Raw genomic sequence first — 70,685 nt, forward strand, 5'->3', positions numbered from 1 at the left:
GCGGTGTTAGAGATGGAGTCCAGGTCTCTGTGAATTCTAAGCAGACACTTCAGACTGAGCCAAATCTCTGGCCTCTCTTGACTTCCTAGATGTCTTTCCTGTTTTCCCAGGCTCGCTCTCTCTCTCTCTCTCTCTCTCTCTCTCTCTCTCTCTCTCTCTCTCTCTCTCTCTCTCTCTCTCTCTCTTTATTTTATGTATGTGAGCACACTGTCGCGGTCTTCAAACACACCAGAAGAGGGCATCAGATCTCATTACAGATGGTTATGAGCCACCATGTGGGTGCTGGGAATTGAATTCAGGACCTCTGGAAGAACAGTCAGTGCTCTTAACTGCTGAGCCATTTCTCCCAGGCTGTCTCTTTTTGTCTCTCTTAGTTTTTCGTCTTTGTCTTCCTGCCAATTTTTGAGATGGAAGAGAAGCTCAGAACAGTAGCCCCGGAGATACGGCCAAATATCTCATAGCTTCATGGGATTGTGATTCTATTCTAACTCACCGAACCTCCAAATATATGACTTTTAAAACAGCTTGATAAGAATCAACAAAATGTTCCTCTCTTTAATACTGTAGGTTTCTCTCGCATTGAGGATTCTCCTTTTGGGGGTCGGCCGTCTGCTTCTGTGTCTTCATTTCTCGTGCAGGTCGATCACTCTGTCCACATCGGGATCATCTGGGCTTGTGGAAATGGACCATTTGGCCCAGTCATTTATGCTGATTTTTCAAGTTAAAGACTCCATGGTATGCCGTGTGTTTTCAGTTACAGCACTCAGGACCGAAGAGCCCCTTTCCAGTCCCCAAGACCTGCAGTAGAGAGACTTCATTGAAAGTTCCTGGCAAGCCATATCTGCAACACAAGCTCCTCCCACCTTTCTGCCCATTTGCACCACGAGCATGCAGTATCCAGAGAGGCCACAAGAGGGCGATAGATTTCCCCTAGAACCGATGCAAAGATGGGTGGGTGCTGGACATTGAACCCAGGTTCTTTGGAAGAGCAGCCAGAGCTCTTAGCTGCCGGGCCATCTCTCTAGGGGCCCAAAGGTTTTGGTTTTTTTGTTTTGTTTTGTTTTTTTAGTTTATTTATTCCTTGACTATTTTAGACATGCCTATATTTGATCACAATCACCCATCCATGAATGTCTTATTTCTCTCTCACCAAACCCTTTCTTCTCTCAATAGGTTTCCCTCCGATCTTGAGGTTTCTGACCTATTCAGTTTGATTAGGGCTGTTTGCTAGAGCGTGGCGGGGGAGGGGAGGTTACTGAAGCAAGGGCAACTTGCCAGTTGCTACATTGTTTTAGAAAATATCCTTCTTCCCTAGTAACAGCTAGCTGCCAATAGTTTCTCGGACTGGGGAGGGGATACAGTCTTTTCCAGGTCTTGAGCCGGTAACTATCACAGCTATGGGCTCCTGTGCACAGTGGCCGGCTCATATCCCACATCCCTTTCTCTCTCCCGGCTCTTATGTTCTTTCTAAGCCCTCTTCAAGTGACATTCCCTGCACCTTGGAGGAGTGCGGATGTCACATATGGGGCTGAGGACTCCACAGTGACTTGTTCTCCAGGATATGGGGCCACAGTGCGTCTCTGCATACATGGCCTGCTGCTGTCCGCTGCAGACAAACGCTTCTCTGACCAAGGCCGAGGTAGCGCCACTATCTATAATACATCAAGACTTAGAAGTCGTTTTCACAGCATGTTCATTCAGCAAAACAGCAGCAATGGATTCCATCCTGGGGTTTATAACCTCCCCAGCCATGGGCTTTTGACCAGGTTCAGAGTGCCAGGTATGGCTCCCCCCATGGGGAGCAGGTCTTAAGGCCAGTCAGAGAGCAGTTGTTGTCTACCTAGGTCCCAGTTGGTGCCACCGTTACACCAGCGCCGTGCAGGACGACAGCTGAGTGAGACTATTGATGGCTTCTCTTCCCCACAGACCTGCGCATCATGTATCAACACTATAAACGCTCGCCGGCAGAGGGGAAGCTTCCAGTTCTGGTCCAGCCTCATGTCTCTGTGTCCTGCTCCCAACGTGTATGCTGGCATCAGCGATAGGATCTTGCCGTCTAGTTTTCGGGGGACAACCAAGAACCGTGGCCACAACCTGTATTGTTGGGATGAAGGGGGATTCTCTGGGACACCATAGCCGACTCCTGGCACTGAGGTTTTCATTTAATGCCCGTGTCTTCTACAACCGAGAGACCAAATCTTGGGTTCAGACTCCATCTTAGAGAACTTGTCCTAAGACTGAACTCAAGTTATCTAACAGGCCAGTACCTAGCACCAGTGTCCAGGTTATTCCCCAACAAACCTGCACCCCCAGGTTACAAGTCCGCGCCTGACACTTCAGTTCCTAACAACCACCAATCAGGGGGAAACAGAAGTTAAGTTTACGGTTTGGCTCCAGCACCAGCCAACTGTGTTAAAGGCCATAATAGCCCCCCACACCCCCAATCAGATGTGTACCAAGCTAGATACCCCCTTCTTGCCTCTATAAATACCTGCCTAAAATTAAACTCGGGGCTGCTCCCTCCTGTTCTAATGCATTAGAAATGGTGGTGTGGCCCAAGCTCAGGTCTGTAAGTAAAGACCCTACTGTGATTACATTGGAGTCAGCTTCTGGTTGCTCTTGTGGGGCTCACGAGTGCTTCCTGGCATAACACAAGCATCCATCCCAGGGTTAATTCTCAGTAGCTCCCTAGCAGCAGGGGTTCGGGTTCAATGGTGGCTCTGTGTTTAGCTTCTTGAGCTAGTATTGAACTGTTTCTCAACCTCGATGATCCATCTCACACCCCACCAACAGCCCAGGATGGCCCAATTTCTTCCTATCCTGGGCTCATGAATTTTCTTGAATCAACCATTTCATTTCCTTCCTTCTCTCTCTCTCTCTCTCTCTCTCTCTCTCTCTCTCTCTCTCTTTTATGCAATGCTGAGAATTGAACCCAGGAACTCATGTTAAACAAAGATTCTACCACTGAGCTACAGTCCAGCCCTGAGAGAGAGAGAGAGAGAGAGAGAGAGAGAGAGAGAGAGTCCCTAAATTTCTCAGGCTGACCTAGAGCTCACTCTATAGCCCACACAGGCCCTGAATTTGTGATCCTCCTGCCTCTGCTTCCCAAGTCTCTAGAATGACAGGCCTGTGACACCAGGCTGGGCATTGTCTTTCTAATTCTCTTAAGATTTTGTATTTTTTTTCATTATATGCACATGTGTATCTTTCGCAGGTATAGATATATGAATACAGTGCCCTGGACGTCCAACAGAAGAGGCTGGGCCCCCTGGAGCTTGAGTTCCAGGAGCTTATGAATTCCCTGACCTGAGTGCTAGGAGTTGAATTCAGGTTTTCTGGAAGAGTAGTTTGTGATCTTAATCTCTGAGCCATCTAATCAGCCGCTAGTGAGCTTTGTCACCATCAAGCCCAGCACATGTCACATGGCTCACAAACTGTAGAAAGAGGAGGAGGAGGAGAAAGAGGAGGATGAAAAGGAGGAAAAGGATGAAAAAAAGGAAGAGGGGAGGAAGAAGAGGAGGAAGAGGAAGAAGATACAGAGGAGGAGGAAGAGGAGGAAGATACAGAGGAGGAGGAAGAGGAGGAAGATACAGAGGAGGAGGAAGAGGAGGAAGATACAGAGGAGGAAGAAGAGGAGGAAGGTGCTATGTTAAACCAGTTACAGAAAGTTAATAGTATATCATTCCTGTTTGTTTTTTTGTTTTTGTTTATTTTTGTGGTGGTGGGTTTTTTTGTTTTTTTTTTTTTTGTTTTGTTTTGTTTTGTTTTGTTTTGTTTTGTTTTGTTTTAAGACAGATTTCTTTATGTAGCTCTGACTGTCTTGGAACTCAGTCTGTAGGCCAAGCTAGCCTGTAACTCACAGAGATTTGCCTGTCTCTGCCTCCCAAGTGCTGAGCCACCACACCAGGCTTGTGTGATTTCTTATATAAAACATTCAAGCAACTGGTCCAAGTGTGACACATTGTATGTAGGATACAAATATTATTTTTTTTAGTTGCAAACGACAAACCAGCGTAAAGGTGAACATGTAAAAAAAAAAAAGTTCGGGGGCTGGGGAGGTGGCTCAGTGGTTAAGAGCACTGGCTGCTCTTCCAGAGGTCCTGAGTTCAAATCCCAGCAACCACACGGTGGCTCACAACCAACTGTAACGGGAGTCTAAAAAGAGTGACAGTGTACTCAAATACATAAAATAAACAAATAAAATTAAAAAAAAAGAAGTTCAAGGGAGGTATGTCACAAAAAAAGTGGACACCTTTCTTTCTCACCCAGGACTCTGAGCTCTGCCTTCTGTATGGGTCCCCTTTGGGGTAGCTTTTTCTCAGAATGTGAGCAAGACAAGAGAATTGTTTTTCTAGACAGAGTCTCATGAGTAGCCCTGACTGTTCTCAATGTAATCACCAAGCTGGTCTTGAACTTAGAGATCTGCTTACCTCCCTAACTCTTGAATTAAAGGTGTGCAATACCATACCGGAGCCTCACAGAAATCTCAGCAGCTATATTAGAGTCTCTTCCCACTACATCTAGTAAAAATTGAAGGATTAGGGGGGTGACCCCAACTGAGATTCCTACCAACAGGGGGACACAGAGACTGACTGGTCACCTCCTGTATCCAGGCAGGACTTCCAGTGGAGGGAGAGGACACCGACCCACCACAAAACCTTCCATTCAAAATTTGTCCAGCCTACAAGATGTTCAGGGATAAAGAACTGACAAAGAGACTGAGGAAAACCAATGACTGTCCCAACTTGAGACTCGTCCCATGGGGGAGAGCCAACCCCCGACACTGTTAATGATGCTCTGCTGTGCTTGCAGACAGGAGCCTAGCAGAACTGTCTCCTGAGACGCTTCATCCAGTAGCTGATGGAAACTGATGCAGAGACCCTCAGCCAAACATCAGGCAGAGTTCAGGGAGTCTTGTAGAAAAGTGAGGGATAGAAGTGTTCAAGGTAGAGGGATCAAGGGCCCCACAAGAAGACCTATGGAGTGGACTAACCCATCGTGCAGGCAGGCTCCTCGACCAACGAGGATAGACGACCACCACCAGAGGATTCTTCTCAGATCACGCTTTATTGTGGGAGCTTCTTGATTGAAGGGGAGAGCAGGAAGCGAGGGGCCCCGAACAACCCTAGCTGTCCGCTTATATAGGGAGAAGCGCATACGGGGCTTGCCATGATTGGTTGTCACCAGTCTGCCGACACCAGAGGCCTCGGGATTGGCCGGAGATAGGTTATGTACTGCGCATGAGCAGGGTGCAGCGCCTTAGCTGACAAGAGCATTGCTATATATGGAGTTGTTTACCTCAAACCGTGAGAGAGCTAGCGCCATCTTGTAATGGCTCCCGCATTCGGCTCCCCACACATCGAGGATCACAGAGACTGAACCACCAACTAAATAAAGAACATGCAGGGGCTCGACTTAGCTTCCCTCCCCCATATATGTATAGAAGATGCGCCCCTTGGTCTTCATACAGGTCTCCTCACAACTGGGGCTGGAGACAAGACGTCCGCCATCATTGGTCAGAGCTCCTTGGTTTCCATCCTAACGCACAGAATGGGCCAGTGTTTGCACAGAACGATGAGGAAGTTCTAACATGACCTTTATGGTGAGCTCCATGCCCCAAACCTCTCCAGAGGAGGCAAGATTCCCCCGTTAAGTGGGTCGACACTGGGACGTTTCCAAACTCCCTGGGCCTGGGTACCTGCCTTTACAGTCACTCTCTTTGATTGGAAGAGTTTTTATTTCCGCAGCCCCTAAGATGACAATTCTTAGCTTTGTCCCCTTTACTTAGAGCCCCTCGTCGGCTGGCTGGCTTGATGCAGACAAGAAACATGCAAATAAATCTTCACCAGCAGGTTTGGGGGGGTTTGTTTGTTTGGTTGGTTTTTTGTTGTTGTTGTTGTTTGTTTGTTTCTTTAGGTTTTTATTTGTTTGTTTTTCTGTTTTGTTTTGTTTTTGAGGAGAGCAGATTCCTTATTAAAGCATCTCACAAGATCGTACTTCCCCAACCTGGGTTGCTGTGAGCCATTTACTCTGGAAACAGGCACACAACCCATGTGCTTACCTGAGCCGAAAAGTTTTGTTGTTGTTTTAGTTTGGTTTCGTTCTTGAGACAGGGTCTTGATATGTAGCCGTGGCTGACCTTGAACTATCTCTGTGTAGACCAGGCTGGCCTTGAACTCACAGAGATCTACCTGTCTCTGCCTCACAAAGGCTGGGATTAAAGATATATACACCACTATACCCAGTTGGGGATGGAGTTTTAATAGGTTTGTCATGGAAGAATGTGCCAGGTGTGGATGTTGTACCAGCAGTGGGGACCTACTGGACAAGGGGGGTCACTCACAGCCAGTGTAGGCTAACCAGTGAGCTTCAGGTTAAGTGGAGAGTGACTAAAAAGAAAGCAGCAACACTGACTTCTAGCCTTCAAACAGAGAGACAGACAGACAGACAGACACACACACACACACACACACAGAGAGAGAGAGAGAGAGAGAAGAAACAGAGCAAGCCACATGCATGTGTGTATACATTCACATGAAAACATGCATAAGCACACACACAGATGCACGCTCAGGAGAGAGGTGCCAGGGCACAAGCTACCTTGGCCATGGGCTGAGGACCAGAAACCTTCTTCCATGGCCATACTCTGGAACAGGTGTGTTGGGGGGTACACATGTGAGGGTGATGCCCACACAGGTGGAAGCCACAAACTGACATCAAGGGTCTTCCTTTATCACTCTAAAATTGATGTTTGAGACAGGGTCTCTCGCTGAACCTGGAGGTCATTGGTTCTCTAACCTGGCTGCCCTGTTGACCCCCAGGAATCCTCCTGTCTCTGCTTCCGAAGTGCTGGGACCGCAAGAGGCTCACAGCACCACACCTGGCTTCAGCCCTCACGTTTGCATAGCAAGCGTGTTACCTACCACCAGAGCATCTCCCGGCCTTGAGCATAGGTTCTTCGGAGACACAGTTTCTCTGCAGAGCCCTGGCTTGTGCGGAACTCACTCTATAGACCAGGCTAACCTTGCACTCCCAGAGATCAGCCTGTCTCTGCCTCTCAAGTGCTGGGATTAAAGGCATGCATCACCACTGCCTGGCTCAATACGGGCTCTTCAATGGCTTACAAGTTTGGGGCTTTCGTTTGTTCTCTTTGAAGGGGAGGGAAAAGCCATCCAGGGAGATTCATCATAGAACTCCATGTTTTGTGCTCTGCTACACTGGTGGAACGGGCAGCAGGCTACGCATTCTCTCAAATGTCAAACACATTGTAGTTTGATCAGGACGATGTGGAACATGGATGTCTTAGTTAGGGTTTTACTGCTTTGAACAGACACCATGACCAAGGCAACTCTTATAAGGACAGCATTTAATTGGGGCTGGTTTACAGGGTCAGAGGTTCAGTCCATTAGCATCAAGGTGGGAACATGGCAGCATCCTGACAGGCATGTGAAGGAGAAGCTGAGAGTTCTACACCTTCATCTGAAGGTTGCTAGCAGAATACTGACTTCCAGGCTGGTAGGATGAGGGTCTAAAAGCCCAAGCCCGCAGTGATACACCTCCTCCAACAAGGCCACACCTCCTCCAAGGCCACACCCACTTCAACGGGGCCACACCCATTCCAACAAGGCCACACCCACTCCAAAAGGGCCAAACCTTCTAATAGTGCCACTCCCTGGGCAGAGCATATTCAAACCATCACAGTGGGCTTTTCTTTCCCCACTTGATTTTAGACAAAAGGCAGAGAGGTAATGGCTTCCCCCTCCCCCAACTTTCCTTTTAATAAAAGGTTTAAAATGGAATAAACTACAACAACCCTTCACCCTAGTGTGGTGGCTCCGGCACATATAACTTTAGTGCACAGGAGCCAAGACGGATTATGAATTCCAGGCCAGCCTGGGCTACAAAATGACAACCTGTCTCAAAAGATTTGAACCGTCATTCTGAACTCTACATCCATGATCCCTCTCTCTCCTGCTTGGCTCACTAGCCCCCTTTTGTTTGCCAAGGCACTCACTGCCCTCAATCTTGGGGTTCACAGCTGCTGGGTAAGATTGCTGAACGCGTTTCTCCTCTAGGATCACAAACAGAAGCTTCCAGCACTGTCAAAGCTAGCCAATAGGGATGAGAGCTCCGGGTTGATTTTTTGTTCCATTCCCTCCTCCCGCGATGTGACTGCCTCCCCATCAACCCGGAACCAACTGAGCTGAATGGCCACGGACTGAGGTTCCAAAAGCGTGAACCAAAAGAAACCTGTGCGCCTTCATCATCATACAAATAAACCACATGAGAGCCTTTTCCCACACACAAGGAGCAGCGGCATTTTGGCTAAGGAAGTTTCTTCCCACAGAAGAGAAAGCTTGTCAACTAGAGTGTGGCTCGACCCTAGGACTCAGTTGTGGTACCCGACGAAAGACGTGGCTGTCTCTTCCACCCGTGAGCACTTTGTCGTGGTGCGGTAATTTAGGAGGGTGGCGGAGAGTAAGGGTGCTCTTTTCCTGTGTCCGATGCTGCCTTGGTTTCTGTTCTGACACTACTCATTGGTTCCGAAGACCTAAAGTGACCTTGCTTTTGCCAGGCTGATCCTGTAGAGCTCTCTACATCTGAGTACAGCAAGCTTGAACCGCCGAAAGCCTCCCTGGTGTGGAAGCAGATGGGTCGTTTGGAAAGATTTATGTGTGGAGCTAAGCTCTGTGACTTTCTGATAAGCCAAATCACCTTCCCAGCATTTTGGAGTTCCGCCATAGGAAGTGTTTTCCGAGATGCCCTTTTATGTGTTAATTTTGCAAAAATTAATCCACAATTAGAATTTCAAATCACCTGAGCAACAGAGGAAAATGAGAAGTTGCAAACCAAAGCTAGGGACTTAATTAGAACTTAGCATTAAGAAGATAATTAATTAACCAGCACAGACGGAAGATATCCTGTAATTGGCAGCTCAGGGCAATATTGGCCAGACAATGATATCCTGAATTGGCTATTTTTTGCTCAATGCTCCTCAAATAAACAAAATGCTAAGACTAAAGCAGAGGAAATCGGACCTTACTATCTATCGAGCGACCCCTTCAGGTAGAAAACGGCTTTTCTTAAAATTCATTAAACTACATACTTGAAGTAATCTTTAAGTTTCAGAACTTCCCTAAAACAATATTGTCTGATCTTCACAGTAACACGTGTGTGGAATGTTTTAATTGTCCACGGTCTGCCTGGTCTCTCAGATTTGGAAGGGAATTTAGTTCTAGTGCTTCCCTTTTGAATGTTTTCTAAGAGAGGCTGGAGAGATGGCTGAGGTTAGGAGCACCAGCTGCTCTTGCACAGTCCCAGTTTCAGTTCCCATCATCCACGTGGCGGTTCACAACCATTGGTTATCCCAGTTCCGGGGCATCTGATACCCTCCTCTGACCTCCATGGACACACACACACACACACACACACACACACACACACACACACACACGCAGGCAAAGCACTCGCATAAAATAAAAACAAACACATCTTTAGAAGTTTAAAAAAAGGAACTTTCGGAAATGTTGCCCACTGGTAGACTGCCCATGAGAAATTCCTGGTTCTACAGCCATGCACTGGTGGCAGGGTTAGTTGGACTCAGTAGGCTTAAGGGGGAAAAGACATAAAATTGGGAGGAAGACATATTTAGGGAGCAAGATGCTAGAAGAGGGGATGGGAGAAAAGAGGGTATCAATAATCAAAATAGACTATATTGCTATATGAAATTCTCAAAACATAAAGCAGTGTGTGTGTGTGTGTGTGTGTGTGTGTGTGTGTGTGTGTTGGGGGAAAGAGTGAGGTTGTCTTAGTTAGGGTCACTATTGATATGATGAAACTGGATGACCAAAAGCAAGTTGGGAAGGAAAGAGGGAAAGAATTTATTGGGCTTACACTTCCAAATCACCTTAGGAAGTGAAGACAGGAACTCAAGCAGAGCAGGAACCTGGAGGCAGGAGCTGATGCAGAGATGGGGGGTGCTGCTTACTGGCTTGCTCCCCATGGCTTGATCAGCCTGCTTTCTTATAGACCCAGGGATGGCACCACCTACAATGATCTGGGCCCATTGATCACTAATTAAGAAAGTGCCCTACAGACTTGCCTACAGCCTGATCCTATGGAGGCCTTTCTCAGTTGAGAAACTATCCAGCATAGAGCGTGTGCTCAGGAGAAAGGAGTGGGTACGAAGTTCAGGAGTCATTCCTCCAGAGCCGTCTCGTTTGTCTCTTTGGTTTGGTGTTTGGGATCTTTATACGTAGCCCTGGAAGTCCTAGAGCTCACTCAATAGACCAGGCTGGCCTTGAACTCACAGAGATCCTTCTGCCTGTGCCTCTCCTGTACTGGGATCACAAGCACCTACAACCTCATTTGTTTTTTCACAGGGCTCTCGAACTTGGGTCCTCATGCTTGCACACAGTGCTTACTGGGATTCAAACTCAGGACCTCTGGAAGAGCAGTCGGTGCTCCTAACCACAGAGCCATCCCTCCAGCCTGAAAGCATGCTTCTAAAATCACTGTCTGTCAAACGCTTTGAAAGGAAGAGTTTGGGGGATCGGAGGGTGAGAAGGACATAACTACAGGTGGCTATTCTGTGTATCCCGCTGTGCACAGGATGGTATGGGGTCATGTGAGTAAGGACAGATGTACTACAGCGTGATAGAAATGTGACAGTAACCCGTGTTTTGTGTTAACCACTGTGTATCCTTGCATAAGGGCTTTGGAAGATAAGAGTTTGGGGGTTGGCAGGACAGTTGAAGGGGTTAAAGCATTTCTATGCAAGCCTGATGGCCTGAACTTGATCTTCAGAACCCACAGTAGAAAGACAGAACTCACACTACATAATTTTCCTCTGGTACACTCACAGAACATGCATTACACACACACACACAAACACACACATACACACACACACACACACACCTTTTAAAAGGACTTTTGTTCGTTTTGAGATAGTGTCTTACTCTCTACCTCAGGAATTTACTACTGAGCCCAGGCTGACCTCAAACTCACAGCAATCCTCCTGCTTCAGCCTCCCATGGGCTATGCCTGGATTAAGAGCTACTTTTCACTTCTTCATACCCCCAGGCTCACAGTGTCAGGGTAAATGGGACAAAGACCAGCTGCCTATTTGTATACAGTCAGCACAAGTCCCTACACAACCCTTTGTACCAGTGCACTGCCTGGTTCTGTGTCAACCTGACACAGCTGGAGTTATCACAGAGAATGAGCCTCAGCTGAGGAAATGCCTCCATGAGATCCAGCTGTAAGGCATTTTCTCAGCTAGCGATCAAGGGGGAGGGCCCCGCCCATTGTGGGTGGTGCCATCCCTGGGCTGGTAGACCTGGGTTCTATAAGAAAGCAGGCTGAGCAAGCCAGGGGAAGCAAGCCAGTAAGTGACATCCCTCCATGGCCCCCTGCATCAGCTCCTGCTTCCTGACCTGCTTGAGTTCTAGTCCTGACTTCCTTTGGTGATGAACAGCAATGTGGAAGTGTAAGCTGAATAAACCCTTTCCTCCCCAACTTGCTTCTTGGTCATGATGTTTTGTGCAGGAATAGAAACCCTGACTAAGACAACCAGTGAGTTTTTCTGTTCACAAAGCCAAAAAGGCAGCCTGAGACAAGCCAGGCTTCTTAAAACCCTTTTGTCTTTCTTAATCATAACGACCCCAGAGACTGTAGCCCGAGGCAGTGATACTGAAATCAAAGGAAGGGAAATTAGGAAGATCCCAAAAACTAGATTTCCCCAGTGGGGAGGGTCTTTTATGTGACAAAAGAGCTGGTTGTGAATTAAGGGCTTGTTTCCTGGTGCAGACTCAACCCAAGAGGGAATTTCCCCCTCCTCCCAAGCAATTAAATGTTAGAGTTCTGGGATGTCAGGTTTGCCCAACCCAGGGGAGTGGGGAAAGCCTAGGAACAGGGAGAGAACAGCAGCATTAGAGAGGGGTGTGAGGAGACACACACACACACACACACACACACAGAGAGAGAGAGAGAGAGAGAGAGATTGAGATTAATTTCTCTGGGACAGTGGGCTAGAGAGACATTGTCAATTGCCAGTATCCAGGGGTTTATCAACTGACAATGGCACATGTCCGAAAACCCTATTCACAGAAAGGTCGAGGGGACTCAGGCCCCACTTCTGAGAAGCTCCCAGCCAGGGTAACTCACATTCCGTCTCCATCTGGCTCTCGGAGAAGCCCAAGCTGAATGGGTGTTATTGGAGTAATGATCACAGTCCTGGGTTGTCATGAGTCTCAGTTACAAGCTGAGAGAGAAAAAAATGGAGCTGCTGATATTCAGAGGGATTGTGTGTATATGTGTGTGTGTGTGTGTGTGTGTGTGTGTGTGTGCTTCTGCACAGAACACCTGAGATAATCAATTTACAAAGAGCAGCCTCTTTGGCTCACAGTGTTGTGGACATCCCATGACAGGTTGCTCCTACTGCTTTTGAGTCTGGTGAACCTGTGGTGAGGGAGAACATCATGGCTGGAGCACGCGGAGGAGGAAGCTGTTTGCTCCAAGGTAGACACGAAGTGAGCAGAGATAAGAAGGTTCTCATGGCCCTGGGTCTCATAATCCCCTTAAAGGGTACGCCCACCAAAGACCTAAAGACCTCCCACCAGGCCCCACCCCTCAAAGGTTCCAACCTCTTGATAGTACCAAGCCGGAGACCAAGCCAAACGCACAGGCCTTTTAGCCATTGCAGACCAGAACTATACCAACCGACAAAGGGCGTCTCTTCCACCAGACTGCAAAAAGCACCCACGAATCTAAGCCGCTCCTCCAATATTTTTCTCTACAACTTCCTGAACAACTTCACGTAAGAAAAGGGACAAAACGGAGCCCTCGGTCCCATCTGTCAACCTCTGGCCCATGTACACACAGCGGTGAGAGAGCCTGCATGTGCACACCCATTCACACCCATTCCCTTACACACACACACACACACACACACAATCCGGAGCCCTCCTAAATGATGGTGTGGCTGACCAGCAGGTACTCCCTGTCATGTGATTCAGACTTGAACTCCCTCAACCCCCACCCCCACCCCTGCTGACTCAGTTCTCTGGAAGTACTTTGACCTTTATTTGAGCACAGAGTCTCTGCTCCCCCTCCCAGTGGAGCCCTCCGCCCTTCCTATTGATTGCGGAACTGCGCTGAGGTCTCTTTCCTGCGCACAGGTTTTCTGCTCAGCTCTTCTACTGAAAACCTTCAATGAGCTGAAATGGCTCGTGCTTTTAACCCCAGCATTTGGAAGGCTGAAGCAGGGGCATTGTCATGAGTCTGAAGCCAGCTGTGCTACAGCATTTAGAAAGGAAGGGAAGAGGAGAGGAAGGGGAACTTGGTATCAAAAGGATGTTTAGTTTGGGTTGGTATTTTTAGAGAAGCGGTTTTTCTGTGTAGCCCTGGCTGCCCTGAAACTCTCTGCAACTTAGGCTAGCCTTGAACTCAGAGGTCTTGCCTACCTCTGCTTCGTGAGTGCTGGGATTAAGGGTGTGTGACGCCACTATCCAGCTCCACCGCTTAAAGGGTCCAATAGCTCTCACCCCTGCGCTGCAGAGGACCATGCTTCTAACAGGTGAACCCCAGGAGACATACTCAACCCAGCACCAAACCACAGCAGCCTCTAAGGAAGTGAGATGGTTGATGTGGGTTGTCAACTTGACAGAATTAGAACGATGAACGAGACAAGTCTCTGGCGTGTCGGCGAAGAAATTTCTAGACTATATTAATGACGGTGGAAAGACCCGCCCTAAATGTGGGCAGCAACATCCCATGGGCTGGGGGCTGGAGGTAGGAAAAGGGGAAAGGGGGCTTTGTATCAACCTTCATCTCCCTCTGCCTCTTGACTGTAAATACAACATGACCAGCTGCCTCCTCTACCCTTGCGATCATGAAATGCCCTTCAGCCAGGAGCCAAAATAGATGCTTTTCTCCATCCTGTCACAGTAAGGAGTCCGGTAGTTATGTAGAGGTCTCGGTGAAACGGTCTCCTGCTCTCCATCCTTTGTCCCTCTTTCTTCTTGGAGATGAAACAGCAAATGGAACTCACACTTGGGTGGGCTGAGGTCCCTTGGTGGCCTTATTACACCACAGGTGGGGCAACCAGCCCCGAGTTGCAGAATTGATGAGTTTGGGGTAGGGGGAGGCAATGACTATTTCTAACAGCATCCCAGGGGACGTGGCTGCTGTGACTGCTGCCAATCCAGAGTCCACCAGTGTCCCGCCAAAGGGCTGGGGCTTGGGGCTCAGACTCTTGGTTAGATCTCGTTCTGACCCCAGTGCCAGGAGAACAGCTACTTACCAGGTCTGCGACAGGAGGTTGAGGTGATAGTTTGAGTTTCTTGCAACAACTGAGCTTGAAGGGATGCTCTGTACGGACGATGCTTGGCTCAGGTGAGGAGGCATAATCCCAAAACCATCATAAATGAACATACCCCTACAAACCCATCATAAAGAAGAAAACTTGTGAAGTAAAACATAGTCTATTGAGGTTCACGTATGCAGTGAACACAATCTACTCAGAACACTGTCCTGACCACAGCGACAGCTTAATAGATATCCGCTAGAATCATTTACCCATTCATTGGTCCATTCAGCCATTGATTGCAGAGTGCTTCCTTTGAGCCAGACCACGTTACAGGCACCTGGTATGTGACACTCAGTAATATAGCATCTCTCTACACCAATGATGTCATCAAGAGCCAGCTACCACATCATCCAAAGAAATTGCTTTTGTTTCGTTTTGTCTTTGTTTTCCACCACAAGGTTTCTCTTGTAGCCCTGGTTGTCCTGGAAGTCACTGACCATGCTGGCCTCAAACTCAAAGACCTACCTACCTCTGCCTCCTCAGTGCAGGGATTAAAGGCATGTGCCACTATTGCCCCCAAACAAACTCTTTGTGCCAAGCACAACTCCAGTGTTTGGGGACTTACCCCTGAGATGTTGTAAGAACAAAGAGAGGCAGGGTTGGGCATGGTGGCACACACACCTTTATTCCCAGCTTGGTTCTGGAGAGTAACAAGACCAGGCCACTGCCACTTGAGTCAGAACAGGAGCTTGGCTATGGGTAAGGACAAAGGTGATTTCATCCCGGTCAGAATGTCCCTGGCTTACATTTATTTGCTAGGCGATCCAAGGGTCAAGAAAAATGTTTCTAACGTTTTTGTCTGCTTGTAGTTTATAGGACAACCTAACCAGAGGTTATGGTGATATTCTGGTCCCAAATGGCTGCTGATGTATGATTTTGTATCCATAAAACCTAAACAGCAGGTACACTTGAACTTTAATTAGAAAGTGTCCTTTCTGTGTGTGGGAGTGGGGTTGGGTGTGTTCACTTGAGTGCAGGTGTACACGTGTGTGGCGACCAGAGGTCAACTCTGGGTATCATTCTTCAGGAGCTATGCATCTTGGGTTAGAGACAGGGTCTCAGACTGCCCTGGAGCTTGTCCACTAGGTTAGGCTGGCTGTTGTCCTATCTCTGGCTTCTCGTCATTAGGATTAGAAGCACACACCACCGCTCATGCCTTTTTCTGTGGGTTCTGGGGATCAGACTTGGGTCCTAGAGCTCTCACAGCTAGTGCTTTACTAAGAAACTTCCCGGTCCTGAGAACTTGTTCTAGTCTCATCTGACTCTCCCAGTGCAAGGAGGGGAAAGTACCATGCAAAGGGTTGCTAGCAGTTTGAATTTAAGCATGGGGGACAAGCGACATGCACATATGGCATATACTGTCAACTGTCTTAATTACCTTCCTATTTCCCTACGAGACACCACAACCAAGGCAACTCTTAGAAGAATGTATTGGGAGCCTAGTTCTCAGAGGGCAGGTTATCACCGTGGGGAGCGTGGCAGCAGACAGGCATAGTGCTAGAGCAGGTTTTGGAAAGGATTAGAAGGTGTGGTGTAGGCATACATGTTTTTGCACCCTACTTTTAATAAGGGTTCAACCTCTCCTCTAAGGCCGGCATCCAGCAAAGAAGAGAAAAGTTATTAGGATGTGGGGGAAGTGGACTTGTTCAGCAATAGCTCTTTGGGGTGTTTCCCGTAGCAAACACCAAATATGACTCAGCAGCTGCAGACCAATCCGCTAGGCAGGCAGACACCAGGCGCGAACCAGGAGCTGTAGTTCAATCCTGAAGAAACAGAAAAGCTCACCAACAGGCCTGAGATAAGGCCACTGAAGTGGCAAGCTGCCTCAGGAACCTCACGGGCAGTTCTTTGGTGAGTTTCTCTCAGTGGCAGCGTTACCACAAGTTGAGCTCAGCAACCTTATGTAAGGTGACCAATACATGTGTGTCATTATCGGGAAATATCGAGGCGGAGCAAACCAAACCAACACTCAGTGCTCTTCTCACACTGTCTGTGGGGTCACATTTATACTCCTTCAACATGGGCCCTTTTGTTGAGGTAAATGTTAAAAAGTGAAAACCTGGGGCTGGAGAGATGGCTCCAGATGGTTAAGAGCACTGACTGCTCTTCCAGAGGTCCTGAGTTCAAGTCCCAGCAACCACATGGTGACTCACAACCATATGTAATGAGATCAGATGCCCTCTTCTGGTGTGTCTGAAGACAGCTACAGTGGACTCACATACATGAGATAAATAAATAAATCTTAAAAAAAAAGTGGAAACCTTTTATCCCTCCCTAGTGCCGGCTCCCAAAGGGCCATCTATCTGGCACTATGGGGATCTCTAGCTTGGCACCCCAGGCTGCCTCTAAGAACTCAGGCACGGTTCACTCCACCACCCCTGCTGCTTCTGTCCTGAGTGGATATGACTGCCCTGTGTATTCCTTTCCTCCACCACCTAGTACAAACATGACTTCACAGTCATTAATTTATCAAACTGGCTTATATGCTAAATTCTCAATTCACAAACCCTCTACACAATAAGCTTACAACCAGCAGACAAAGATATAAACTGCCCATCCACAAAAGATAAATTAGACCCATAGAAACCCTTAGAAATAACCATAACAACCTCATCAAGCTAGAGATGCACCAAGAGAAACATACACATCCGCCTCCCTCTCCTCCTCTATCAATCCTGCCTCCTCTCCCTCTCTTCTCCTCCTCCTGACTCCCTCCCCACCTAACTTTCCACTGTCCAGTCATGTATCGCCTTAATCTACACCCTTTCATTTGTTTGCTATATCAAAACATCCTTTCACCTGTGTCTGCTTCAGGAAAACGTTCTTTCACGTGTCTACTCTAGTAAGATTTTCACCTGTGTGGCCCAGCAAAACATCATTTGACATAACTGACTTTCAAAAGAAACCAGAAGTTTTTACTTCAGTATGGCTATGTTGGTGGAGGTGTGTCTCCTCTGGATGTGGGCTTCGAGGTTGCTGCCGTGGAGTCACCCCTGAAACCGTAAACAAGCCCCTAGCTAAGTGCTTTCTTATGCTACTTGACTTGGCATGGTTTTTCTTTGTAGCAATGGAAAAGGGAGACAGTTCCACCAACTGGAGACAAAGTATCCAAGTTGATGAGCCTATAGTGGCCTTTCTCATCAAAACCACCACACCAACCCTTGAAGTTTTCTTTCTTCTTTTTCCTTTTCAAGATTTATTTATTGTGTATACACTATTCTGCCTGCATGTACATCTGCATGTCAGAAGGGGGCACCATATCTCATTACAGATGGTTGTGAGCCACCATGTGGTTGCTGGGATTTGAACTCAGGACCTCTGGAAGAGCAGTCAGTGCTCTAACCATTGAGCCATCTCTCCAGCCTGAAGTTTTCGTTGAGATGAAAAAAATACAAAAGAAAGAGGGCAGAGAGTGGCAGGAGGGAGGGAGAGGGGCCTGTCCATTAGCGATATCACTATATCACGCCCTCACAGCACAGCCATCAGAAGATAGCAGTGTCATGTGCTGTGGCACTGCGTCCTGTGCTTGCCAAAGAGAAGGTATCATCGAAATCATCCCTGAACCAAGTAGGGAAAGTGGCATGTTAATGATCTGATGAACCAATTCATTCAAGTTGCCCTACTGAGGAAGCATCATCTGATCCCCTTTTTCCTGTGATTTTTTTTTTTTTTTTGGCTTGACCCAGTGTGGATAAAATTCCTTGGGGTGGAGGAGAGGCATAAGCAATTTCTACCCCTCCACCTAACGTCCCAGTGAGTCGCCATCTTTGGGTGCGGCACAAACGGCTACCAACCAGTGACAAACCGAGGCATGGTTCCACTGCCAAAGTTCACTCGAGGAGCCAATGAACATACTGACTGGGCTTCCTTTCAGAGTGTAGGTGTTGAGTACCTACAGGAGAGTGGGTGTTCCTTCCTCCAGTGATGGCACCTGAGAGAATTTAACCACCAGGGTGAGGGTTTCCCCACAGCTCCATAGATAAAGACCTTTCTCCTAGTCATTCGTAGTCTGAATACTCTAGTCCCCCCCTCCTCCCGTCTGCCCTCCAGTCAAGCCATGTTCAATTAAGGCAGAGCTGCACACAATAAATTGTAGGGGACCCATGGATGGTCTTCCAAAGGGGATATGAACGGTCAAAGGTCCAGCTGGGGTAATTCTTTTGTAGGCGGACACAGCTGAACTCCCCAAGATGGTGGCTGCTTGGCTCCAAGGGTAGTTAAGTACCCCAGGAGGCTGGCCATGAACTGGATACATAGTCAAGGATGACCTTGTAATTCAAGCGGCCAAGTTTCTGCTACGTTAGGTTCCCAGGAACCATACATAAAAAAAAAAAAACCAACTCCTGAAAAATGACTTTTGGCCTCTACATGTGGATCAGGGCACACACAAATTAATTAAAATTAATTTTCTCTTGATTTTTGATTCTTGTCCTAGAACCCACCCTGTAGACTTCGGACTCACAGAAATCCATCTGCCTCTGCTTCCCAAGTACTAGAATTAATGGTAAACCTGGTTCAAAGTAAAATTTAAAGATGAAAATAAAATTGGTCGTCAAACAATGGCGGAGCTCAGCTTTAATCCCAGCACTTGGGAGGTAGAGGCAGGTGGATCTCTGAGTTTGAGACTAGCCTTGTCTGCAGAGCGTGTTCCAGGATGGCCAAAGCTACAGAGAGAAACCCTATCTCAAGTAAATAAATAAATAAACAAACAAAATTGGTCTGTAATCCTCTCACTGTAGGAGAAAATGTGTGTGTGTGTTTACAAAAGACAGATGTCTGTGTGTGTGTGTATATATGAACATGTTATATGTATGCATGTATGTGCATATATGTAACTGGTATGTATTTATGTGTATATATGTCTGAATGTGTATGTTCTGTGTGTATATATGTATAATATACTTGTATATGAATGTGAGTATATATGTGCGTATGTGTGCATATTAACTGTATTTGTGTATACATGTGTATTTATGTGTATATGTGAGTGCAAGCCTATATATATTTATATGAGTGTATGTGTATCTATGTGTGAGTATATGTATGTGTATGTATTATGTGAGTATATGTGTATGTGAATGGGGATGTATGTATATCTATCTGTATATGTAACTGTGTGTTGTGTGTGTGTGCTTGTATGTTGCTGGTTATGGAACCGAGGGTGCACTGGCCACATCCCAGCCAGCGGTGTTTCTGGCTTTGGAACTTGCTGCTCCTTTGCAGCTTTCCCCTTGCGCTGGCCCGCGGTGACTCCAGGCAGCAGCGCACAGTCTCCATGGACCTGGTAGGAGACTGAGACAGCCAGCTCAGGCCCTAACCCGGCTGCAGGCCGGCGCCTCGGGTTACCTAGCAACCAGCACCTTAGCAACGGAGAGGAGGCGGGCCGGAAGCCGGAAACCGGAGGTGAAGCATCGCGAGGGTTGGTTTGCGCGGGGACTCCGAGTGCACCCAGTCGGTGGCCGAGCTCGGCAGCATCTGTCAGTCATGGCGGCGGCGCCTTCGCAGCAGCGGCCCGCGGCGGCCCGGGCCCGGAACCTGCCCTGGTAGGAGCGGCTCTGCATCCTGCTTTTCTTCCTAGGAGCTTTGCAGACCCCCCCTCCCGCTACTGGCCGGACTCCCGGCCTTGGCGCCACAGCCGCCCCTCCGCTTCCATGCTGAACAGTCTCTGACCTGAGGCCTGAGTTCAGCTTAGCCATCCTCGGGTTCCTCGAGCATCGCTCCTGAGCTCTGATGGCCCTAACAGATCGATCCTTGGTTTCTTTACAAAGGTTCAGAGACCGGAGGAGGGGGTAGGCTTGGATTCGAACTCGTGTTTGAATTCAGCACTTGCCTTCTTTCCCTCTTATTGGCGGGGGAGGTAACTGTAGCAGCGCACCCGAGTGGAGGTCAGAGGACAACCTACAGGACCCAGTTCTACTGACATGGATCCCTAGGATCGGACCCAGCGCCCCTACAGCAGCTTAGCGGTCTTTTAAATAAAGCGAGCTTAGCCATTCTTTTCACTTTTTCTGATCTGTATTGAGGAGGAAGATTTGTCTTGACCACGCGTTAAATTCTCAGGAGTGGAGTAACAGACCCTGTGGTCTTTTTTTTGAGTCTGGCTTCTCGAACTTAAGGTTGTTCTGAGCTGTAGCATGGTTCAGCATCCAATTCCCGCTTGAAAGCCAAATCCTAAGTGTATTGCCCATTCACTTGCTTGTGGATATTTGAGCGTGAGTTCCGTTTCAAATAGAATTTGCTCAGTCTCAGCACTGTTATCTTTGGGGTTCCACTGTTGGGGTGGAGCAACAGCGAGCTGTCCTGCTCACTGGAGGGCGTTCAGCCAACTTCCTGACCCTACAGATGCCACTAACACCCTCTGCACAGTTATTACAGCTAGCCAGCCTGATATGTCCCCCGGGGGACAGAACAACTCTTGGTTGTGAATGCCTCTGACTCTGTTCAGACATGAAGGGTTTCCCTTCCTCTGCTGCTAGGATGTGAAGGGGCTTCTTTGCATGTAACAACACGTAACTCATGGTAATCCTATTTCAGGGTTGAGAAGTACCGGCCACAGACCCTGGCTGATCTCATTTCTCACCAGGACATTCTGAGTACTAGTGAGTACCCGTGTCTGTTGCTGTTGTCCTTGCGGGAGGTTTGGGATGTTGCTGTCTGCTGGATGACACTTAAGAGGACGGACTGAGCTTTCTAGAATGGGCTGTGTTTCCTTCTCCAGAGCACACCAACTTATCTAAGAGGACGAATTTTTAAAGATTGGTTTGTTTTTATTGTTTAAGCTGTATTGTTTACACAAATAAGTGTGTGCTCCATGTGTGCCTGGTTCCTCCACAGGCCAGAAAAGGGCCCTGGATCCTCTGGAACTGGAGATGTTGGCAATTGTGAGCTGCTGTGTGTGTGCTAGAAACCAGACCCAGGTCCTCTGCAAGAGCACCCTGCTTAACCGAGTTCCTTTCCAGTTACCCCATTTCCCAAGAAGACAACATAAAGGAGGGATGACTGATGTTGCTTTACGGGTTCAGAGGTTTTGGCCCACAGTGCTTGGGTCTGTTGACTCGACCCTTGATGAGCACAACTTCACGGCAGTGGGAACATTTCTCTCCACAGTAGACAGGAAGTTTAGAGAGCTAAACAGGGGTGGGGGGAGGGTGAGGGGCAGCATGAGCCTCAAAGGCATGTGTTTGGTGACTTCATTCCTCCAATGAGGCTGTGTCTCTAAACCAGTGGTTCTCAACTTTCCTAAAGATGTGGCTCTTTTAATATAGTTCCTCATGTTGTGTGACCTCAACCATCAAATTTTTCTGTTGCTACTTAATAAATGGGATTTTGCTACTGTTATACATTGTAATGTAACTTGTTTGATATGCAGGATATGTGTATGATATGTAACTCCTAAAGGGTCAAGACCTACAGGTTGAGAACCATTGCTCTCAACTTTCTAGTCCCTCCCAAGATAACTAGTGTAAGTCTGTGCATGACAGACAAACCATGGTGTGACTTCAGGACTTCCCCTCCCTGTCTCCTCCGACTGGGACATGAAGAACTGAAGCACATCTGGATCTGGCATAAACATGTCCTAAGCTGAGCATGCAGGACCCAGACACTGACATGTGTCCCTTTTCTCCTGTCCCTCAGTTCAGAAGTTCATCAGTGAAGACCGCCTGCCACACCTACTTTTCTATGGCCCTCCAGGGACAGGAAAGACATCCACCATCCTGGCCTGTGCCAAGCAACTGTACAAAAATAAAGAGTTCGGCTCCATGGTCTTGGAGGTGAGGGAGATACTCTGAGCTCACACCTCTGGATATTCACCTTTGGTCTTTTTTTACTCCCTGACCTTCTGAATGCTGGTTGGGTTTGGCCAATGGGGATCCTGTGTGTGTGTGTGTGTGTGTGTGAGTGAGTGTGAATGGGGAGACTGCTTAGACTTGCTAGGGCATTTACACCTGGTAGCCTCTGCTTCTTCTAGGGCCCAACTCTGAGGTTGCACACACACATCCCCCAACAGCCTGCTCTTTCTGCCCACAGCTCTTGTTGGACCCCTTCAGATGTAAGGGTCAGAGGAATACTGCACATTCCTCTAGTTTCTCTAGGCCAGTAGTTCTCAACCTTTCTGATGCTGTGGCCTTTTTAACAGTTTGTTATGTGTTGACTCCCAAACATAACATTATGTTCACTGCTACTTCATGATTGTAATTTTGCTACTGTTATGAATCATAGTACAATTACCTGCTTTTTGATGGTCTTAGGGGACTCCTGTAAAAGGCTCATTCAACACCCTCTAGGGGTCAAAGCCCACAGGGTGAAAACCACTGGTCTACAAACACCTTTAAAAATGTGTCTTCATCTGGATCCTCTCAGATTATTGCACTGAGACATGTTATCTGTGGATTGTTGGGACCTTGGCTGACAGCTTTTACCCGTAGGTTACAAAAACCTAAATGTGGTATTTGGAAGAAAAGCATTTGAGGGACTGGGGATGTGGCTCATTGGTCAAGTACTCACTGACCATGCACAAGGTCCTGGGTTTGATCCCAGCATAATAAACAAGTTGTATACCTATAATCCCAGCACGAAGGAGATGGAGGCAAGAGGGTCAGAGGTTCACGACATCTTAGGCCATGTGTGAGCTCAAGGCCAACTTGAATACAAAAGACCCTGAATCAAAAGAAAAGTGTTTTACTTGGGTGGTAGATCTGATGCTTAGCCCCTTGCTGTCTGCTGTTCTCTCTTCAGCGTATTCAAAGCTCAGTAGGCTCCAGGTGAAGTGAACTAAAATTAGCGTCAGTTGCTCATGGCAGAGGTTCAGGGTCACCAGGCCCTGTGTTTATTTTCCACATTTATGTAGGTGATCCTTGAAGAATGGGAGGATTGCGTGCCTTAGGATTTTATGTGATGGTTTTGTGAGGCTGAGTACAAGGCATATGTTTTTGATGATTGTATCTTAGCTGTCATTAGACTTGAATGGCTGGCTGACACCTTCCAGCCAGGAACTTAGAGCTGGCACATGGTGTGACTGTCAGCATCCTCTCTTCCTGGTGTAGCTGAATGCTTCTGATGACCGAGGAATCGATATCGTTCGGGGGCCAATCCTCAGCTTTGCCAGCACAAGGACAATCTTCAAGTAAGAATTATTTGTAGTTTCTCTCCATACAGGTTAGTGAAGGGTTGGGACACAGCTTCACTGTTTGGTCCCCCTTTGGCTGGCGTGAAAGGGAAGAAGGGATGACTTGGTCAGAAGGAGGGACAAGTCCAGTGGTTTGAGAGGTGGGGATGCTGGGACAGAAGACAGGATGAGCCTTTGGCTTCATGTGGATCCTCAGCTGGAGAATCACATCCAATACTAGATGAGCTGGTCTCAACTTAAACAGGCATAAGAGATCAGGAAGGGTGACTGAGATGGTGCTCAGTTAGGCAAGGAAGAGGGCAGTGAGATGGTTCAGTGAGCTAAAGCACTTGCTACAGAGTCTGATGACCCCAATGGCCTCCTCCATATTTGTGATGTGGCAATCACACACACACTCACTCTCTCACTCACATAGTAATAAACAGGCTTGGGGGTGTGTATAGCCATAATGTTTGTGCTTGGCCTACTCAGATCCCTGGGTTTCAGTCTTGTCCCACAAGGGAGCAGCTGATATAGGACACTGTGAGTAAGGAAGACTAACAACTCAGGGTGGAAATTAGCCATCACTTCTAAAGGGTGAAAGCATGATTGTGAGTGTGAGTGCAGGTATCGGCCTTCACTGGGGTCTGAGAAAGATGGACTTGAGGTAGCCCAAGTGTGAATCTGGAGGCTTAGCCTGTTGTGGGAAGCTGAGGAAACATCCACGTGCCTTTGTTCGCCTAGGAAAGGGTTTAAGCTTGTGATCCTGGATGAAGCTGACGCCATGACTCAGGATGCCCAGAATGCCTTGAGACGAGGTGAGATTTGCTGCAGTTGGCCAAGGAGTGTACTGGAGGCCAGGAATCCTGGGTGTGAGATGACCTTCCCATCGGGAGGTACCACTGGTCCCCTCAGCACCCTCAGGATGGGCAGCCCCTGTTATCTCACCCGTGTTATTCCTTGGAAATAAGGCTTAAACTTCTCACCCACTGGCAGATCCTCTGCCTTCAGTAAAAACAAAAGTGACAGGAGAAAGACTGAGTGCAGGAGCGACCATGGTATAGAGTAACCCTTATGTTTTCCCATGGAGTGGGGCTGGTGCCACTCCTGTTAAAGACCCTTATTGAGCAGCTCCTGCTAATACTGATGGGTAATCTGCTGAGAGGGAAGAACAGCTTTAGGAGCCGGGGAAATGAGACCTGGGAGTGGGGAACAGGAAGTGTTGGGAGAATAGGATGTCTTCTGGTCAGAGGGTTGGTATCCTTCAGCATCTTGTTCTGCTGCGTGCTGTCAGAGTGGGCCGATGTGTGTGGGGACACTGGTATCTCAGTGCTGGCTGTTGCTCCCTGAATGTTCCTAGAATTTCAGACATTGGCTCAGGAAAGTGCACAGAGCCACCCGCCCTGCTTAGACAGGTGGCTGTCAACATCATCAGACAGCACCGTGTACAAAGGGATGGGGAGCTCTCGGACAGAGTGGGGCCGGATCTTGGGGAGGAGATGACAGAGTGCTAAAATTGAGATGATAAAGACATGCATTCGTGCATCTAACGGTCCGTTTACTAGCTTTGCAAGCTGTGGGTGGTGACTCATGCCAGTCACCCAAATACTCCAGAAAAAGGCAGGTAGATCACCTGGAGTCTCAGCCCAGCGTGGACTACATACAGAGTGACATCTATGCAGGATGGGGGTTGAGCTGAGCCTGTTGCTCATGTCCCATAATACCCTCTATCCCACAGGCAGTGCTCTCGCTCTCTGGACTGATAAGCCTTCCCTGGGTCTTATGTGAAGTGTTTGCTTTCTCTCCCAGTAATTGAGAAGTTCACGGAAAACACCAGGTTTTGCCTCATCTGTAACTACCTATCCAAGATCATCCCTGCCTTGCAGTCACGGTGTACGAGGTTCAGATTTGGCCCTCTGACGCCCGAGCTCATGGTTCCTCGACTGGAACATGTAGTACAAGAAGAGAAGTGAGTGCTTTACAAAAAGGAAGAGGGAGGGTCTGGGGATTGAATGGCAGGGAGAATGGGCAGAGTGGTGTGTCCGAGGGACTGTTGGCTGCTGTCATTTCCTGTGGGCTCTGGATTTTCAGCATCCTGAGCCCTTTTGGTTGTTCTTGACCCCTACCTATATTCCTGCAAGCTGTTCCTTCTACTTTGGAACAGAACCCATGGAAACTGACTGTTGCTGAATCCCTTTTCATAGATGCTGCCAGCTGGTTGGAGGGAAGGTTCTGAGATATCCATTCTGGTTGATCAGATGCTGAGCTGTATCCCCTTCCTTCCCAAAAATGTCTCTCTCAGCAGCCCCTTCCTGAAATCCTTGGTCCATAATAAAACTCTGGCTGGGGCCTGGCTACTCATGTGACACACATCCCTAAGCACTGCGGTAGCTTAGATGTTCAGGAGAGTCCTGTCACCTCCATTTTGATGTTTTCCTTCTTTTAAGGCGTCATCATTCAAGGTTCACATGGTTGATGAGATTTGTGCTCTTTGCGGAGGAGACTTTAGTTAATTAACTCTTGTCTGTTTCCTTTTAGTGTGGATATAAGTGAAGATGGAATGAAGGCCCTTGTCACTCTGTCCAGTGGGGACATGCGAAGGGCTTTGAACATTCTGCAGGTATGATCACACTGCAGGCACTTCAAACCATTGCTTCAAGATAGTTTTACAAGAAAGGCAGCCAGCTAATCCATACATTCATTCAGAAACCTAGTAAGGTTCACCGTGTTGTGCACCAGCTCCTGCCTCTGTGTTCTAATGGGAAGTCTCTGCTGCTCTAAGCTATGGGAGGCTGCTGTAGTAGCATTTGCAATGGTGGCAGCCCTTCCAGTGCAGAGAGTATAGGATTCCCACTGTCCTTGGCCTGTGGCAAGACAGCTGCTGACAGCCCCTGGGCCCTCCTCCTGCAGAGTACCAATATGGCCTTTGGGAAGGTGACAGAGGAGACTGTATACACCTGCACCGGACACCCACTCAAGACAGACATTGCCAACATTCTGGACTGGATGCTGAATCAAGACTTCACCACTGCCTACAAAAGTATCCTTTCTGGTGACTGCTGCCAGGTTCAGGCCTCAGAGTGGTCAGAAGCCCGGCTACAGCTAGCACCTATACCTGCCAGGTGACACCCCAGGCAGAGTGTCCTTCTCTGGCTCTAGCCCAAGTGAGTGAGGCTGTATATAGCTTCTCTATTCATGGTGTTAAAGTGTACTCAGTACCTTGTTCTGCAGTTAAATGAAAGCTACAGGTGGCTGTGTGATCCTTTAAAGAGCTGTTTGCTCTGCTGTCTGAGAAATAGGGCCATACTTTAGAAAAGCCTTATTGAAGATAATATGGGTGGAGTTAGAATTGGGCCTGTGTACAGCTTCTGCTGGGATGAAGAGCCCTACTTCCAAGTCAACCACCCAGGTCTGGTGTTGAAGCCTCCCTGCAGCATGATCTGGAATGGTTCCCTCACCTTAGCTGCTTCTCCCTAGACATCATGGAGCTGAAGACTCTGAAGGGCTTGGCGCTGCATGACATCCTGACTGAGGTTCACTTGTTTGTGCACAGAGGTGACTGTGGAGTGGGAAGAGGGGCAGCTTTGGGATGGCTACAGAGCGTGAGGTCTTTGCTCCTGAGCAGAAACAGGAAGAGGGTGACTGACTCTTAATCTCTAGCAGTTTTGAATGGCTTTGTCCCAGCCTCCTCTTTAATATCTGGAGCTGCTGGGGTGAGCAGAATCTCAACCTGTGTGTGATGGAGGGCAGCATGGCCTACACTATGCTCAGCTCATCAGCAGAGGTCTGAGGGTGCTCATGCTTGTCCTGTGTGTGTGAGGGGATTTCACTCATTTGATTCTCTTTTCTCCTTAGTTGACTTTCCGTCTCCAGTTCGGATACATTTATTGACCAAAATGGCAGACATTGAGTGAGTGTTTTCCAAGTTTCAGTTATTTGGCTGTTCCCTTTCCTGTTGTAAACATTTTAGTTTCAGCTTCTGTGCTATTCACACATGGGGGCAGCCTGGTTTGGGGTAGTGTCAAGTGCACTGTGGAGAAGTCTATGTACTGTTCCCAGAGCACAGGGCAGCAGTGGCGAGGATGAACACAGAGCGGCCCCCTGCGTGAGCTGAGCCCTTGGCTCTCCTCACACTGGGCATGCAGACACTGCTTACTAAGGCACTGTGACATACCGGAGCTCAGTAAACACTCATTACTCCCCAGTGATACTGGACAGCCTGCTGAGCTCCAACCAAATATTAGTATCATAAACTCCAATAGGCTGTTACTAGCTCATGTAGACAAAGTAGGTCGTTTCCTATCCCTATGTTGGGAGTGATTTTTGCTTTTAGTGGCCAGGCATTTAAAAGTGACAATATGAGCTGTTAGTCCTGCTTTAATGCCATGCCATGAACCTCCAACTCTCTGCTGCAGTGCCTCAGCCAGAGGGGCAGTTGTAGAGTTCCTTATACCACGGTTCCTAAGCCCCTCATCCTGTGCACCCTGCCCTCTGTAGAGGGAGGATGGAGTTGGGGAGGCAATTCACAACCTGCTGATGCAGAGTTTCTAATCTGTCCTCGGCAGCTTCAGTCAAATGGCTGAGTGAGTGTTAGGGAGAAGAGATTTGGAGGGCACAAACAAGAGTCCTGCCCAGGGTGGGTCTGTCAGCTCCAGTGCCTTTGTGCAGGCTACAGTAGCTCCCACATTCTCACCCTCAGAGGCAGGGCCCTAGGGTATGCTTTATACTCAACTTGGGATTGTTATCCCCAGGTACAGACTTTCTGTTGGCACCAGTGAGAAGATACAGCTGAGCTCCCTCATTGCTGCTTTTCAAGTTACCAGAGACCTGATAGTTGCAGAGGCCTAGAAGCTCCAAGGCCTGGCTCCTACTTCAGGCCCACTGATGACTGGAGGACAGAGGACATGCTACCCTGGGCCACTGGATAAAACCAGTCACAGAAGTCTCTCCCCTGGCATTTAGGTAGTGTTCTCTGTGGCTTTTTGGAGCAGGGTTCTACAGAGCAGCTGTAATCTATAATGATCCCTGCTGCTTGTCTTTTATGGGGGAAAATACCCTGCCCCCATGGTGAGGGCTGCTTCAGAGTCTTTACCATCCCTCGATGGGATGACAGAATCGACTGCAGCTTCATGTGAAGACTGAGTGTGCTTCAGTGTCTTCCAACGATACATGGGTGCTCATAGATGACTGATCAAATTTTTTGTTACAGAATTTCAAAGTCATTCTCTTCTGCCCAAAGTGCTAACATGCCTATAACCTCAGGACACAGAAGGCTGAGGCAGAATAGCAGTTGGCAGTTGTAGGTCAGCATAGTAAGACAGATCCGGTCTCAGGAACAGCAGTGGTCTTTTCCACTCTTAGAAGGCTTACCAGCAGGTTCAAAATTCTATTGTGAAAATAGAAAAGAAACTATGACACAGCTGGCCTTCAGACTGCACGCTGCCCTCACCTGGTGGGGAGGAGGGGCACTGCTAACCTACCTGCTTTGCTGCTGCCTGCCGAGCTGTACCTATACCAAGTCCCTCAGAGTGAGAATAAAGTGTTCGCTGTTCTGATCTGTGCTGGCCCTTCCACCTGTGTTTCTGTTACGGCTGGTGTCCCAGAATAAATACCTTAGAGGTTGTTTCTTCTAGGCCATCAGACTACTAACCTTGGGACCAGACTTCCCTTGGGATAGATGAGGGCCTGGAGGCCACCCGGTGCACCTTGCTGTTTAGGTAAGGTGCATCTCAGGGGGAGATGTTTGCTCCCCAAGTTTTAAGCTGAGTCTGAAGTTGCAGCCAAGTGTCCAGTGCTGGAAGCAGCAGCATCTCAGCCACATGGCAGAGTAGCCCACTGGTGTCCTTTCTCCTTTTGTGCTTGGCTTAAAATATTTTTTTTTTCTTTTGCTTCTTTCTTAATAGGAGAAAAAAAAAAAAGAACAGAGACAGGCTTTTTTTTTCTTTTCTTTTTCTCCCTTCAATGGAAAGCCTCATTTTGCAATGTTCTTCAAATAATAGAGGAAACTCCTCTATGCACACACTGTACAATGTTAACACTGCCTCCATAAAGCATCAATTAAGAAAGGCCAAAGAATACGATGTTGAGTTTCTTTAAAATAATTTAAAATATATTAACTTTCCTAAGGCAGATTTTGTGTGAGGCGTCTTGAATAGGTAGCTGCTACCGCTGTCAAAGAACGGTGCTGTCTGTTCTGGGCAGTTAGAATTGGAGGACAAATCCCGTGAGGTCAAGCAGCGGAGACAAACGCACGTGACAGCACGAGCCAGTGATGTCAACACCGACTCCACACAGCTAAGACTCGGCTCCACAACTGGGCCACTTAAGAACTCTGGTTCTTAGAGACAATTGAGAAAACACGGTTGTACCTTAATATCTGCTGAGAAAATACAAATAAATAGGATGCTGATAAATGGCCATCTGACCGTCATGCAGTTGAGGAACACTTCCTCATATGGTCTGACATACTTGCTTGTCGTTTTCTACACATGCACACCACTGTTTAAAGGAAAGTAAAAGCCGGTACTAGTGCATTGGTGAGGAGCACAGCCCAGTCCACGTGCAGCTGAGTAAGGAACCAAATCTCAAAGTTCCTCTGACCAGACAGAGAAACTTCAAACCATGCAGCTGCTGAATGGAAATTGGCAGCAGGTGCTACCCTACCTGGCAGGCACTTCCCAGTTAAGGGAGTGTGGACTTGGCCACCACCAGAGAGGCTCTGGAGCCTGCCTGCTTTTATTAATATCCAAACAACCACAACTGCACTTGGCTTCAACACAACTAGACTGACAAAGGCTGCTCACAAAGGACGAAGGCGAGGTAAGGCTGGCACCACAGAAGTGGGATCACTCAGACCTACTTGCACATGCCATGGGGAAGAAGGTCCACACTGGTCCAGCATGATCTGCCTGGCTCCATCCTAGCCAGTCCCTGGTACTGGTTCTGTAGGAGATGGGGTGGCAGGCACTGCTAGAAAGTCCTGTATGTGAGGAACTCTTTCATCTTCTTGGGAATTGGCAGTGCTAGGACTTGATATGTTGTCAGGAAACTTCGGAGGGCTTTCCTGCATAAGTGCTTCAGTGAGGACAGGACTCTGGGAGCTGTCCAGAACTGGACATGGCCATCTCTTGTCCTGAAACAACAAAGACCAGTGCTTAGCAGCCCCAGGGAGCTGTTTTCATTTATAAAGGACAGTGGTGGTTCTGAGTTGCCCTGAAATGGAGACTCCAGAGGCTAAAGTGCCCTGACCAGGGAAGCCATGAACTGATGAGTGATGGCTATTTGGTAGGATTCTCAGAACCCAGGATGTGACCCATGCCTGTGGTCTCAGCTGCTTCGTAAGATTAAAGTGGGATGAGAACCCAAACCAGGATCTCAAGACTAGTGAGTTTTGAAACTGTCCAGAAACAGCTCTGATGACAAAAGCCTAGCATGAGAAGGTCCTGAGTTCACACAATAATGGCCAGCACCACTACCAATTACAGGTGTATTCTGCCAGCTGTCCTTAGCTGTAGGCTTCCCATATAAAAACCGCATCACCTTATCACCTTGTGGAATTGAGGTAACATGGACCATATACAGGTCTCTCCTTGCATTTACATTGATCATAGCATCTATAAAAGACATTACTATTCTAGACACTTTATTCATGGTGTACACAAGCACTTGCTGTCCATCTGTTCAATGCAGATACATACCCTGTGGCAATAACTCCACCATGTGGGAAGAATGTGCAGCAAAGACCATTGGTCATAGGAGCAAAGGCAACTGGAGCCTTCAGTTCCAGAGCCCAGATCCTGAGGAGCCTGGTGGGGGAGAGAAGTGACATGTGAGCTGAGCCAGGGGTCAGCAAGGTCACGCCTGCCACTACTTGCAAGTACCAGCTATAAGGCAGTGAGCTGTAAGCTCATGCAGTCCCTTCTTACCTGTCATCTGCCACTGTAGCAAGATACAAGCCTTCAGGTGAGAAGCACACAGACCTCAGGGAGCTCATGTGGACGTCACTGTCATCTAAAGCAGGTTCAAGCTGGGTATGACTACAAAGAAAAAACAGTAGGTCTGGAGTGCTGGCCTCCCTCTCCCAGAATCCCACCAAATGCTCTGGCCTGTGCTCCCTATGTACAACTAGCAGCTGCACACTGGAGAACCAGGTCACTTGAATGCTCCAAGTGTCTCAAGATGTCAGAAGGGTTCCCAACACTTCTTTTGCTGACTTTCTTATGTAAAGTAGATCAGCTCACTTAATGCTGCAGTGGAAACTGACTTTTTAAGCTGATCTGTGATAATTATAGAATACTATCATTTGCTTCTGAAACAACAGAAGCAGGAGAAAGTAGAGCAAGCTTGTGAGAACAGGGAAATTTATACTGGAGGTAACAGCTGATGACAGTCACTCTGGATGTGGCACTACAGTTAACAGGTGGGAACAGTCACTGGTTTTGGGTGACTTGAGAGCTCAATATGGAAAAGCACTGAGCCCACTGCACTCTTCCATCCAAGCTGTTCCTCCCAGACTCCAAGGTAACGTGCATAACCCCACAAGGTCCTTACTGAAGTGACCTCAGCCTCTCGCCGGTGTAGGGGTCCCACATAATCACACTGGTGTCATACGAAGCTGTAACAAGCAAGGCGGAATCAGGAGAGAAATCACAGGAGACAACACTGCTTTGGTGGCCTTCTAGTTTCCGGATTAGTGTGTAGGACCGCATGCTCCACAGAAAGACCTGCAACAGGACGGAAATGGGTCTGGTGAGCTGCAGAAGCAAGGTGCTTAGACAGCAGTGACAGGCACAGAAACCCTGGTCATGCCCCTCAGCCGGGGATAGTCAAGCTTTCTGTTCTGACAGCCCTTCTAGGACCGTTTATCCAAGTTTAAATAAACACTTAAAGACCTGCAATGAATTTTAAGAGAGTGTAGACCAGGCTAGCCTACAGAAGTCTGCCTACTCAACATTTCACACTACTTTCTGATCCCTGCTTGAGATGGGGTAACAGGGCTGAAGGAGACCTCTGCTGTGGCAGCTTGTTCCTTGAAGCCAAGCATAGGATCAGATATGAGCAGCAGCACCCTTCCCAGACTGTCTACACCTTGCTCAAGAACCATGGGAATCTGGCCATGACTATCTGACCCAGCTCATCACTTTAAACCTCGAAGAGAATCAAAATAAGATATCCTTTTTCCCTTTACAAAACTCTTGAGGGTGGAGATGTGACTCAGTAGAGAGCTTGCCGAACACTTCACAGAGCCCTGGGCTCCATTCCAGCACTGCATGAAATGGCCTGGTGGTGCAAGTAGGAGGTTCAGGAGTTCAGGGTCAGCCTGGGTTGCTACCTCTTCTGTTACCCTGCCTCCAAAAATCAAAGCAAAGTGCTTCACTTCCACAATCAAGTTCCCGAGCCATGCCAAACAGTGACCCTTCAAAACTGTCACATCCTAGATCAGTTAGGTTACACAAAGCAGAAGAGAAACTACCTCTCCAGACTGCCTGGGCTCCCACGCAACAGACCAACACTGCTCTTATCAGGGTTTGGACTGGAATTCTAATCACATGGAGTCAAACTGGAGAGATTCAAATTCAGGTCTGGGTGTGGGCTGTAGTTTTTTAAATCCTGGACTCCGAAGGGAAAAAGAGTCTGAAAATACTGCACTTCACTGTTCTGAAAAAGGAACCTCCTCCAGTGATGAAGCACCCACTTCCAAAATCCTCTTCTCCATGGCCATGTTCACGCTTCAGCCTTCTGAGTGTCGTGTAGGGGGCCTGAGCCAGCCAGCCCGCCTCTGCTGGGACACACTGGCAGATGGGCTGTGGCTCAGGCACACGTACACACGCTGTCCACACACACACTGGAGGCTTACCGACTTCTCACCAGCTGCAGAGCACAGCATGCTGCAGTCAGGGGAGATGGAGCAGCAATAAACCCACTGCAGATGGCCAGATAACACCTGGATCTGCTTACCTGCCAGAGAAGAACAGAAGGTGATCAGCCCGCAGAAATAAAGACCCAGTAAACCAGGCTTGACAGCCTCTCAAAGTTCCCCATGGAACCCTATTCAAGCTCGCATACCAGGACAGTCATCAGAGGCCTGGGCTCTGAGGTCAGATAACCTGGTTCCAACTGCCACTGCACTGTGCGCTCACAGTATGGTCATGTGCCGTGCACCATCTCAGGCCTGGACTTTCCCAAGGCTGGCCCATGTGAGAATAAGTGAGTCAATTGGCGTACGCCCAGCCTGTGTCCCAGAAGGAATAGAAACTTACCCATGCGCAGTATTGCTTAATGAAAACTGCAATATAATATACAGGAGAAAAGATGAGGAATAAAATTCTATTCTTGTGAAATGACCTCAAAACCCAATGTGTGTGTGTGTTCTGAAGTACAGACACTGGATGGAGAAATTCTAGGTTCTGGACATGGGTTACCAATTGCAAGGGGTATGGGAAAGATGTGAGTGAGGGAAGGTGGGTAAGAATAGGATGTGGAGAACTGAGCAAGAAACACAAGAACTCAGAGTTCATGGGTACGTGTGGCTGTAAATGATTAGCCTGTCAAAGTCAGCTGTGCTTCTTCTATGGCCACCTAGCTGTCTAAGTGGAGGTATTATGCTAAGTCAGGTTCATAGGACAATGCCTGGTACCCAGGAACACACCTTGTCCTCTCTTGGTGGAAAGCCCTACTCAGGACTGGAGAGATGGCTCAGAGATAATTATAATTGCTGCACTTGTAGAGGACCCAGGTTTGGTTCCCAGCATCCACATGGCAGCTCACAATCATCTTTAACTCCAACTCTATAAACTCTGACACCTCATCCTGGCCTCTGTGAGTACCAGGCACATGAATGGTGTGCATACATTCACACAGGAAAACATTAGATACACATAAACTTTAAAAACAAAAGACACCTCTCCTCCTCCAAGCCCACTTTGTTGTGCCCATGGTCAGTCACCCCCACCTAGTCCACTCTCCCTGACAGCAAGAGATTTATTGAGTCTCCCCTCAAACCTTCCCATCAGGTGTGCTCAGGCCTCTTAGTCTCAGCATTTGAGAGGAGGAAAACTTCCCATGAGGTCCGGGGCTGACCTAGGCTGAGCCATATGGTAAGAAAGATCTACACACCCAGCATAAAATATGGTGGAGTTGGAGCCAGGAATAGTGGTATACGCCCTTAATCCCAGCACTTGGAAGGCAGAGGCAGGCAGATCTGTAAATTGAAAGCCAACATGGTCTACACCAAGAGTTTCAGGACAGCCAGGAATACATAGAGACCCTGTCTTAAAAGTACAGCAGGTGTGGGGCTGGTGGCGCTTAGCTGTAGTGTGTCGAACTTAGCTGGGTCCAGACTGCCACAGGTCCTTGCTAACAGACCTACCTTCCTCTGCTGGGTTCCAAGCTCCCATACCATAAACCATGGGGTTGGGGTGGGAGTCTGTTAGTGAGTGAGGAGTTTGGGTGAGGACAATCTAAACACCTCTGTAACTGTTTATCTATAAGCTGTTATGAACTGTGGGGACCCCCAAAATTCATAGGATACACACATAATCTACAGCACACTAGGGACTGTGAGCCCTCTAGGCTTATAGGACAAAGTGAGTTTTGTGCAGATACTATGGCTGCCTATGTAAGAGGCACAAGCATTCGGGTGTTGCTGTACAAGAGGGCCTTAGAATCTGTCCATGTAGGATAGCTGTGCAGTGAACTCTGATAGCTCAGTACTTTGAGGCCACAGGGTAGCTACAAGAACATCTCAGAAGGCTTGTTGGGTGAGGTGAAGGAGGAAGGCAGCTCAACATGAAATGGTCATGCTGAGGTGAAAGCAGCAGTCAGCACAGTACCAAGTAGCTCAACTCCCCCCATACCATGTTTATTCAGGTCCCAAATTCGAAGCGTCTTATCCCGGGATGCAGAGACCAAAATCAAACTGCCACTGGGTGTGAAGCTCAGATCTCTCACGACATCTTGGTGGCCAGAAAGATTCAGAAGCAGGAGCCCTGGAGGAAACAGGTCAGTGTAAGATGAAGGCATGCTCAGTGACCGGTGCCTACTCATCAGTCAACTGACAGTTGGTGGGGCCTGACCACATGTCAAGAGCACACGGCTCTGGACCTAGTACTAGCCAGAAAGACCTACCTGTCTGTACCTCCCAAATCTTGATCTGTCCATCGTTGAGACCTGTGGCCAGGATCAGGCAAGAGACATCAGGCACCTGGGGATGGTGACGTGCCCAGAGTTTCCTACTGGGTGGAGAGGGCCATGGGCTGAAGGCCAACCCCCACACAATCTGGCCACAGTCCAGCGTCTTCTCCTTCAGACTGCCCCGTCCTTTTGAATCATTCTTGCTACTTCGGCTTTTGGCTTCAAATCCTTTAGGGATACTGGGCAAAGCAGACATTTCTGAATGAATCTACAATTTTAACATGTCAACAACCTTGCCAGCCAGACTCTCAATTCCTTGAAGTTACTTCTGGCATTCGATGAACTGTGGAATTGCTTCAATTCCTTTTGGAATTCACGGGACATGGGCTTTACTTCTTTGGCTCATCCAGCTTGCAACAGCCCTGACATGGGGTGACCTGCCTTGTGGGATAAGTAGATCAAAGGCTCCAGGGAGTCATGTGCTTGCTCAGAAAGTTCTCTTGGGTTTTGGTCCTCGAGAGAAGCAAGCACATGAGAAAGTGTGTAATGCACGGTGTATGTTTAGAAGCAGGACAGACGCAATAGAACCTAAGTACTTTCTCTCTGCTCTTCCCCTGTCCATCAAGCTTGCTTCCAGCTCACACACTCCAAAGGAGACTGAATGAACCCTCTCTTGCCATTACGTCTCATCTCAAGTGGTGCATACTGAAGGCTGCCCTCACGAACTGCAGGTCCGGTGATGATGAGGCTCCTCCACCTACCTCCTTGACAGAACATCTGCAGAGCAGTCAATAACAGCACAGCTCACAGGGCACTGTCCTTAGGAGTCTCTCATCTCAGCCCTGAACTTTCCCATTCCCCTGGGAGACAGGGCCAGGAAAGTGAAGCTCAGGCACCAAGCACAAGGCCCTGTCCACCATTGCACCCAGTATAGTCACAATTTGGCCTGAAAGTACAAGTTTACTATTCCTCAAAATATGCCTGACCAGCAGACAGTAAGTTTCATTTCTGGGCTGTATTGGTTGTTTTTATACACGCAATTGGAGGAGACGAGATGAGGATCCCCAGGTCCCCAGGCAAGCTCAGATTTACTCCATAAGAAATCCTATTCCCAAGAGCACACCTGCATTGCTTTATAGTCACATGCTCAGAAACGTTGCATTAAACCCCACTGCTGTCAACTGCATAGTATAACACATTTTAAAGCGGCAACAAGTTCATCTGGAGAATGCAGATTCTCCAGCCTACACTGGAGGTTAGCAGAACACACCCAGGCCAGCTGTTTCTGCTTTTGCTCCAACAATTCTTTTACTTGTCATATCATCCATGTATGTTGATGAAAACTATATATACTTAAAAGTATATTGCATGCTGGTGAGTATGTATGATGAATAGAGACAAAAGGTGAAACACATCTAACATGCCCTCACACTTGCTACTGCAGAGCATCAAAAAACCTCTCTAAGGGGGGCTGGAGAGATGGCTCAGTGGTTAGAGCACTGATTGCTCTTCCAGAGGTCCTGAGTTCAAATCCCAGCAACCAACATGGTGGCTCACAACCATCTGTAATGGAATCTGATGCCCTCTTCTAGTATGTCTGAAGACAGCTACAGTGTATTCATATAAAATAAAATAAAATAAAAAATTCTTTAAGAACAAATAAAACAAAAACCTCTTAGAACACCTTACAAATGCATATCAGAGTCACGGAACTCACCCTGCCGCCAGGGCTCTGCAGCCTTGCCAACACCAAGTCAACTGCCACTCTCACCCTTGGTAGCCAGCACTGTATTCCTGGCCTGAGTCTTTTCTGCTTTAGACTCCTCATATGAAAAGGTCGGATGCTGTGTGTTTGTGCCTAACTTATATTATTCCTTGTAAAGTCTTCTGGATTTACCTATGCTTTAGAAATGACAGGATTTGGGGTTTTTTTTTTTTTTTTTTTTTTTTGAGACAGGATCTTATAGTCCTGGTTAACCTGGAACTCAGAGATCTATCTTCCTGTCTCTGCCTCCCGAGTGCTCAGGTTAGAGATATTAGAGATATGCCAGTCCATTCCTACCAGTAACAGGGATTTTAAAGACAGGTTTTGTTGGAACCCGGCTCCCATTTCTGTGCAATAATAAGGAGCTGGACAGTGAGGGCAGAGTCAGCCCACAGAGCCTAGGGAGCCATCAGGAGAGAGAGCGCTGCTCTAGATAAAGCAGCACTGGTGAGCTGGAGGACAAGGCCACACAGAACGCTGGAGGCCATAAGTGGCTCAGGCCTCTCCTCCACCATGTTAGTTCAGTTTCCAGATGTGAAGCACCTCATCCTGGGATGCAGACAAACTGCCCGCTGGCCTCTGGTCTCAGTGGTCAATGCCATCTCATTATTAGGCCTCTGTCATGGGTCCTGACCAATCCACACCTGCCTGACTCTGGCACAGGGACTGGAGTTTTTCATCTTGGGAAAGAATTTACAGGCAGGCCACAAAACACAAAAGGCATGTATAGTGTACACACCTTTAATCCCAGTGACTGGGAGGCAATGGTAGGCAGCTCTGAGTTTGATAACAACCTGGTCTACAGATTGAGTTCCAGGTCAGCCAGGAGTACTCAGAAAAACCTCATCTTGAAAAAACAAACAAAACAAAGCAAAAAAGGGGCCACAGATCGAGGTGTATAGTCCTGCATACCTGTAACCCTAGCACCTGGGAGGCTCAGTAGTTTGAGACCAGTATGGACCACATAAGGAGACCTCATCTGAGAAAAGAAAAGGGAACAGGCCATGGGAGGCAAGAAACGGCCTAGAACCTTAGCTGTTTAAAAATAGAGCCCATACTTCTATATCTGAATGAAGGGGGCATCTTACCACTTCACTCAAAGGGATGAGAAGTAGTTATGGACTGTTTCATTTAATATCGGGCCTTTCTAGAAAGAGAAAGTCATACATGGCTCAACAAAGGGCTATGCTCTCGAGAACTCTGCAGTTTGTCCTTGTGGCCTACATAAACTAGGACAGTCACATCCCAAGCAGTAGTCTCACTGACACCAGGCTCCTCCCTGACCAAAACATGGATGAGTGGCACGGGCCTGCATTGAAGCCTCTGCTTTAGAACAACTGACGTCTCCAGGTCACAACATCAGAGGAGTTCTCAGCAAAGCATCGTAGCCCAGCACACAGAAAAGGCTCTGGGTGCCTGAGTGTGCTACTGAGCAAGTGTGGCACAGGATAATGGTGCACCAGAGGGAAGGAAAGGTGGACCTTAGAAGAAGGTGCTAATGGAACAAGAGGCTCTAGCAGTGGTTTTCAACCTGTCCCACGAATCCCCCTGGGGTCACACAACCCTTTCACAGGGGTGGCCTAAGACCAGTGGAAAACACAGATATTGACATTATGACTCGTAATAGCTGCAAAGTTACAGTTATGAGGTAGCAGTGAATCTAAGTTTATGGTGGGGTAACTGCAGCATGGGGAACTGTATTAAAGGGTGGCAGTAGTGGGAGGCTGAGAACCACTGCTCCAGCAGAAACTGACTTCACTTGTCTCAAGTCTGGGGCAGATGACATGGCTCAGCATCTCAGGAGCTTGCTGTCAAAGTGACAGCTCAAATTAATGCTGGGACCCAAAAGGTGCAAAGAGAGAGCTAACAGCTGCAAGTTTTCCTTTGCCACCACACCCATGTAATTATTTTGCTATGTAAATCATTATTCTTGAAAGTAGTGTGTGTGACTATTGGATAGGAGGTGACACTCATGAACAAGCATTTTCTAATAGAATGGGGTGGGGACAGGATTCTACTGTGTAAGTCCGGCTGTCTTGGAGCTGACTATGTAGACCACTTGCCTCTGCCTACTGAGTGCTCCGGTAAAGGCATGTTTCACCATGCCTGGCTAATAGGATTTTTAAAAAATGTCTAACAGCTGGGTGTGGGGTCTCAAGCCTCTAAGCCCAATACTTGGATCTCTGGGAGTCTGAGGCCAGCCTGGTCTATGTAACAACTACCAGGACAATGAGGGCCACACAGAGACCATGCCTCAGAAAGCCAAATGTGTAACTCTCTGGGCTGGGGTGTAGCTCAGTCACAGAGTACTTTCTCACACAGGCAAAGTCCTAGGTTGGGTCACCAGTCGTGCCAATACAAGAATACACAACCCTGACAAGAACATAATGGTGCCAGTACCAATAACATTAATTTATGAAATGCAAGAAACAACAGGAGATCCAGAAATAAATAATGGAAGCTGCTCAGCCTGGGGCCATAGCTGACAGAGCACTTACACAGAGGCCTGGTCCAAGGTCCAGCACAGAACAGAACAACTCACTGTCCAACCAGACTTTAACCACAGTAAACAAGCCACCAGGATCGGCTGTGTACTGGCTTCTGAGAAAGTCCCATGGGTCACATCACACTACTGTACATGCCTATCCCGTGTAACACCGTGGCTGTACACGGCAGCCATTACTGTACCCATGGTGGGGTGGCTTGTGTTGCTCTCTGTATTGTTTTCAGTTAGGAGGGAGCCTCACAGCTCACACCCCATAATGCTGACTGCATCCTATTTCATGCCTTGCTCGGGTGCTCAGGCCACTTCCCTGGCTCACCCTCACCTGAGCTGTACTGACAGGCGCACTTCCGGGCCTGGCTGCTTGCACTGCACCGATTATCATTCTTCAAAACCTGTGCTATCGCCCACACCAGTAATTCCTCAGTTAACAAACTGCGAATACGTTTCTTGTTTTGGTAAAGGAGGCTGTGTTTGCCTGCAATGATGTATGTAGCTGACTAAGACCACTCTAGAACAGAACAACAAGACTTTTCAGACAATAAGCAGACCCTAGACTCAAACCCAGATACAAAGAATCTCTACCTTTCTTTACAAAATGGAACACAGTTGTAGAGAATGACCTTGGCCTTTCCTTCCTGTAACAGAAGAAAGTAATCCAGCTCACTTTTCAGGGTGAAGCCACAAAGGAGGCAGCCCCACCACCAGTCACCTCAGAGGCCCCCACTTTGGACAGTCCAAAGATTCTTGGGGATTGTGTTCCACAAGGTGGGGACTGTGTAACTCAAACCTTCCTCCCCAGCAGTGTGGGCTGTCCTAGGACAACCAGGATTCTTGGTGGCATTTCCAGTATCAAAGCAACAGCTTCCCTTGAGATGTACCTAAGCTTTACTGATGATGAGAAAAGCCAGGAGCCTCCAGGATAACTTGATGTACTTCAGGATTCTCTGCCTCTGTTCAGTGCCAAATGAAGAAGATTTACAATGAATACGTGCACACAGCCTGACTGAATAAATAAATACAGACTCAACTGAATAAGTAAATACCTCAGGATGGAAGGAAGACACATCAACTAGGAAAAATACTGACACTGGAAACTACAAACTAGGTTAGAAAACCAAGGAAAAAAAACAGAAAGCAAAGACCCAGAGACCAGAGGGAGGAGGAATTCTAGGAAGGAAGAACTCAGAGATCCATTAGCACAGGAAAGGGCTCAACAGGTAGCCAGGAAGGAAATGCAAATTAGACCCCACCTCACACCAGGAGTGCCAGACAGGAACAAAGAGAGGACCAGTGTCAAGTATCTCAAATCTGAAGACCCCATCAGGGTCACATAAAACTACCAAGACTGTGGTAAACAGCTTCCACTCCCTCAGTCTAACACTGGACGCACACACCTATATAGATGTGTCCAAAACCATTCAGAGCAGAGTCATTCACCAATAAAAAAACCTGTCAATTAAGTCTGGCATCTCACATTAGTACAACGTCGCTAGGCAGAACAGAAGTGAACACACACGCACACACACACACACACACACACACACACACACACTCTCCAAATGCCAGGCACTATTTAGAGCTATGTTAAGAGAGCCCCATGCAGAAATATCCCAGTAAAATAACATGACAGTGTTGCCAGGTCCATGGAGGATAATGGTGACAGGAGTCACTGAGGAAGTGACAGTTTTCTAGAACTGACTCTGGTAGCCGGTGCACAGCTCTGTGCAGACACCACAATGTACACTACTTGTACTTTTTCTCCTAAGAAGTAACACCTAGTGCAGGCTACCCTTCACCTGGTGGTCCGCTTGCCTCCATCTCCCTAGTACTGACTACAGGATCAGGGAGCACAGCTAGCCCTATGTACTTCGAATGGACAGACTGTATGGGGCATCACTTCAAGCTTCTGTTCAACACGCTCTCTACAGACCAGGTTCCCTGTGTCCAGAATGTGGGCCTTTGTGTTCTCATGATCAAGCCCTCAACTGTTCTTTGCCCACCTAATCTTGGAAAAAAAACTTCCAAAGAGCAGGGAACAGCCCGGGAAAGTACCCAGCTCCCCGCCAAAGACCTCCTTCATCCCCCATGGTATAAAGAGGACTTACAACTGCTCCTCTAAGGGCCAGGGGACCAGCTTGACCACGCAGTGTCCTTGAGACCAGGCGAACCAGGAACCATCTGGAGAAAAGGCCACACTCCAGGTCTCACAGCTTGACTTCCAATCAAACTGGTGGGGGCGCCCAGGCTTGAGTTCAGCCAGCAGCAGGGGTTCCTCTGGGAAAGGAGAGATCATACTTCAGAACACACTCTCCCAGCCTGACCACCAGACTAGGGAAGCTGCTGTCTGCCCAAGACTGAGGGAGAGGCTTGTTGGTTAAATGACCTAGGGCAGTAACAGTAGCCACAGGCTACATTCCACTGTGGTTACTCAGTGGCAACCCTCCCCATTGTGTGACTCAGAGTAACCTTGGTGTGGTAGACTTGGTGAATGAAGTCTCCTTTTTCTGTGAATGCGTAAGCAGGAAGAAAGTGAGAGGCAACAACCGTGTCTCCAATGAATGCTCTGAAGGTGCCCCTCAAACGGAATTCAAGGTTCCTTCTTGTGCTCAGAACCCACTTCCTTTAGAACAGACTTACTGTCTCCACTTCCTACTTCACCCAGTCCTTCAGCCCTGGCTTAACCCCATCTAAGTGACTACTAATTCATCCTTGTGTCCCCAGGGACCCTGCCAAAGCTAAAAACACACATCAAATATACCCCAAGGCTCCCAACTGCCTGAGCCCCGGTCTGCAGCCACACCACAGCACTAAGCCACTTCCTACCTTGCTCGTTGGCCCTGCAGAGTAAAAGCCCCTTTTCCATTCACATCCTGTTCATTTTCTAAGAATCACACCCAGGAATACTGACAGTAAGTGCCCAGAACTCTACTGTCAAAAGGAAAGAAGCCCAAACCTATTTCAAGTTCTTGTAGACCAGCACTTAAGCATTTTTTGCACCACCAAGATGACTGCACTTTCTTCTCTGGGAGCTCCTTCTACCTCCTAAGAGTAGGCAGTGTTTGTTCAATCCAAACCTAGTTAGTTCCTCTAACTGCCATGGCTGACTTTAGGTCAGAGCCTGAAGAATGAGGAGTTTTAACCTTCCCTGCACATCCCACTTCAGCAGTTCTGGGATTCAATAGTCTTTGTGAAAATAACGTGGACTTTTTTAAAGTTATGTTATAGCCATGAGGTTTCGCCTGTATGTACATTGGTGCCATATTATGCAGTGTCCATAAAGTCAAGAAAAAACTTAGATCCTCTGGAACTTAAGCTACTATGTGAGTGCTAGAAACGGAACCCAGGTCTTCTAAGAGCATAGCCAATGCTCTTAACTGAGCTACCTCTCCAACTTTTCAGAATGCAATCTAAACAAGTTATCCTTCATCTATTTCAAAGCCTGCTTTTATGTATCTTCTTATATTTTTGTCTCAAAGAAATTGATATATACCTCACAAGGAGGAACTTTTCCTAGTTAGAGAAACAGCATCTTTTCTAGGTGCACAGACCCAGGACAAGGGACATAGGTGCATGTTTTCATATCAAAGCAGGCCTAGCCTCCAGGTACTCCCAAGATCCCTCAATCTCTTGAATTTTCTAGCCCAGGGGCTGGGCTGACTTTCCCCTAGAGCTCCTCCTTATATAATCCAGACAGTGCTCTCCTGCACTCTCTCTCTACCTCACCCCCTCTTTTTCCTCTCTTCTCCCTCTCCCTTCCCCATGGCCTCAATCCTTGGGGCCAGTGAACTTACCTACTGGAGAGCACCTTCCCAATAAACCCGTCTTTAATATAATCTAATCTGGTTTGAACTGACTCATTCCACTGGCAGAGATATCTGTCACATAATCCATGCAATCTAAGGTTAGCAGGATTTTGATGACACGATGATTTGCATATAAAACACACAATTTCTGCTATGTATATAATAGGAAAATACATACATGTATCTCTGTAAGGATTTACATGATTGTGTATGTATGGCACAAATGCCATAGGGCATGTGTAGGAAGAAGTCTAAGGACAGTTTTCAGGAGCCAGTTCTCTCCTTCTACCATGAGTCTGAAGGACCAAACAAATTTCTGTGGCAAGTGCTTTAAACACCCAGTGTTCACACTGAGACAACAGATACATCTTATAAAGTATGTTGCTAGAAATGAAAACATTAAATAGTATCTTAATGCATCATATCTTGGCTTTATAAAGAAAACATTAATTGCTTGAAGTTCTACGTGGAGATATAGGTTTTAATACGTTGAGCCTAAATTGATGCGTGTGTGTGTGTGTGTGTGTGTGTGTGTGTGTGTGTGTGTGTGTAGACACTCAAATGGCTCCTGCCAGAGATGTGTGTGTGTTTCTATCTGGAATCCTCTCATGTATGCAAAAGCATGTCTACATGAGCATTACTTTGTGGATAGGAACATGCTCTGGCCTCAGTGTCAATATGACAAGGCTGGGAAACCTGCGTCCATCCTGGTATAGGTACACCTGACTCACTTTGTCCCACACACGGCTCACTCTTCTGATATGATGACACTGATGGCTCTCTACACAAAATAAAAGGGCTCAGCCTTCATTCCTTTTACTGCCCAGACCAAATTTGCTGTCAAGTTCCATCAGGTCTGTCTCCAAAAACATCAGCAAACCTTCCTTTCCATCTCTACGGCTACTACTTGAATCTCTCCAGCACCTGCTGCCTGGTCTACCAGGCAATCTTCTCACTGTTCCCTGGGCCCCGCTCTGGCTCCAACTCATCCATACTCCGTACTTCTTAGCTTGTCTCTCTTACCCTCATACTGCCCTCAGCTCCTGCAGTACCGGACCCCTGCTCTCTCCCACCTGGCTAAGCTCAGTTAGTTCCAACCTCAGGACTCTGCACCAACGATTCCCCTGCTCCTTTCACAGGAATACTTCTCCATGGCACCTTATCTTGATTGTGTCTGGCTTAAAGGACAACTCCCTAGGGCCCTTAATCCAGCGCCTCCACAACTCCTCATTAATTCCTTTCTAGAACTCCTTACTACTGAGGTCATTACCACTACCCCCCACTCATCCGCCCTGCCCCAAGCCTAGGAGGTCTGCTCATAGCAGCAAGTCTTATAGTCTGTTCACAATGCAAGCTGTCAGGCTACCCGGACGGAGGGACTTGCTGACAAACAGACGAGCAATACCTCTTTAAATGTCCAGGAAATGGAGTCCATTAGACTACCAAGATGCTTATGCCATGGTTCAGGAGGAGTTCTTAACCCAGCCCTGCCCAGAATTCATACTCTATTTCTGGGATTTGGGAGTTTTCATCTTTTGCTATTTCAGGCCAGGAATCTAGATTCTAAAAGAAGAAACCAGTCCTGTCTCCTGGAGTCTGGGCCCAAACTAAACTTGGCTACTGAAAAACAAAACCATAATTAGTGCAGAACTTCAAAACAAACCAAGCAGGACTGGGAAGATCCAGCTTCATCTGAGACTGTACCTGCATGACCCTCTGTGGCTGGGTCAGTGCTTTGTTAAAGCAGTAAGCACTGCATTCCTTCTGACACAAGGGAAAGCTGGTGTTCAGGGGGAGTGAGGGCTAAGTTAAGCTAATGAGCACATGCACTCCCTCACATCCCTAGCATTTTTCTCCGTCAGGGCTCTGTTGAAAACCTGTCAGCGATTTTCAAGTACATAACTGCTATTAGCTGTAGACGTTATCCTCGCTACATGAAGTTCTGTGACCTCTGACCAACATTTCCCTAACCCTTCCAGGTCTTCCAACTATACACTGGATATGTACAGCCAGGCAGAATGGAGGATTTATCAGAGCCTCTTCCACAGGAGGAAACCCCCTTTAACAGAGGTGGAGGCAGGACCGAGCCTGGCAGCAAGCTTGGCGATCCTTCCTTCCTGCCAGGGGATCTTTGCATTGCTAAGCTGGTCCATCAGCTTGGAGAGTTTTGACTGGCTGCTCCGTCATAATAAGCAGGGCTCTGTGTCCATGTCACCTTCTTGGTGACATTCCTAACTCACCAGGGTGACTAAGTCACTGTCCTTTAGCTTTCTTTACACTAGGGGATTCTGGGTTGCATTTGTGGTTAGCATGCATCTGGGGTCTATTTCCTCCTCAAACCACCTGCCTGCCTGTCACTAGTCACCAGCCACAAGCAGTTTCTGAGCACCTGAAGTGTGGCAGGTCTATTAAGATTATAATGCATGGAACTGGAGAGATGGCTTAGCAGTTAAGAGCACTTGTTACTCTTGCAGAGAGAGGACCTGTGCTTGATTTCCAGCACCCGAATGGTAGCTCACAATTGTCTGTAACTCCTGTTTCAGGGGATCAGATGCTTTCTTCTGGCCTCTGCAGACACCAGGTACATGCATGGTGCACAGACATACATGCAGGAAAAGCACTCACACACATAAAATACACAAAAGCAAATCTAAGGATAGTTTTTAAAAATTATAAAGTACACATCACACTGTAAAAACTCCCTGGTAGCAATGGCTCAGCTGTTAGAGCAGATGAGCGGTTTTGCTGTTCCATTCCCACAATCACCTGAAGGCTCAGAACCATCTGTAACTCGGTACAAAGGCTCCGACGCCCTCTTCTGGCCCCCTCAGGTACTGCACGCACCACGTGGTGCAGACTCACTGGCAGTTAAAACGCCTACTCAGAAAAATTCTTGTCTCCAAAACATTCCTATAATTTTTGTTTCATCACGTAAATGAATCAATTTGAAATATTTTAGTTATGTTATCCTGTTTATGTACTGTTTCTGTTTTTAATGTGTCTACGTTTAAATTACATATTGCTATTATATTATTCTGGGCCAGCAAGGACCTGGCACATACCAGATACTCAATATTTGCTGAATGAATAAATTAATTATAACCACCGTTTTACTGTTTTCTATTGTAATTCCTTTACAATAGAAATTATTTAGTTTGAAAAGAGGGTAAAATTGTGGCCTGGTGTCTGGCCTTTTTAACAGCAGCTTGGCAGCTCCCAACAGCTCTGCCCACACCCCTACAACACAGCCGTCAATCACTAGGGGAAAAAATGCACTGGAACAGATTCCTGTTAAAAAAGGAGTCTGATCACATTGCTTTAGGATACAACTTTGAGGTATCAACAGAAACGGGAATCGGAAGTTATAAAAAGAGTCACAGAAGAAAACAGTAGGGACCATTTAAACAGAATTCTATGGGGAAGATACTGAAAGGCTTTAATCTAGATGGAAACCCAGAGAAGAGCTGCCGCGACACCTTTCCCTGAAAGCCTGGCTCCTGCAAACAAAGAAATGTCATTTCCTAAATGCAAAGGGGACACCACTCCAGGGAATACTGTCCTTTCAAACAACCCACCCGGCACTGCTAGCCTCCGGGTGCATCCGAGTCCTCCCGACCTAGGGAAAGCTTCAACTTCACTGGAACAAGTCTGAGCCCTAGGCCTTCACTCCTAACCCCCCCCCCCCCACGGAAGCTGCCTTTAAGCTCCGGTATTTGGGGACCCTGGAATCTGGCAACAGCCCTCCCCCTCAACCCACGCCACTATTCCGTGAGCAGGACGCAGGGACAAGGGTCCTTCAGGGAGAAGCCCCGGGGGACTGCAGGTCTAGCCATCCCTAGCATCTCTGCGCTTTCCAGGCGGCCAGCAAGTTCATCCCGTGCTCTCACTTTCAGCTTTCGTGGTGACAGCTGTGGACAAGGGCAGGGCCAGGACTGGACCTCACCCATTAGGATGTCGGGTCCTACGTGTCACCCCGGGCAGCGTCCCGGGCCCAACGCCGTTCCCAGGCACCCACCCAGCGGCCGCCGCTACTGCCGAGCCGCAGTGGGCGCTGAGGCCAGGAGCCCAGCCATGGCGCAGGCGACCCGAGCCCGGTGCCCTCCCAGTGGGCTCCGGGAATGCGGCCGTTCCTCCGCCCTCCCGCCCTCTCCGGTCCCCGCGGCGGCAGGAGGCCGGCGGGCGCCGCTGACAGCGAAAGTGAAACAAAGCTGCGCTCCCGCCTCGGTCGCCGCCCCGCACTCACCTCCGGCCTCCATGAGGACGCGCGGCCCGCCCCAGGCGGCGGGCGCCTCAGCCCCCAGGGCCGCGGGCCTTCATTCCGCGCCCGCGCCGCCCGCCCCCACCCCGCCGCGGCCGCGCCCGCCGCCGCCGCCCGCAGAGGCCATCAGCTGCTTCCCGTCACATGGCGGCCGGCGGGGGCGGGGCCGGGGCGGGGAGCGCGCAGGGGAGCGCAGGGCTGCGGGGGCGAACGGGGAGCTGCAGGAAGACGGGGGTGGGGGGCCGCGGGGCTGGGAGAACGCGGGGTTGAGGGGACTGGAGGCGGGGTGGAAATGCCGGGCTGCGGGGACGCAGGGCTGGGGGAACTCTGGGTCGAGGGGAAGCGGTGCTGAGGGGACACGGGACCGGGGGAACGCCGGGTCGAGGGGACGTGGGGCCAGGAGAACGCGGGGCCGAGGGAACGCCGGGTGGAGGGGAAGTGGTGCTGAGGGGACACGGAGCCGGGAGAACGTCGGACTGATGGGACGTGGGGCCAGGGGAACACGGGGCCGAGGGAACACCGGGTCGAGGGGAAGCGGTGCGGAGGGGACACGGAGCCTGGGGAACGCGGGACCAGGGGAAGCCGGGCTGAGGGAACACGAGGCGGGTGGGGGGGGGGGCGCTGGGCTGAGAGGATGTGACAGTGAGGGGACACGGTTGGGGAGGCTGAGCGGGACGCAGGACTGGGGAATTGTTAGCCTGTGGGGACACCGGCTGAGAGGACTCGAGGCTGGGTGGACACTGGACGTGGGGAGGGCTGAGAGCTAAGGAAACATGGGGATGTAGGGAATACGAAGCTGATGGGACTAAAACGGAGGCTGGGCAGGATCTAAAGTGGAAGCCTAAGAGTTCGAGCGAGTAAAGATGGGGGCCAAGAGCTGGAGATGGCATGGAGAAACTTAAGGGTCATCTCGACGTTCAGGGAAGCTGCTGGGGTCATGATAGTGGGGTGCTGGGAACTGGGAATCATGCAAGAGCTGGAATGTAGGCTTTGACAACAGCCGGGAGAGGGAGGGGTGCTGGAGAGTCCGGCCTGGAAAAGCCAAGGGGAGGGACAACGGGGGAGGTGAGGTCAAAGCTAACTCTCCCACCTCCCCTCGCGCCCCCCCCACCCCCGAGATTTTTCTCTGAATGTCCCTCAGACGCTGGTGCCTCGGGCCCTGGTCCTGTTTGCATCTGGTGGATTTAACTTGGAGCCAGGGTAGGAGAAAAGGGGGTTTTAGTAGTTGCTTTGGTTCCAGTAGTTGTTTCTGATTTTGGAGTTTCTCATAGGCTCTGTAATTCCCCGGTAGTCTCCTGTCACCACCCCACCCCCACACACTCAAGGTCGCCCCGTCCCTTTTCCTGTTCCCAGCCTGAACTTTTCTCAAAGTTCAGTCTCCCCATTTCCTTCCCTTTTGAGTCATAGTTTTTTTTCTAATGTGGAGCCAGGGAAGGAAAAGTGATAGGTTTATTTAGTCATTGCTCTTCCATGTTTTGTGAGCCTGAAATCTTGCTTCTCTACATTCTTGTATTGGTATGGTTCTCTCTTCCTCTTAGCTTTTAGTCCAGGCACACTGTTCTATGACTGAGTTCTCTTCGGGTCTCCTAGAGTATATCCGCGGTTTACCAGTTGTCTGTTTTGAGGACACGGACACACACACACACATTCATTCATTCATGTTTTCTATTTGCCTGTCACCTTTCTCCATTTTAGTAGCTCCACTATTCATCCTTGACACCTAAAAGCACTTTTTAAAACATGGCTTGTTCCTCACCTTCAGCCCCCGGGCTCCCATATTCTGATGTCCTTTTCGGTCTCCTTAGATCCCAGTTCTATTCTCCACACTTATTTTCCACTGCTCTTTCCAGTTCTTTTTAACCTGCCTTGTGTCCCCACCTCTTCCATTTTCTCTTCAGTGTTCTCCGTTAATGTCCTTTTGGAGGCCATTGGTGTTATCCCTAGTATGTGTGTTGTGTTTGGGTGGTTTTGTGTGCATGTGTGTCTGTACATGCTTGTGGGGTCTCTGGAGACCACAAGAGAACACTGGATTCCCTGGACCTGATCAACAAATGATGTGAGCAGTCCTGCAGGCAATGGAAATTGAGCCCAGGTCCTCTGGAAGAGCAGCCAGTGCCCCAACACTGAGCCATCGCTCCAGCCCCTCCTTTCTGTGCTTCACCTCTCAGATGTCCGGTTCCTGCTGTCTTCAGGATCTCATTTCTAATGGTTTGGTTTGTTTGTGTCTATTCTGAGGAGTTGGAGACTGAGCCCACAAGTAGTTAATAAACACTCCTAGTGAGCTACACCCTTTCCTGTACTCACGAAGTGAGTACAAGTCATGAAAAATATAGTGGTAATGGGGACAGAATAAAACCACCTTTTCAGCTCTTTTTACATGTCCACTTATTTATCTTGTGTGTCTGAAGCTAGTTGAGAGACCCACGGTGTATGCACGTGGACATCAGGGGACAACTTTCCGGAGTAAGGTCTCACCTACCACATGGCTCCCAGAGATTAAGTTTAGCCTTGGAAGTGAATACCTGCTGGTTGATTTTCAGACAAGGTCTTATTCTGTAGCCTAGGCTGGACTAAACCAAGCTGACAGCAGTCCTGCCTCAGCTTCCCAAGTGCAGGGATCACAGGCACAAGTCTGAACCCCCGTTCTTTCCATCCACTACTAAAGCATAAATCAAGATCACTGAAATGAAAAAGAAAAGATCATTGAAATATATGTTTAAAAAAGTAACTTTATTCCAAAGTCTTAAAAATTTATAACCTTAGAACTAATTTCTCCCAAATTTCCCCTATGAAATGGTAAGGTCAACCACATTGATCCATCTGCAGTTTTTCTTTGCAGCAGCTGGTAGCCAGTCCCGTGGTGAGCAATTTGATTGGTTGGCACTTACTGTACAAAGCTGTACGCAGTTAGGATGACGCTTCCTATGTATGCTTCCTTCTATAATTGTGAGAGATGGAGTGAATGCCAAAGCCACAGGAATGAAGAGCCTGTTTCCCATGACTACTGGGTTTTGAGGGAAATCAATGTGATTAAAACAACCATGAAGTGGTTTTCTACCTAATTCTAACAAGTGGCTCTCATGAGTTAACTGATACATGCAGATAAGAATTATTTTTTTTAGAGACCAATGCACAAGTTGTACTTTGCCACACATGCCTTTAATCCATATGCCTTGAGATCTGAGTATGGATTACATTAAGGGAAAGAGGAGAGGTGGGCTTCAGTTTTTCACAAATCCTTAAAACAAAGCCCTTTAGTAGTCCTTAACTGGACTGCCATTTACAAATGTGCACACAGGCTGATAAAAGCAACAATGATAACTGCTCAGGGCTTCAGAACAGCATTTGGCACCAAGCCCTTAAAGCTCCCATTTGCCAGTGGAAAAACCCTCAAATATTTCCTACTGCCAGGTGTGCACACAAGAGGAAGCTGTGGGAAGCACCGAGTGATCTCAAGAACCATTCACCATGTTCTGAGCTTGCAACTTCCCTTCTAACTTCTCATTTAAAGCTGCCCCTGAGTCGCAGACAAACCCGGGAACTCTGTCATCAGGCCCCAGAGGAAAGGCCAGCTCCCAGGACTGAAGGCAACACCTGAGTATCCCACTGTAAAATGGCTGACTGGAATGATCCAGTGCTTGAAGCACCAGAAAGCAAGAGAATTGCATGTCACAGCCATTCCCAAGGGCTCCAATTCACAGCCAGAGGGACTCCTCCGTGCCCTGAGCTCAGGATGGGCCACACCAGGAGTGGTTGGTTTCTTCACTGTATTCAAAGACAAAGAGAACAGACAGCCCCATCCACACCTCCTTTAACCTTGGGTCCCAGTGTTAGGAAGTCCTTAAAGCCTTAGATCTCGTCCTGTTTGAACAGGATGTGCACAAGTATAGAGTGCAAATTTCAAGTCAAGAGTTTCATGGTTAGCACAGACCAACTGCACCCTTGGACGATCCCTGACTTTAGAACGTTTAGATGACATTTAAAAATAAAAATAAGCATCTCCAGAACCTAGCTGTCCCAAGCTAAAGTCATCACCCAATATTTTCTTTTGAAACTTAGTGTCCTAGTAAGTGGAAACACATACTCCCTTTTCCAAGACACAGACACTGAGGCCAAGAGTCTGTCCAGTTCGTATCAGGTGATGCTCTGTTAGGAAATGTTCCTGTTGCTTTGCACAGAAACATGAGGAAAGAGAAGCCTTAGGTCTGTCATTTCACAGGCTTTTACAACCATCCGCAGCTCTGTTCTATGAAGGCTGTAAAGAAAGATGCATCCCCCTCTAGTGGAAAAAGCGTAGTTGGGGTTGGGGGAGCTGAGTCCACAAAGAAGGCCCCTGCAATAGCCCTATGGAACCCCTCCCTGGGCACTCTTTTACACCCTCAACTACTGCCCTCCATCTCTCAGGAGCTTGGAAAGTTGGAACTGCTTCACCGGCGTTCTAGATGGGAAAACAGATGTGAAACAAGAATTCAAGCCTCAGTCTGACTCCCAGGCCCAATCCAGCTGCCCTTCTGGTAGCTGACAACTCTTCCCCTTCCGCCTGGTTCCTTACCTCAACAGTGATTAGAAAGCCCCGCCTCCATATTCGTGTTGGGTAAGCTGGCTACAAGCCTTGACTAGTGGCACAGTGCACAGGTACCAAGTGCCCCCCCATCAGTGTCTGTCACAGTAAATCACCTGGATAGAGCCAGGTGTCACAGCCAAGTGGCCCCTCAGACACCACCGCAGCTTTGCCCCACACTGGCTGCTCCTTCCCAGTGCGCTTCACACCGCTGAGGTGACTCACACCAGATGAAATCAGTGGGAGATGACGGAAGGAGAGATGTAGTGTCTGTGCTGGGGAGACCCTGGCAGTCCCTAACACAAGCTCCCCGGGGCAGCGCGGTGAGAGCAGCCAAACCAGACTGAACTTGCAAGACAACGCTGACAGTGGATCATCTTCTTCATCAAACTGGTTTATCTTCCTCTTGAACAATGTCGCTTTGCTCCCCATCACTGTCATCTGCTGGGGTGAAAAAGATAGAACAGAGTGATCTCACCAGCGGGGAAAGTGTCCACCTTCTGTTTCCTGTCATCTTGGTGACGTGTGAGTCACAAGAATTGGATTTCATGGAGGAGTTAGGGCAGAGGGCACAATAATCGCCTTCATTTTATTTTGTTTTGAGACTAGGTCTCATGTAGCCCAGGCTGGCCCCAAACTCACTATGTAGCCAAGGATAACTCAACTGCTGATTCTCCCGATTCCACTTCCCAAGTGCTAGTACTATGTCCAGTTCTGAACTCAGAAGAATGCCTGATGCTTGTCACCCATCATGCTCGTGACTCAAGACCAGAATGCTCTCTTCTCTCTACTCACTCAAACTCAACTGCCCTCCTACACCTGGCTCCAAGCCACCTTTTCCACAAAGCAGGTCTGGATCAAGGCACCCCTCCTAGCTCCCATCTTCCTTCCAGCTCCTACTCTTGTTTGTTTGTTTGATAGAGGGTTTCTCTGAATCACCCTACCCTGGAACTCACCCCTTAAACTCAAAGATCCATCTGCCTGCCTCTGATTCCTCACTGCTGGGTCTAACGGTGTGTGCCACCACCACCACCCGGTCTCTGGATTTTTAAATATGCCAACCATCAGATAACCACACCCCTCCTTTAGCACACTTCTCCTAGGGCTTTCTCTCAGCACTGGATACATTTCACTTCCATTTAAATTTCCCCCATACATTTAACGTGCTTAGCCTGCTGGCCTTAGGAGGCTGTCCGGGCATTCACAGACAATACAGGGCTTTCTTACCTAATTCAACAGTCTCCTTAATGAGACTTCCCCGAGAACTTTGTTGGATGATTGCTTCTCTGGGCTGGTAGTTAACTCCTATTGACTATGTTACCCAAATGCTTGGGACCAGAGGTGATGTGGACTTCAGACTGGGTAATTTGCCTTTACAGAATGGGGTGGGATCCAAATCTAAATGAACAGGTCTCACGTGCAGATAGCAGTATAAAATATTTCATCTTATTATTTGTGTAGTGGGGGCAGGTGGAGGGCAGAGAACGATTTTGGGGAACGAATTCACTCTTTCCACCAGGGACTGAACTCAGGCCATTCAGCTTGGCAGCAAGCACCTTTACCCATTTAGCCATCTTGCCAGCCCCATTTTATACAATATTTTTAAATACACTCACGCATGAAACAAAGTTCAAGTATGTTGAAGCATCAGTCTTGTGGTGTTCGTGAACATTTAAAATGTTTTACATTTTGTTTTTTGGTTTTTTTTTTTGGAAGGGAGGAAACGGAGCATTCAACCTAGCGTAGAGTCTTAGGTTCTAGACTATAGTCAGCTAATTTGCCTAGGCTTTAAGAAATCACCCCTATTTATTAGAGATACCCTCCAGGAAAGCTGACGACACAGATCTGAAGGTCTGGAAGGGAGGTAAGCTTACCCTGAAACCCCTGGAGTCCGTTCCCCATGCGGTCTATGTCCCCATTGACTAGAGCAGTGACTCTGTGAATGTGGCCGTGCTTGCTTCTCTCTTTTGGCAACTCCTCTGGCTCACTTGTCTCGTGCCCCACCTCTTCAGCAACATCTTCCTTCTCCTCCTTCTCTTCTTCCTCCTCCTCTTCTGAATCCACCAAAACCATGACATCACCCATGTCCTGTCCCCTAATTTCCGAAGGAGAAAAAAAAAAATGAACAAGAAGTTACCTTGTCGATCTCAACTCAAGGGAGTCCCACTGAAGAGCACACACGGGTCTCCTTGCAATCCCCTTGCGACTATGGAAAAGTCTTCACCTGCTCGGCACAGCTTTAGTTGTGACAGTGAGACTGTGACGTCATGATGAGACGTAGGCACCAATGGTGAGAGAGGGTGGCTGTGTCTTTTGTGGGTATTTGTTTATTTGCTGTCCCTACTGTGTTGTCCCAGGTGTCCCACCGTATTTCTCAATTCGGAATGTATATAAATGCTGCATTCTGGGTTGGCAGGGTAGCTCAGTGGCTGGAGTTTGCCTAGTCTGTATGCATGCACGGCTGGGTGTGCTGGCAATTCCGGCACCAGTCCCGGCACCAGTTCCGGCACTTGGGAGGTGGATGTAAGAAGATCAGAAGTTCAAAGTCATCTTTGGCTACCACTATGAGTTTGAGGAAAACCCAGAGTACCTAAGAACTGGTCTCGAAACAAACCAAAACCAAAACCAAAAAATAACCAACCAAAAAGCCCAGAAAAATTTAAAAATGAAACAAAAACCAACTTTTTTCCTGAAATGGGCTCATTTCCACCTTAATCCTACAGATCGCTCCTAACCCTCAGGTACGGTCTTCTCTCCCTGAAACTGCAGGCGGGCCCTGTGTCCAGCAACCTGGCTTGGAACTGCCTTTACCAGGGCTGCAGCCTGCTTTGCCAGCCACAGTCTCAAGGAGGGAATGATGCGCTTCCAGCTGACCTGAGGGCCCAGGAGTACATTCACAATCTGCCCTCCTCACACCGCTCTGTGAATCGGATGGAGGGATGAAGGCTCGGTGGATTGGGAATACCTGATAGGCTATTTCTCCACAGCCCGTGAAATGAGCCAATTCAAACCACATTAGACTAAATTAAAAGCAGGTTTGTTTGGGAAGCTGCTCTCCAGTGGGTGAGTTCACTGGCCCTAAGAATTGAGGCCAAGGCATTGGGGGTGGGGAGGAAAGAGAGGGCACACAGAGGATCAAAATGTGTGGATTATCTAGGGAAGAGCCTCTGGGGAAGGGCACCCAGCCTCCCTTGGCTGGAAAGCTCAGGGACGGGGACAGGGTACGGCAGGTAGGGACTGAGGGATGCTGGGAGAACCTGGAAACCAGATCTTCTTCTATATATAAAATATTCATCTTAGTCCCTTGTCACTGGGTCTGAAACCAAATGATACCCTGTACAAAAGACTTGGGAGCAGCAACTGGGGCCCAGGGTCATGGCTTCACAGTCACTTCCCACAAGGCCTCATTGGTGTGGCCTGTGAATAGCAAGCCTTGGAAAGACAAATTTGCCTGGGCCATAGCCCTTAACAAGTGTGGCAAAGGGAAGGTTCTAGAATAGTAAGATCCCATTGTGGGGGGAGAAAAAAAAAAAGAAATAAGGAACTAATTGTTCACGGATCATAAAGAAGAATTCTCTCTACTGCCCAGGATCACCTTGGGAAATAAAATATACAAACTCCACTTGTTTACCTTTCCCTGGCTGAATTTTCCTGTGGGGGGGTGGGGTGGGGACTTTGGGGCATGCTTAGACTTGTCTTCCAAAGCATTCTAGGGGCCTATGACTCGAACTTCCTTTTAGCTTTTAGAAAGTGAATTAGAAGCCAGTGCCTGAGTAATCTGGCTCGTGTGTCTGCAGAGTCCATGTGTTTCAGCGTGCCTCTCCTGCAGGTCCCCACCGTAAAGGGGCACAAGACTCTGGAATCCATCAGACCCGGGTTCGAGGACAGACCCAACCATCTGCTTCCTAGATTCACCTGCAGAAATCACTCTACTGGGGCTCCACCTCAGCGGTGAAACAGACATGCCACCCCCACCCCACTACATCATCAAGATGGAGGTTTTCCCAGAATGCCTCTGGAAGCTCCCGGCCCAGGGTCAATCCCTTCGGTATTATTGATCTTGTGAAAGGAATAAAAACAATGACAAGGAATGATAGGGAGAGGCTTTGAATTAGAAGCACCAAAACACTCACCTGAATGTGCTCCCTGCTGAAAGAGAGGGAAGAAGAGAGAGGTAAGCACTGGAACACATCGTTTCAGTCTCCAGAGTTTTCAACCAATCCACCAATGGCTGAAGAGATAACTCAATAGCCTGAGGCCCCGAGATGAAAGTCAAATGCCTAAGAAGCCAGACACAGGTGTATATACTCGGAACCCCATCATTAGGGGTATAAGACCAGTGGAGTCTAGGAGCTGTACCAAGACAGTAAAGCAGAGGAAGAGAGGAAGACACCCAGGGTCGTCCTCCAGCCGTCCTCCTGCATGAACACACATGGGCACACACACTCTCACCTGTGCACACACACATACAAAGTTAATAATAAAGGTGTAACTAAAGATTAAAAAAAAAAAACAAAACAACAAAATATGACCATCTAAGAAACATTCTACGTGCTTGGGGTGGTACATAAATGCCTCTTTATTACACATAGCGCTGCAATGAAGCAACGGGGCACACAGGATGGAAGCCGGACATAGTTTTCTTCCCACCCACAGCTTTTACAATTTTTACTTGCACATTTCGGGTGTTTTGCCTGCAGGTATGTCTGTGCACCACGTGCATGCCCAGTGTTTAAGAACACCAAAAGAGTCCAGGATCCCCGAGGCAGTTGTGAGCCATCATGTGGATACTGGGAAATAAGCCCTGATTCTCTGGGAGAGTCGCCAATGCTCTTAACTACTTTGCCATCTCCCTGGCCCCGCCCACAGCTTTTTTTTTTTTTTTTTTTAAAGGAAAAGGAAGCATGGGAACTCAATGGGATCTCACCCTTCCAGCAGAAAGCAGGGCTGTAATACAGCATGAGGCCTGAAACAACAGCCAGCCCCAGCAGGAGGAGGCTCACCACAGTGCCCACGATGCCCCCGACGTTCAGAGGTTCTGCGGAGAGATCACACCACGAGTCCTTTCTCTTGGGCGCCGGAAACCTCCCCTCTTTAGCCCAGACCCACCTCTTGTATCATCTTGGTTACGTGTCCACAGAACCCCTCCAAAATCAACCTCAGGCAGAACTGACAGTCAGACGAAGCATGTGACATGCATGTTCAACGCAGAGCTGGGGAACTGTGTGTGGACCAGACACTAGGACTTTCCCAAAGCCCCAATGTCAGTGAACATGGTGATCAATGAACCAGGACTGCGGGACGGTGGACCGTGCCACCAGACAGAAAACCTGGTTAAGGTTGAGCGGGTTCAGGAACCCCGGAAATTCTCATAATTAAGAAGGGTAGGCATTTAAATCTACTCCCGACCAGGTTCCTGTCCTGCACCGGGTACCATGGCACCCCTTGGAGAAGACTGAGACAATCAGTCTCATAGGGACAGAACCTGAAGTACTTCCACATGCAAATGAGGCATCCCTTAAATCTCAGACTGAGCCAATAGAAAGCATTTGCCTCTAGATCTCACCCCACTCCCAAATGTTTATAAGGTCCTATCCACAAGTAATAAAGTGTACAAGTTATTTCACCAAAGATCAATGCAGAGCACCTGTCTTATTGAGCTGTGAGTTTTCCAAGGATCAAAGGTGCACACCATCACTGCCCGGCCAGGACAGAGAATTTAGGTACTGGCTATACATAGAAAAAAAATGTCGTTTCTTGAACGGTAACACAGGCCTGAGGCAGAAGGATCACAAGTTCAAGGCCAGCCTGGTCCATATACAGAGGAAGTTCCAGCCTGGCCTGGGTACCATATCGAGACCCTGTCTCAAGTTTAAGACAGGCAGGAGACGAGCTTGATATTGACTCAAGAGTAAACAAAGGAAGCAGGGGGACAGATGGAGCTAGCTCCAAAGTGGGAGGGGCAAAAGGAAGGGGAAAAATTTGATCCGACCACACACCACGCACAAGAATTAAGTCTGAATTAAACCCTTAACCATGGCGTAAGGATCAGAAGAATGTGTGAGAAAGCCAGGCATGGTGGCAGACACCTGTAATTCCAAGTACTCTAACAATGCTGACTACAAGATCAAAATCTCCATCAACGGTGCACAACACTGAAGATGCTCTGTGCCCTGCAGTGGAAAATACTCGGTCAGCTTCATCCTCTACATTGCATGTTGTTCTGTGTGTGCTCACGTGCTAGTGCACTCATGTCACAAGTTCATGGAGGCCAGAGGACACCGTGAGGCAGCTTGAACTCTCTCTCCTTCTACCACTCAGGTCTCAGACACGCAACTCAGGCAGCCAGACCTGGTAACTACCCACTGAGCCATCTCACCAGCCTGAAATTTAATTCTCCGTGTAAAAGTAAATGTGTATCTATCCCGTTAGTAGGCTGATATGCTTTCATATTTAAAGAACGGTCAAGGTGTATGTATATCTCAAAAATGTCTTCCAAAAGAAAAAAATATTGCCTTACGATTTATCATCAGTAAATGTTTGATTTGTGCACCTGTTTTATGTATTTTCACACCTGGGGCCCTGAAAAAACAAGAAACGTTTAAGCAGCTGTTCTGGTGTAACAGAACCGCCCCTTCCTTGTTTCCTCCTTCCATCCCTCCATCTCCTCATTCCTCCTTTCTTGTTTGCAGACAGGTCTGTAGCCTAGACTGGCCTCACACTCTCTATATAGCTGAGATGACCTTAACCACTAAGAGAATTAAACTTGGGATATTTCACACTGCAGCGCACAGAGCATCATCAACGTCGTTCAGCACCGAGAGATACTGAGTTCACAGTTAGCATCCCTAGTAGCTTGGAATTACAGTTGTCTGCCACCTTAGCAAACTCTATGTACTAGAGAAGACCTCCACCTCCTGAGTGCCAGGACTGGAGGCCGGTACCAGCCTGCCCAGTGTGTGAGGTGAGAGAGATGGAATCTAGTCCTTTTAGGTCTTGAAAACCCTTATGATCTAAAAATTTCTAGAATTTTCCCTGACCCCCAAAGGAAGTTTCATATTCATCCTAAGTGGGACGGTGGAGAGCTATGTGTGCACTTTCCTGTTACAATCCACTGATTTCACTACATGTGTATGCACACACATACGCATGCGTGTATGTACGCATGTTCTACTACATATTCTTTGATTAGTAGAAGGTGTCATTTTTTATGTCCTAGGCATGTATGGGTGCACCCAGGATCAGACACTAATTTTCTCAGGCATCTTGTCAAACCACAAGCAAGCGATAGACTGTCTTAGGTTGACCATGACCCACAAAGGGAGGCTCCAAGCCATGGAGAAGCCCCAGAGCCACCCCCTCAATGGTACCAAGGTTGCTCTAAGGTGACTTTGAGATCACCCTGAGCACCTACCTTTCACACTTAGCCAGATGTCTACCGCCTTCACCCCAATGGGGTTCTCAGCTCGGCAGAAGTAAAAGCCTCCATCCAGGGCCTGGGAGCAGTTGTGGATGGTCAGAGAGGAGCTCTGGCCCTGCTGGGTAATGAGGTGGCGGCTGCTGGGCTGGATGGCTGCCTCTGGCTGCGTGAGGTTCCTCAGCCACTGGATCCTTGCCGGTGGGTTGGCTTCTGTCACTTGGCAGGTGAGTGTCACGTTGCCCCCCACAAAGCAAGTTTTCATGGGCTGAGATGTCAGTGAGGGGCTTGCTGGCGGTCAGAAAAAGGTAGACAGAGGCAGATGTTTCAGGAGAGTCGAGCCATGGCCCAACCTTTCCTGCCAATTCCCAGAGGTGCTGGTCCTCCGGAATACTGTCTACCAAGTACTTCCTGAGGACGAGGAACCATATGCAAATGAGCCCAACCCACTCTCAAAAGTACCTTTACATTATTCCCATTTTGCAGAGAAGGAAACTGAAGCACAAAGAAAGCCAAGTGAGTTGCTCAGCTAGGGCACAGAATGACCAACCGTCCTATTTTTCTCAGGACTAAGAAGACACCCAGGATGGGATGCTTTCCACGCAACAGCATTTACACTTCTGGGTGAAACCGAATAGGCTGATGACCATGGACCCCGAGACCCAAGCACCAGGCCCTGTCACCCAACACATTACACACCTATGTAAAAGTATACAGGCCAGTGAGATGGCTCAGTGAGTAAAGGGGCTTGCGGCCAAGCCTGAGGTCCTGAGCTGGATTCCTGAGATGCAGATGGCATGAGAAAAGATATGACACCAAAAAGTTATCCTCTGAGCACTATACTTACACTGTGACATGTGATCACACATGCACAGGCACACACACACACAGGCCAACAAAGACCAATGGCTTAAAGCCATGTATTAGAACCGTTAACAGGACAGTTCTAGGATCTTATGGGGCTGAAAGTTGGGGTGCTGATGAAGCTGGCTCCTTTTGCATGCACCAGGGAGACCAACCTTCCCACCTTACAGGTGGTTCCTCCTGTTTTTCTTTTGTTGAGACAGGTTTTGTGTAGCTCAGGCTGTCCTTTGAACTTGCTATGTAGCTGAGGCTGGCCTTGAACTCCTCAGCCTCCTTGCCTCCACACTCAGATTTGCTTCTTCTTTTTTAGTATGTATTTTTATGTTTAATTACATGTATGTGGTGCACACTGGGGTGGGGGTGGGTACGTGCCCGTGTACGGGCGCCCGAGACTGTCAGAGGCATGAGAACCTTTTGGAACTAGCTTTGTAAGGAGCCTGGAAACTGGAACCTTACAATGGGCTTCAGTCCTTCACGAACTTGAAAAGCCCCCTTTGTTGCTGAGCCGTCTCTCTAACCCCTCTTTTTCCTCTTTCTTGGTTATATGTTTTGTTTTGTTTGAGACAGGGGTTTACTATATAGCCCAGGCTAGCCTGAAACATAATATGTAGAGCAGGCTAGCCTGGAACTCACAGATACTAACTACCTGCCTGTGCCTCACAAGTGACGGGATTATAGGTGTGTGCTATCCTGCCCTGCATCTTCTGCAATCCTTGGTTCCACCGCCCCCCATCCCTTTACTAGCTTCTTTCTGTGATGCCATTACCCGCTGATTCTGACCTCCTCCCATCCCCCTCTTATAAGGACACACAGGATGACACTGGGACCAGCCAATAATCTAGAATGACATACACAAGCTCTAGGGAACCGGGACCCTGCCTCCTACAGTAGAGCACTGTTCCGTCTAAGACAGAGCTGCCCTGGATGTGGCCTCCTGCCTCTCAACACTCCTAGCATGAGGGAGGAGGGAAGATCAAAAGCTCAGGTCGTTACAGTGTCGCATGGTTTCTGTAGTTGGGTCACCGCACTGTGCTCCCGTCCCTCACCTTCCTTCAAGAAGCCCCAGTAAGCTCAGGGGGGTCCCCAAGCTGGACTCAGGTGGGTCTTTGGTCTGACACCAGGACCCTAGCTGGGGTGAAGAGATGCTTGTTTTCAATCCCCCAAGGAAAGCCACACAACACTGTGGAGTCTCTGACTTGAGTCAGAAGAGATGTGCCGAGGGCCCGAAATGACACATCTGTCCTCTTCGAGAGAAGCTCTCTCTCTAACGCATGGGGCTAGGCGTTAGAGATGGGCTAGGACAGTGGGTCTCAACCTTCCTGATGTGGGGACCTTTAATACCATTCCTCACATTGTGGTGACCCCCAACTGTAAAATGACTTTCGTTGCTACTTCACACAGAGTATTTTTCCGAGTTATGAATCATAACGCAAATATCTGATTCGCAGGATACCTGACCCACAGAAGGGTCGAGACCCACAGGTTGAGAACTGCTGGGCAACAATGTTGCCTAAAGAGTTTTCCAGTGACTCTCTGGGATCCTGCCTGGCAGGATGGAACCAGTCTCTCTCAACAGTGGTCCCAAAGAAGAAGTTAGGGTGTCAGACCTTGGCACCCTGGGAAGAGAGGGGGAAGAGGGGAGGGGAAAGGAGGAGGGAAGGGGGTCAAAAAATAGGTACAACCTCCAAGTTTGGGGAAAAGGTCAGATCGACAGAAAAGAACTGCCTAAGCCTGAGGCTGCTTGGGACACTTAGGAAAGACATCCTACCACATAGTGGGATAGCCTTCCCTCCCTCTGTGGGGAACGCAGATCTCTTTCTGAGTCCTGAAGCCTCATAGGGACTTTAAACCAGTTTCAGAAATGGCTGTTTTTTTTCCATAAGTGAGCCCCCCTAAGGACATTTTCCTAGCCCCCAAGCTGAGGACAGTTAAGAGCTATCCTGGCTAATTCTATGTAAACTTTGACACAGGCTGGAGTCACGGGAAAGGTGGGAGTTTTGACTGAGAAAAATGCCTCCCTAAGATGGGGCTGTATGCCATGCAAGTCTGTAGAGCATTTTCTTAATTAGTGATTGACATGGCAGAGGATCCCGCCCATTGTGGGTGGAGCCATCCCTGGGCCGGTGGTCCTGGGTTCTATAAGAAAGCAGGCTGAGCAAGCCATGGGGAGCAAGCCAGTAAGCAGCACCCCTCCATGGCCTCTGTATCAGCTCCTGCCTCCAGGTTCCTGCCCCGAGAGAGAGTTCCTGTCCTGAGTCACTTCCATGACCAACAGTGATGTGGAAGTGTGACCTAAATAAGCCCTTTGGCTTTGGTCATGGTGTTTTACCACAGCAACAACCTAACCAAGACAAGGGCATTTATATTCTTGCATAGGACCTGGATCCCATTCCCGGCACCCACATGGCAACTTACAAGCATCTCTAACTCTTTTTCCAGAGGATCCAATGCCCTCTTGTGGCCTCTAAGGGCACTGGGGACTCATGTGGTTCACGGACATACAGTTACAACAGGCACATCCATAAATTGTCACACACCCTTGACCAGCATGGCACGAATCCATTCAAGACTTTATCTGAGTGGATGTAGTGGGTAAGGATAAGAGAGGCTCCAGAAGACGTGGGGCCCGCGGAGATCTGCATCTAAGTGAACACAGATGTGAGGGCCTTCATGGGATGGGCTGCCAGGGTGGCCCTTCATGAATTCTTCACCCAGCTGACCTGCAGACCACTCTGAGATGCCTGCAGTAAACCTCGGTGGCTCTTTGTCTGTGGTCCCGCTATTTTGGAGGCTAAGGCTAAAGGGTCACTTGGGCCCGGGAACTCAGAAGCAACCTGGCAATCTAGTAAGCCCCTCCCCCATTTTGTGGAGCTGGAAGTGGGAGCTAGGCATAGAATTTGTGGCCTTGCTGAGGGCAAGCAAATAATGTTCTGCCCTCAGCCCTAATTTCCTCTCTATCTCTCAAGAGACGGGATCGTGGGCTAGGGACTGTATACGGGGGGAGGGTGGGGGATCCGACTATGTGTTGGGCGAGATCTAGGGTCTCATCTCCGGCACAAAACCAAGAAGGCAGACCAAGTGACTCCCCAGGCTTGGTCCTACGAAGGGTCACTTCCGCCTGGCTCACCCTCTCTTGTATCACTGGTTCTCAGGGAAGTAGGTCACCACACTGGGAGGATGGGTCCAGGTGCCTCACAGGAAGACACTCTGGCCGCCCTACGAAGGGCAGTACACTCTGTGGGAAGGAGAAAGCTCACCACCACACATGTGAGCAGGCACCTAGGAAGACTATCCTCCATAATATCAGCACCCGAACTTCCAACCCCCGACACCTCACACCCTTTCGAAGAGACACACAATCACACCCTAGCAGAAATCCTCACGTGACAAACGTTTAAGCGACCGAGTTTGGGGGGAGGGATCCTCTGCTACATAATAAAGAGGACAAACAGGCATCCCATCTGTCCTGACCGGCGTGCCAGGCTGAGTGACTGAAACTGAGGGCACAGGCACACAGCCGGCGTCTGTGGTGATAAAGAAGCTGAGCCGGGCATCTTTAGACATCCCAGGCAACAGCCGTGAAGCCTAAAGACAAGAGGGAGGAATTCTGGGTAACTCCAACACTGACTTTCTCTCCCAGCACTACCATCAAACGATTCTTTGAGAAGAAAGGAAGGCAGGTGAACCCCAACCCCTGGACAAAGCCAGCCAGACTCACAGATTTGTACCACACAGCTGGCTCCAGACTCTGGTCCCAGTATGTGGCTCCCAACGCATTTAAACTTCTTGCCCTCCGACAGCTGCGGCGAGCTCAGCATCTGCAGCTTTGAATTCCCCACGACCGTTCCTCCGGGTTCCTCAGTCCACAGGAAGGTCGGGTCAGGGTATCCCCCATCCCAGTTACAGGTGAGTTCCAGGGCAGTCGATTCTGCAGACGCCCCTACTGAGCACTGAGGGGCTGACGAAGGAGGCCCTGCAAAAGAGTTAAGGAGAGTGCGGTTCATCTTAGACTCTGAGTCAGACAGCAGGGTGTGTGTGTGTCTGTGTCTATGTCTATCTGTGTGTGCATGTCTGTGTGTGTCTCTGCCTGTGTCTACATATGTAGATCAGTGTGTATATCTATGTGTGTTTGCCTGCCTGTGTATCTGTGTGTGTCTCTCTGTGTGCTTACTACAGTACCAGGGTCTCAGAAAGCTATTATGTTCAGCTAGTCTACCTTCAGAAAGTCCCTATCGGGCTGGAGGTGGGGTGGTGTAGCTCAAATAGTTACAGTGTTTGCCTAACATGCACAAGGCCATGGGTTCAAACCCCAGCACCCTACAGAATGGTTGTGGTGGTAATACTAACATTGGGGAGGCAGAGGCAGGGGATTTAGGAGCTCAAGATCATCTCTGGCTACTCTCTAGACCAAGGATAGCCTGGGGTACAGACACTGTTGAAGAGGAGGAAGAAGACGGCACCAGAGAGTGTCTGATGGCTCAGTGAGTTAATCGCATTCTCCAAGTGAGGCTTACCACCTAACTCTAATGCCTGCAGCCCATACTGGAAGCAGAGAACCGACTCCCAAAGGTCAGCCTTTGACCCCCACCCACCTGCACATCATACACTTACATAATTAAAATTCAGAGGTTTTTGTTTTGCTTTGTTTTAAATCAAAGGTGTCCCAGCACCCAGAGGGCAGAGTCAAATGGATCTCTGAGTTCGAGGCCAGCCTGGTCAGTCTACAAAGCAAGTTCCAGGACAGCCAGGGCCGCACAGAGAAACTCTGAAGCAACAACTGCAAAGAATTGACTAAGACTGAGATAAGAATGCAGTGGGCTGGAAAGACGCCTCAGGTAAGAACACTGGCTGCTCTTGTGGAGGACCAGGGTTCGAGTCCCGGAACCTGCATGTCAGGTGACAACCATCAGTAATTCTAGTTTCAGGGGATCTCGAGCCCTCTTCTGGCTCTCCTGGGCAACAGGAATGCACACAGCACAATTACATACAGGCAGACAAGCTAAACAAACAAACAACAAAGAAAGAAATCAAGTCTGTAGACAGAGAGGCTGGTGAGATGGATCAGCAGGAAAATGTGCTGTTGCTCTAAGCTTGACCACCTTCGTTTGATCCCGAGTACCTCTGACTTCTACATGACACACGTGTGCCCTCATAAATGCACGTAATAAATAAATAAATGTGATGAAAGGGAAAGGAGCGCCCAGAACAGGCAAACCCAGGGACCTGTGTTGTTGGAGCTCACGATCAGATCAGAGGGTGGAGCGGCTACCGGTGGGGCTGAGGCTTCCTATGCGGAAGATGGCTCCTCAGCAACAACTCTGGGTGCTGACATCCCCGGTGTAGAACTGCTGTTAGGTGGTAGAAACCTTAAGAGACGGTAACTTAGGGAAGGGCTCTGGGTCATCAGTGTGCCCTCAAAGTGGATTGTGGGACCCTAGTCACTTCCTCTTCCTGTCTCTCTCTTGTGCCCTGCTGAGAAGGAAACAGGTCCATTTGCCATGTGCTCAAGTCATGACTCACCCAAAGCAACAAGGCCAGCCAGTGACAGACTGGAACCTTGACAACTGTGAGACCAAAGAGATTGTGTCGGGCCACCGATTAGTGTACCAGAGAACAGCTTGGTACAGCTCACGAAACACCACTGATGTACTAAACACCAAAAAGTTACGCCTCTGTGTGTGGTGAGAGCACAAGTGTGTATTGTATGAGTGCGTGTGTGTGCTCGAGTGTGCACATGTGTGTGCAGGTGAATGTGGAGGCCAGGGGTCAACCTTGGATGTTGTTCCACAGGGATCTTCCACCTTATTTTTGAGATAGAGTCTCCTCACTGGCCTGAAACTCGCCCAGTAGGCTAGGCTGGGTGACCAGTGAGCCTCAATCTTTGTCTCCTCACCATGGGGGTACAGACACAGGTTGCCACGCCCTGCCGAGGGATTGGGTTTCTCATGCTTGTGGGGCAAACACTTTACCAATAGCTACCTCCTCACACCCCAACCCCACCCCTACCCGTGTGTGTGTGTGTGTGTGTGTGTGTGTGTGTGTGTGTGACAGTCGCTTCATAGCAAACACTGGCCTAAGACTCATGATGGTCCTCCTGCCTCAGCTTTCCAAGTGCTAGGAGTACAGGAATGAGCCGCCATGACCAGATTTTATACACCTTGAAATGTTAATACTTCTCCCCGCCCTCGTTAAAAATAAATGTTCTTATATGTATAGAATTATAAATGTACAAAAATTTTTAAATTGTTTATAATTTTATAAATTATATAATTTATATAAAGAAAATAAATTTATTAAATGTATAAAAGCCCTGTTTTTATTAAAAGTTTATATTAGCTTCCCTCTACAGTTTAAAGGGCTCTGCTACGTTCCAGGTAAAAGACGCCTAGGAAGGATAACCCTCGCCTGACAGTCCACATATGCACACGTGTGCTGAAGGTAGCAATGAAGCGTGTTAGGATCCGGGCACAGACATGCAATCAACTATTATATAGCCCTGAAAAGCAACAGGGCCTAAAGCGCACTGTAGGGCCACAGAGCAGAGGCAACTGCGCCAGGCAGAAGAAAGCAGTCTTTAAGCTCAAAGGAACACAGGAAGACGCACAGACGCACGCGGTTCACGCAGGGGCGTGCTGCTTACGCACAGTAGACCAGGAGCTCGGTCGTCACCTTTCGCTGCCTCATGCTGAGCACGTTGGTGGCTGAGCAGGTATAGTTGCCTTGGAGGTTCTGTGACATCAGCATCAGGGTGAAGTTGCTGGCCGACAGGTTCTTTTCTAACAACTCCGAGATGTTGTGGGTTTGGATCCACCACTCCACCTCGGGTGGAGGCTGTGCGGTGCTACGGCAGCTGAAGTCCACCTGAGAGCCCCTGGCTGCGTACAGGGTGCCGTTGGGGAGGGCGCCGGTGGCTGAGATGTTAACCTCAATGTGGGCGGGGCCACCTGGGAATGACAGGGAGGTGAGGATGGGGAGGGATGGACTAGAGGGCATTGGTCGCCTCCACAGCGCTCGGGGAACCAGACAAGATCAGTCTATGGACACCCACTGTGTGCTAGCTAAGGCTGTGCAAGGTTCTGAAGACCTCTGCTCAGTTGATATTGGACAGTTAAATAAAATTGATGAAATTGGCTGAGGATAGGCGAGTACTTCCTTTAAAAAAAAAAAAAAAGTACTTTTCTATTTTTCGAGCTGGAGAGATGGCTCAGCGGTTAAGAGCACTGACTGCTCTTCCAGAGGTCCTGAGTTCAATTTCCAGCAACCCCATGGTGGCTCACAACCATCAGAAAAGGGATCCGATCAATGCCCTATTCTGGTGTGTCTGAAGACAGCTACAACATACTCATACAAAGATTTGTTTGTCTTCAGACACATCCAAAGAGGGCACCAGATACCATTACAGATGGTTATGAGCCACCATGGAGTTGCTGGGAATTGAACTCAGGACCTCTGGAAGAGCAGTCAGTGCTCTTAACCACTGAGCCATCTCCCCAGCCCGAAATTCTTAAACCCCCCCCAAAAAAAACCCTTCCCACGTTGTGTGTGTGTGTGCATGTGTGACAGGATCTTTGGTAGCCCAGACTGGCCTGAAACTGTATAGCTGGGGATGACCCTGAGCTTCTGATCCCCCTGCCTCCACCTTCCAAAGGGCTGTACTGGGTTTCATGATGCTAGGTAAACATTCTCCAACATCAGCTACATCCACTGCTGAGCCCTGAAGAGCTTCCGGGCCTCCAGCTTCCACTTCCCAAGAGTCGGCACTGGAATGCCGCACCGGCTGGAAACGTCTGAGGTTAAGTGCTTGCTCCTCTTTCAGAGGACCAGAGTGGGGTTCCCAGGAACCATGTCTGGGTGCCACAACTAGCCTCAGCTCCAGGGGCTCTACAGCTTCCTCTGAGTACCTGAACACACGTGTATGCGCATGTACACACAGACACACACACAAACACACTTAAAAATAAAATCCTGCAGACAAGCAAGGTAGTGCATAGGGCAGAGTCAGGTAATTCTCTGTGAGCCAACCTGGTCTACAGATGGAGTTTCAGCATAGCCAGGGCTACACAGTAAGTCTGTTTCAAGAAAACCAACCAACCAAACAAACAAATAAACAAACCAGGGGCTAGAGAGATCTTCCAAGGGACCCGGTGTTGGATTCTCAGCATCCATAGCTCACAACTCTATGTAACTTTAACTCCAAAGGATCTGATGCCCTCTTCTGATCTCCACACAGAATACCTATATACATAAATACACACGCACACACACACACACACACAAAACCCCAACCTTGCCTAGGGGGTAGAGACGGGGCTCAGCAGTTATGAACACTGGCTGCTCTTGCAGAGACCCAGTTTCTACCCTCAGCACCCACACAGGGCCTCACAACCATCCTTAACTCTGCCTGCAGAGATCTGACCACCTTTTCTAGCCTCCACAGACGCGCACACAACAAACAGACATACATGCAAACAAAACACCCCTACCTGAAAAAAGCGCGGAGGCACAAAAAAGGAAGTAACACTTTGGGCCTGAGGCTGATCTATCGAGATAGCAGAAGAACCTAAATGTAGATGCCAGGAGCTGACCCACCAAGCCCTGAACCTGTTATCAGGGCTCACTGGGCCTCAGCGTGCTCAATGATGTGTTTACAGAAAACCCATTCTCCTCAGAGATCCTGGAATTCTCTCAGGGCAGACCAGAGCCCACTGAAAGCTTAGACCTCCCAAAGTGTGCTGGCCTGGAGCCCTTTCCCTCAGGGTGGTTGCTTTCTCTTTAATCACTGGACCTGCTGAACTCCTGGGAATTGTCCTGGACTATCTGTGAACCCCAGGCTAGTCTTGCTACCCGACCACAACTCCCTTCTCCCCTGCACATCATGCTGGTAAGACAGAAAATGATCACTCCACTTTGAACTCCCATGGTGTGGCTAAGGGTAACTTACTCATCCTTATTTTGCCTCAGTTTCTTCATCTATGAAATGGGAGTGATGATAGTATCCTCCAAACAGGGCCACTGAGCCTGTCATGTGAGTTTATGTAATGGAATATTCTGAATGGTGCCTGGTGTGCCGGAAGCTCTCTACAAAGGGCTGGACCTTGTCCCAGGTCATCTTCATTTTCTTTTGTTTTGTTCAGTGATGGGGATGAAACAGAGGGCCTCATACATTCAGCATAGAGATCGAGCACCCTACATGAGCTACACCCCATCCAGCCCTGAACTTTTTTGAACCCCAAAATACAACCCTGTACTGTATTGCCCAATGCATCCAAGATTTAAGTTCCCTTTGGTAAAAAGAACATATCACCATACTGGAGAAGCATCTCAGAGGGGTGGTGTGTGCTTAGTAGGCACAAGGAACTGGGTTGAATAGCAAGCACCACAAACCAAAGGGGATGAGGGAGGAGGGCAAGGAGGAGGGGGAGAGGAGGAATAGGAGAAAAAAAGATGAAAAGGATGAGGAGGGAAAGAGGAAGTGGAGAAGAGGGAAGAAGGAGGGAGAGGAGAGAGAGAGGAAGAAGAAGAGGGAAAGGAGCAAGAGTGGGAGGAGAGGAAAGGAGGAAGAAGAGGTAGAGGAGGAGGGGGAGGAAGAGAAAGAGAAGCATGGAATCTTTATCCCAGCACTTGAGAGGCAGAGAGAGGCAGGTGGACCATTCTAGTGCACATATTGTTGCAGGCCAGCCAGAATTACATAGCAAGACCCTGCTCGGGAAAGTATTTAAAAAGGAAGTGGAAGAAAAGAAATGCATCTACATCATTACTTGGCCAGTTAAACAACACTAATGGGTGCCCCCCCCCCATTAGCGTGATCTCTGGGGCCCCCTTGCCTCAGAGAGCTCTCTCTCTCTCTTTTTTAAAGTTTTATTTATTTGTTATATATAAGTAAACTGTAGCCGTCTTCAGAC

At 48.5% G+C, this 70,685-nt stretch overlaps 3 protein-coding genes across 8 annotated transcripts in view; 1 reads left to right on the top strand and 2 right to left on the bottom strand.

Annotated features, from left to right (window-relative positions):
- The first annotated feature begins 19,851 nt into the window (after positions 1–19,851).
- On the top strand, positions 19,852–28,330 carry RFC5 (replication factor C subunit 5). Its single transcript, XM_080940848.1, has 11 exons — positions 19,852–19,914; positions 20,906–20,970; positions 22,007–22,143; positions 23,416–23,495; positions 24,222–24,295; positions 25,287–25,446; positions 26,016–26,097; positions 26,388–26,517; positions 26,955–27,032; positions 27,333–27,387; positions 28,229–28,330. The coding sequence occupies exons 1-11, from the start codon at positions 19,856–19,858 to the stop codon at positions 28,323–28,325; spliced, it is 1,017 nt and encodes a 338-aa protein (XP_080796974.1). The 5' UTR covers positions 19,852–19,855; the 3' UTR covers positions 28,326–28,330.
- Positions 28,331–28,732: 402 nt separating this feature from the next.
- On the bottom strand, positions 28,733–48,056 carry WSB2 (WD repeat and SOCS box containing 2; the record flags this gene model as incomplete). 3 transcript variants are annotated; one of them, XR_013975611.1, is made up of 9 exons in its annotated part: positions 28,733–28,863; positions 30,337–30,609; positions 31,175–31,282; positions 31,403–31,513; positions 32,028–32,200; positions 33,334–33,434; positions 35,333–35,464; positions 35,604–35,848; positions 41,986–42,173. XR_013975611.1 is itself a non-coding variant. In XM_080940846.1 (9 exons), the coding sequence occupies 9 exons, from the start codon at positions 47,937–47,939 to the stop codon at positions 30,447–30,449; spliced, it is 1,215 nt and encodes a 404-aa protein (XP_080796972.1). In that variant the 3' UTR covers positions 28,929–30,446. The 3 variants fall into 3 exon arrangements, 2 of the variants coding, with proteins under 2 accessions (XP_080796971.1, XP_080796972.1); XM_080940846.1 differs by lacking the exon at positions 28,733–28,863 and adding an exon at positions 47,927–48,056 and having other exon boundaries at positions 28,929–30,609; positions 41,986–42,154; XM_080940845.1 differs by lacking the exon at positions 28,733–28,863 and having other exon boundaries at positions 28,928–30,609.
- Positions 48,057–50,652: 2,596 nt separating this feature from the next.
- The window catches only part of VSIG10 (V-set and immunoglobulin domain containing 10), a 31,303-nt gene continuing 11,270 nt past the window's right edge, over positions 50,653–70,685 (bottom strand). For 2 of the 4 annotated variants that reach the window (XM_080940780.1, XM_080940778.1), the window contains 7 exons: positions 67,428–67,727; positions 64,502–64,756; positions 59,917–60,210; positions 57,430–57,540; positions 56,636–56,651; positions 54,377–54,597; positions 50,653–52,943 (listed from right to left, as the gene is read on the bottom strand). In XM_080940780.1, the coding sequence (XP_080796906.1) occupies positions 52,888–52,943; positions 54,377–54,597; positions 56,636–56,651; positions 57,430–57,540; positions 59,917–60,210; positions 64,502–64,756; positions 67,428–67,727 (1,253 nt within the window). In that variant the 3' untranslated portion in view covers positions 50,653–52,887. Of the gene's footprint in view, positions 52,947–54,376; positions 54,598–56,635; positions 56,652–57,429; positions 57,541–59,916; positions 60,211–64,501; positions 64,757–67,427; positions 67,728–70,685 lie in introns of all 4 variants that reach the window. The other 2 variants (XM_080940779.1, XM_080940777.1) reach the window with 1 other exon arrangement.

The sequence above is a fragment of the Micromys minutus genome (genome assembly GCF_963924665.1).
Source record: "Micromys minutus genome assembly, chromosome: 29".
Taxonomy (NCBI): Eukaryota; Metazoa; Chordata; class Mammalia; order Rodentia; family Muridae; genus Micromys; species Micromys minutus.

What these genes read in the sequence shown, in the direction of transcription:
- RFC5 (XM_080940848.1), top strand. Translation starts at nt 19,856, where the DNA reads ATGGCGGCGGCGCCTTCGCAGCAGCGGCCCGCGGCGGCCCGGGCCCGG. An exon ending in TCGGCTCCATGGTCTTGGAG is followed by an intron (nt 22,144 to 23,415) that starts GTGAGGGAGATA and finishes TTCCTGGTGTAG; the next exon opens with CTGAATGCTTCTGATGACCG. An exon ending in GGGCTTTGAACATTCTGCAG is followed by an intron (nt 26,098 to 26,387) that starts GTATGATCACAC and finishes CTCCTCCTGCAG; the next exon opens with AGTACCAATATGGCCTTTGG.